This window comes from Panthera pardus, unplaced genomic scaffold, assembly GCF_024362965.1.
Source record: "Panthera pardus isolate Hobbes unplaced genomic scaffold, ASM2436296v1 HiC_scaffold_6, whole genome shotgun sequence".
Taxonomy (NCBI): domain Eukaryota; kingdom Metazoa; phylum Chordata; class Mammalia; order Carnivora; family Felidae; genus Panthera; species Panthera pardus.
In genome coordinates this window covers 114,397,376-114,469,464 of record NW_026526991.1, presented here as the reverse complement: position 1 = coordinate 114,469,464, position 72,089 = coordinate 114,397,376, and the positions used below count along the sequence as shown (strand labels likewise).

Below are 72,089 nucleotides of genomic sequence, written 5' to 3'. Positions count from 1 at the left end.
TATTGTGAACAAATCCGTGAACCTTCTTGTACCATGTCATTATTTTTTATAGGCAGAGAGTATGAAATCTGCTTCCCTCATTATTGGTAGACCAAAATTGGTTCCAAAACCATTTTTCTCTTCTGCTTTTCTCATCTATCATTTCAGTGAATATATTCAAATACTAACTGCAGCAATTTCTAATTTTTTCCATTTCTGTATCTCTCCCTATATCGTATTGTTTAGCTTCTGAAGAGAAGTATCATACTACCTGGAGAATCCCACAACTATATCTGAAAGGGTTTGGTGTGATGTTTTTAATAAGTATGCAAAACGATTGGAATTAAAAATTTTACAAAAACCGTCTGCTCTTTCCTTCAGAAAGTATTTCATTAGGGGCGCCTGGGTGGGTCCGACAGTTGAGCATCCAACTCTTGATTTTGGCTCAGATCATGATCCCAGGGTCATGGGATAGAGTCTGCTTAAGATTCTCTCTCCCTCTCCCTCTCTCTCTCTGCTCCCCATTCACTCGCATTCTCTCTCAAAAAAAAAAAAAAAAAAAGAGAGAGAGAGATAGAAGAAAAGAAAAGAAAAGAAAAGAAAAGAAAAGAAAGCATTTCTTCAGACAAAACTATTAAGACAAGAAATGTGCTCTGGGAAAAAACAAAGATTGGTATGATGGGACGCTTATTCTCAAAAGCTTGTAATCCACAAAAAGGAAAGATGTTCATACTCAGTAACAGGCTGGAATGTGTGAAGTGCAGGAAGAGAAGCTCAGATAAATCCCACAGAAGTTCACAGGAGGAACTCACACGAGTCCTCGTTCCCGCACAAATCATCTTACTGAAGCACAGAACCCTCTAGCAGGTGCCACGTCGCTGGTGAATGTAGTGATGTGAAACTTACATCTGGCAGCATTGATCAAGAGCCGACAAAGAAACTGTGCAAACCAATGTGCTGCACATTTAAAGAATGCTAGGATAGGGGCGCCTGGGTGGCTCAGTCGGTTAAGCGTCCGACTTCGGCTCGGGTCATGATCTCATGGTCTGTGAGTTCGAGCCCCGTGTCGGGCTCTGTGCTGACAGCTCAGAGCCTGGAGCCTGTTTCGGATTCTGTGTCTCCCTCTCTCTCTCTGACCCTCTCCCGTTCATGCTCTGTCTCTCTCTGTCTCAAAAGTAAATAAACGTTAAAAAAAAATAAAAATAAAAAAATAAAAAAAATAAAGAATGCTAGGATAAAAGGTGTTCCCCAAACACAGGGTTGATGCGATGGAGAGTGTCCTCCAACTTAATTGCCAGGAAATAAATGCTTTCCTCCCCATTTACCTGAAGTTCTTTACCCGAGGTCTACAGAGGAAGGACATTACACTTTCTCCAAATCACGGGGGAAACTGAGGCACATAGACATTGAATGCATTTAATCCAAATGTTTTTTTTTTTTTCCAAATGTTTTTAAAAAAAGGACACATTGGTTAAAGAAAACGAGTAAGGACACTGTACAGGAAGCGACGAAAAAGTATAGCCAAAGCTCTCTCAACTTATCTCAGACATAAGGTCTCCCTTGGATGCAGGCAATCAATCCAGGGCCAGCGGCCCAGTGGAGAGGCAGACCCCGGTGGGAAAATGCAAACACAGCAACAGCGAAGAGCTGGTTGTTGGGTACTGGGTGTTTCCATATGTCTTTTTCTTTTTTTCCTATGCATGTGTGCATCTCAGAGACTTTCTACTCAGAACACGGATGACTCTCAGGTACAGCCAGAGCACCAACGGAATACGACGCGACAATGAGAAAGAATGAAATCCTGCCATTTGCAGCAATGTGGATGGAACTGGAAGGTATTAAGCTAAGTGAAGCAAGTCCGTCAGAGAAAGACAGATATCATATGATTTCATTCATATGTGGAATTTGAGAAACTTAACAGAAGACCATGGGGGAAGGGGAGGGGAAAAAAACAGTTACAAACAGAGAGGGAGGCAAACCATAAGAGACTGTGAAATAGAGAGAACAAACTGAAGGCTGATGGAGGGGGGAAGGGGAGGGGCATAGAGAGGGGGAAATGGGTGATGGGCATGGAGGAGGGCACTTGTTGGGACGAGCACTGGGTGTTGTACGTAAGCGATGAGTCACGGGAAGCTACCCCCCGAACCAAGAGCACACCGTATACACTGTCTTTTAGCTAACTTGACAGTAAATTATACTTAAAAAAAAAATTAACAATTAAAAACAAAATCAATACGACGGCTCCCACGATGCCTCAGGCAGGGGAGTCCACCTTAGCTAGCATTTGCCTGACATTCCAGAGGTCTCCACATGGTGCAATAAATATCTGTTCAATATAAATATTTATGTTTCAGGTTTTTATATTGGCAGGCGACTCCACTGTGAGTATGAAAATGAATGGTAATAAACATCTAGTCACTCTCACTGAACTGAAGAGTGTGGTTCCAAGCCTCAGACAATAAAATCCCTCTCCCAGAGCAAAGCTCTTTGCTCCACCCTGTTGTTTGAAGACGTCTGCCCTCCATCTGCCCACAGGATTTCCATTGACGTAGATGGGAACCCTGGATTCCAAATATATAACCCCAAATAGGTCAGGAAAGGAGGCCTGTCACAAAAGGGAATCTGTCTTTCAAATGTCAGTGTATGACAGCTCTCATGAGAGAAAGTCATAGGAACCCAAAGACTTAATCCTCCGCTCCAATGATTTCAGTGAATAGGCCTGGAGAAAAGTCACTTAGCAGCAGCGTCTGTGAATTTTTAACTGTAAGTGGAGTGATGTTCCATCGCTAGAAATCCCTTCTTCCTTCTTCAGTGACCCTTTAAAGATGAACAGATTGACGCGGTAGGGGCATCTCTTCAAAGCTGCTCAGGCATCCAGACAGGCAAGAAAAATGCAAACTGCATTTAGGGTCAGTCCAACTTGTGTTTGGCTTTGCCTGTGTGTCCGGGGCGGCATTAGGTCCTCACCAGCCGTGTCCTGAGCCACACTGTGCGCCTTGCCCTGGGCCACGTGCCAGTTCCCCTCCTCACTGATGTGTCCCAAATGGTCTGAAATACCATTTCATTGGGAGGGTGGCAGGATGGATGAGTTAAGTCGCGGCCCCAATAAAATCAAAGTGCCCCTAGTAAGAGAGAAAATTAAGCCTGTAGACCTATTTCAATTGGACAGCTGGTTAGAAGTAGGTTGGATAAGGCTGGGGGCAGATTGGAAGGGTGAGCAAAAGGGAAAACCAGATGGAAAGCCCCCTGTGCTTGACATTGGGAGAAGAGCTCTCTAGGGGGAACGGGTGGGCCAGCAACGGCCAAGCCTCAGCCCTTTGAGTGGCTTTCAGAAATACATACAAGGCTGGGCGCCTGGGTGGCTCTGTAGGTTGAGCGTCGGACTTCGGCTCGGGTCATGATCTTGCAATTCTTGAGTTCAAGCCCCACGTCAGGCTCCTTGCTGACAGCTCAGAGCCTGGAGCCTGCTTCAGATGCTATGTCTTCCTCTCTCTCTGCCCCTCCTCTGCTCACGCTGTGTCTCTCACTCTCAAAAATAAGTAAACACTGAAAAAAAAAGAAATGTTTATGAGGCTGAGGCTTTTCTGTTTGCTGTGACACCTACCGTGTCATAAACAACATGACATATTGCATGATCTCACTTCATTCACGCAACCTTCCTAGGAACAGTTGTGTTTTTTTTTAAGTTTATTTATTTATTTATTTTGAGAGAGAGAGAGGGAGGACGCAGAGAGAGGAGAGGGGGAATTCCAAGCAGGCTCCGCACGGCCAGCGCAGAGCCTGGCGTGGGGCTCAAACCCACGAACTGAGAGATCATGACCTGAGCTGAAACCAAGAGTCTGACACTTAACTGGCTGAGCCACCCAGGTGCCCCGGGAGACAAGTATTAATAGTCCATGTTATGGATTTGGATTTGGATTTTCAGCCTGACCTGCCTTTCGTGGCACAGGTGGTCAGTGAGAACGCACGTCGCTTCTCACCACCCACCACAGCGAGGCCGGACGCACCCAAGGCCCGGGGATGCTTGGTCCATAGAGATGGCGGAAAGCGACTGCATTCAGATATCATCCAGCATCGGCTTTAGGCGTCTCTGAGAGGAGGCACCCAGGGAAGGTCTGTCACCACTCCTATCTTCATAGAGCTTCATAGATTGCTTCAAGAGCAATCTGCCCCCATCAGATGCCCTGGAATTGACAAGGAGATAAGAGCACCCTCTGTCGTTCTGCCAGCCGGCAGGAGCCGAGCTTTCTCCCCAGCCCAGTTTCCGCACTGGTCACACCATGGAACGGAACCCGGAGATAAAATGTCACCACACCCCCAAGAAGGGTCCGAACCTGTCTGTGGAGGTGGCACTTCCATCAAGGTCCACTTAGAGAACCGTCTGGGAGGAGCTGGGACCAGGATTAGCAGGTGGAGCCTCGTTCTTGGCTGTCACAGCAGGCATCTGATCAATGCGTCCTCTACCTTCCTCGGTAAACAACTTCCATTTGTGTAGGTACTTGAGAGTTTACAAAGGCTTTTTATTCATTCCTCCATTGTACCCTCAAAACGATTAGGAGAGGTGATTCCTGATTTTACAGCTAGGGAAGAGGTTGAATGACCGGCTTTGCATGACCTAGCCAATGAACATCAATGTCAAACTGGGAATCCAAGCACGTTGGGTATTTTTTATTAATGACTTTTTCAGACGGAAGAAAGGTAGAGAGACTAGATCATACTCTCTGTGCCCATCACCTCACGTTAATAACTGTGAAACATCTTTCCAGATTTGCTTCATTTATATTTGATTTGCTGAAGTACTTTTGCAGACATCCCGTCATTTCACCCCAAAGTGCTTGGTGTGCACCCCTGAAAAAATAAAACCACCTGGGGGGGCGTTGGCTAAGCATCCGACTTCAGCTCGGGTCATGATCTCGTGGTTTGTGAGTTGGAGCCCCGCCTCGGGCTCTGTGCTGACAGCTCCGAGCCTGGAGCCTGCTTCGGATTCTGTGTCTCCCTCTCTCTCTGCCTCTCCCCTGCTCACATGCCGTCTCCCTCTCTCAAAAATAAATGAAGATTTAAAAAATTAAAAAATATATATATATATATATACATAAAAATTTAGAAAAAGAACGGATGTGAAAAATAACAAGCCCCATATCAAAGTACTAGATTTATCTTGAGAAAATAAGAACCGGACTGGTCTTTGGGATGTTTATTTTACGGTTCAGTAAGGTTTGTGTGCTGGGTTTTCAGGGAGCACTATCGCTTTTGCAGTATTCGGGGCCTCAAAAGGATCACTCTGGCTCCCACCAGTGTGAGGAACTGAGAATTAACACAGCTGCTGAGTAAGAGATGGAATCCCAGCCTTGGTTCCAGATCCAGCGAAGGACCCTAGATGTTTAGAAATTGGGAGAAGGAGTTTCTAAGGCAAGAGGCTGGGATAAGATTCTCCTCCTCATAACTGGCTGAGCACCAACCTCTCCAGTGGCTTTCGTTAAGGTTTACGAGGGGCCCCAGGGTGGCTCAGTCGGTCAAGCGTCTGACTTAGCTCAGGTCATGATCTCACGGTTGGTGGGTTCGTGCCCCTCGTCGGACTCTGTGCTGACAGCTCAGAGCCTGCTTAGGATTCTCTCCCTCCCCCTCTCTCTGCCCCTCCACTGCTCTCTCTCTCTCTCTCTCACACACACACACACACACACTCTCTCTCTCTCTCTCTCTCTCTTTCTCTCTCAAAATAAATAAATAAACTTAAAAAGAGAGAGAAAGCTTGGTGAGACTGTTTTCCTGTTTGCTGTGACATCTACCACATCCCCAAATGAAGGACTGTGTTGTCCTGGTCCCACCAGATTCATGTGCCCATCCTATGAGACAGGCGTTTCTAGCCCCACCTCGTGAGTTACGACATTCCCCCTGAGAGTTCGGGTGAAGGACATCCCGGGATATCCTACAAATTTCTCGGAAATAGGGAAATGCCCGTGTGAGCAGTGGCTGTTGTCACGGTGTGTAAGAAGGTGGCCAAGCCTGACTTAATGCTCGCAGTTCTTGGGATGAGACTGGTCGGCCTGGAGGACCACCTCGGTGCCCCTAGGCATCCTCACTCTTCCCAGCTGCAGCACCTAAAGGATCTCATGGTTCACAGGTAAGCACACTTGGGATGCTGTCCCTGGGGCCTTTCGCCCAGAGCCCCCCAAGCTGGAAGCCCGGCCCGGTGGCTCGGCCAGCTGGGCTGGAAAGCCTGCTCCAAGTCTGGGCCTGTTGCAGCCAACGTGCTTTATACCGCGCAGAGAACGTAGACCAGACGCCGTCTTGAAGAATCTCGTCTCGAGAAGCAGTTTATTGATCTGGCAGATGATTAAAAGACAACAGAGATGAGCTCAAGTGATGCTTTGGTTTTTCCATCCTGAAAGCGAATCTGAAATTTCCCTGGGGGATCATTAGCCTGTCTGCTGCTGCAGAAGAAGCAGATGACTCCTCGGTGCAGTCAAAGGTCACAAGAGTGTCCTGTCAATGTCTCCCGGCTCTTGCCCGCTCTCAGCAAGGCACCCCGCGGGGCGACACGTTCCGTCCTGGATGGGGGTCATCCCAGCCCCTCAGTCCGGATCACGCCTATGCCAAGGGAGCCCACGTGCAGTCTATCGTGTGGGCTCCGCTCTCCTTCCCTCTGTTTACGGGACGAGGCAGATGCTTATTGGACTGGCTGTAAAGTTTTCAGCCTGTTCCAAAAGAAAAAGAGGAAAAAAACTGGCTTGTACGCGTCGCCCGGAGCCGGCCACTTCCAGCAGTGGGGAAGAGGGATGGAGTTTGGGCTGGTGTGCATGAACTCACCTGGAGTTGTCATTTGAAACGGACATCACCGCGGCCAAACCTTGGATGACCTAATGTGCTGCAACAGCACATTACTTAGACTTGTCACTAAGCAGGTACGCTATGGTTTAGGGAGAAATTACAGGGGGTTCAACGCTCAGGCGGCCGATTATTTACAACCTGTTCCTAATGCGAGGGCTTTTACAGCAGTGGTTTTGTGGACAAAAGTACATATTAAAAGGCTAATGTAATCGCTCATGTTGGCAGTGAAATACAACCAGATTGGGTTTCAGCAGGACACCTATCGCAATGGAGCGTGCTTCAATCTGATTAGAGACGGAGCAGCTCTCTCCTGGAACAAATTATATGCCGCCCAGGCCAGCACTCGGGGAACCTGAATAGCCAACGAATCCCGACAATTACCGTCTTCAAAGCAAACTTCTCTTTCCTCCTCTTACACGCTTTCCGACCCCAGAGTTGCAATTGCTCACTTAACGCTCTTTTATGCAAGACTCCGCGCCCCGGCTCCCGGGCTACCAAAGAGAGCTGACTTTGCTTTGGAAACCCTGAACAACAACGGCGAGACCCAAATTCCCCTTGTGCCTCCAAGTTCTCTGCAAAACTTGCTTTAGAGTGAAAACACTGCGTCCCAGAAAAGCACGCATACGCACGATTCCCTGGTACCGCATCAAAGGGAACTTCCTCAGATGTTTTTAACGGGCGGAGGGGGTGCATTTTTAAAGATAAAATGAGCCCCGTTCACCCTTCCCCACTCCCCACCCCCTCAGCCCTGGCAGCCCACTGTTTTTTGTCAAAGATAGTTGTAGTTGCAGCTCATTAATCATCCACCACCCAGACGGACCCTGCCAGGAATGCTGATAGCATCGGGGCCGCGGGGAGCAGTCTGCAGAGACAGGACGGGACGGGTGGCGCGGCGACATTCTCTCCAGCCCAGTCTGCCAGGCCACCCGCCCAAGAGCTTCTGTTTCTCAAGTTCTTTTCCATAGATTGAGAGCTGACGCGCTCGCTCAGGCTCAGATCAGCTGTGCAAGCTCTCTGATGGTGGAGTCTTTGGCACCTGAATAGTGATGGCACTGCCGGGTCATCCACAGTGCTGGCAGGATTGAAAACAACCAGAAGCAGCCAACATCCTTCGTTCCAGACGTTCACTGTGCTGGGGCACTGGGGTGACTCAGTGGGTTAAGCGTCCGACTTCGGCTCAGGTCATGATCTCACGGTTCGTGGGTTCGTGGGTTCGAGCCCTACGTAGGGCTCTCTGTTGTCGGCACAGAGCCTGCTTTGGATCCTCTGCCTCTCTTTCTCTCTGCCTCTCCCCTGCCCTTGCTCTCTCTCTCAAAAGTAAATAAACGTGTTTTTTTTTTTTTTTTTAGTTAAAAAAGACATTCACCGTGCAGATTATGGTCCGGATAAGCAAGTGAGTTTTGTTCTATCATAACATCACCAGAGCAATTCCATATCTGGATGTCAGCTAGACTCATTTGCGAATGAAATAGAGTATACACACACACACACACACACACACTCAGAGGAAGACATGTAGCGTTTACACATTGGCCTTCGTTTCTGAACCCAACATTGGGACAGCTAGTGCAGTATGCAATGGCAATATTGTTTTATCTGGGAAAAGGTCATATATCAAAGACACACACACACACACACACACACACACACACACAGTCAACGGATAATGTATTGAAATCCTAAGTTCTCCAGATGAGAAGTTTCAACGAGCAAATAATTTGCTTTTCTCCTAAAAAGATAAACTAACATCAAACGATCACGCGAAGACCCAACGATAGTTTTTAAAGAGGAGAGCCTTCGCTTGTTCACAAATATCTTCAAGTACTCTTGGGAGGCAAGATTTACTGCAGTTTAGAGGTGAAACTTTGAAGGCCATAAGATGAGAGGTCTACCCCATGTCACTTGGGGAAATCTTGTTCTGCGACACTCTATTTAATACCCCTTCCGTTAGCCCCCTGCCAAAGACGCTCCTTCCCTTCCTCAGACGCTGACTTTAATGGACATAAAGTCAAATGTTGGCATATGGCAGACCTTACTTCCTTTACCCCCTCTCTGTTTCAGGGAGATGGAAGGCGACGGGGGGACAAACCCAGACAGCGGGGTTAGGATGGAGAGCCATGTTTACTGTTTGGATTTCCCTGCACGGGGGGACTTGCTACCTGAAGTTAGCTGGGAACTTGTGAATATTCTGAATCACACGAGGAGGGGGTTGTACGAGCCATGGGATTGTAAAATTCTCAATTAAAGAAAACATCTCAGGGATAAATGTAGCACCCCATCCAGCAACCCATCCCACAACCAACAACCCATCCAACAACCAGTATAATTACCCAGTTAGGAAGTCACATGACCAGCAAATGGGTTGCCAGCATAAGAAGTGTATCATCTACGCAGCCTCATTCAATGTCATGAAAAGCTTGTTTTAAAGAAAGTCCCAGAGAGGCACCTGAGTGGCCCAGTTGGTTAAGCGTCGGACTTCAGCTCAGGTCATGATCTCACGGTTCGTGGGTTCGAGCCCCGAGTCGGGCTCTGTGCTGACAGCTCCGAGCCTGGAGCCTGCTTCGGATTCTGTGTCTCCCTCTCTCTCTGTCCCTCCCCCACTCCTTCCCCTTCTCTCTCTGTCTCTCAAAAATGAATAAACGTTAACCAAAAAAATAATGATAATAATAATAATAATAAATTAAAAAATAAAGAGAGAAAAAACCAATAAAGAAGGTCCCAGAATTCAGATTATTCAAGCACACAGAAGCTTGTGTGCAAACAAGAACATTTACAAAAGGCCTTAGGCAAAATATGAAGGCAGAGAAAGCTGCTTACAGAGATGTGCAAGTGACTGACAGATGCACAGACATGTCACGTTAGACACCGGGAGGTAGGCACTCGACTAGCATGATTCTGGGACCCTCACCCACTCTCCCACTATCCCATGCCTGAGCTCCAGAGAAGGTCAAACCAGCAGGGATTGGAAACAAGAGTTTTCAAATGAAAAGGCACACAGAAGGCCTCAAGGTGAGGAGCGGGGTTTTTACCGAGGGTTTTAGACAAGTAACTGTGTAAACGTGAGCCAGCCTTCCTAAAACCAACTTTCAAGCAAGTCGAGTAAATGCTCCTAAAGGCATGAGACAAAGTCTTCTCTCTTTACGTTTGGAAAAAACAAAAACAAAAACAGAAAAGGAAGGAAAATTCAACAGCAGGGTCCAGACATGCCACAAGTTTCTCTCCCTGAATGAAAGGTCTTCTTTCAAAGATAAAGCGAACTCTGGGCATCTATCACAGTCCCCCTCCGCGAGATAAAAGCCGAGGCATTTGTAGAAAAGAAAACTCTCCGAGAAGCCAAGACTTTTCTTGTCAAAACAAGGAGATTATTTTCTAGCAACCAGGCTCGGTCCTTCTGACCTCGCCTGCCCTTAAGGTGAATGAGATAATAAAAGAGGAAGGGAGAGACTGAATCAGATAGCCCATGTGTGAGGGGAAGGAGAAAGGTATTTGGGGCCAACTCCACTCCATCCAGATGCTTCTGGTAAAAAGGCGCCTGGCCCACGGCTTCCCGCTGTATCGAAAAGGCAGAGCCATGTTTACTTGGAATCGGGTTTTATTTTTATTTATGCCCTCGTGGCGGTGGCTGCTGCGTCACAGGCCACCGTCCCTCCATCGGCCACGCGTGCTCTGGTCGTGGGGGTGCAGACACAGCCGTACTTGAGTCGGAGAGAGGCAGCGCGGGGAGCACACTGCCGTCCCTTTGTCAGACGTGCTGGCCAGAAGGGTTCTGGCCGACCCCGTAAAAGTAGCTCCAGAGCAAATCATTAGCACATCTAACCTCAATATTTTGAAATCCAGAAACAACATTGAGTCATGCTGGTCGTACTGTAAAGTTTTATTGCGTTTTTTTTAGACAGAGTCAAAAACAAGCTCGGGATCATGTGAATTATCTCTTTACATGTGTCAAGCCCAGGAATTTGACACATGGATCCTAATGATGGAATGGAGCGGGGGAGCCACCGGGAATACGTCATGAGAGAAAAATCGCCCTGGGCCCGGGAATGTACAGCACTTCATCAGGCAGGTTCCCCATTGTCCGAACCACATACCTGGCATGGTGTCTGATCTTAGAAAAACTGGGGCTATAAATACCCTTCAGCCTGTACCAAAAATAGAGACTCATTTAAAGCAAAAGCATCCGCAGGGCAAAAGTATTGACCACTGCTGACATCAGTCTGTGTTCTTCCAGTATCTGTGTCGTCCTGACCATGCTGTCTGCGAACCTGCAAAGTCGGGGATCTTGGACGGGATTTTCAGGAGAAAAAAAAAATGAAGGAAGGAACGATTCTCTTCTGGGGAGAGCTCGGTAGGCACTGATGACAAAAACGACCCATCACCATTTCCTAAATGCTTTCATGGATTTCCAGGTCCACCTTCCCTGGAAACAGTTCATCAAAATCACCTGTTCTGTCAACTTTGTAAAAATGCTTGGTTTCAGGAGAGTGCAAGAATGACTGCTTCGACCACGGCACCCAAGGCCATAAGACCAGACTCCTCCCCGAGGTTCCCAGGTGCTCCAGGGGATGTAACCAAACTGACCATAATTCAAACTAACACCTTGCATAATGCGGAACATTAAACAGATGAGAAAATCCAATAAAGTATTTCCGAAGACAAACAAGTAGACTCCCAGTGCCAGGCACCAAAATAGGTTATAAAGCTACAGTAGTTAAGCTAATATGGCATTAGAACAGGAATGGACAGGGGCGCCTGTGTGGCTCAGTCAGATAGGCATCCAACTTCCCGTTCAGGTCGCGATCTCACGGTTCGTGGGTGCGAGCCCCGCGGCAGGCTCTGTGCTGATGGCTCAGAGCCTGGAGCCTGCTTCAGATTCCGTGTCTCCCTGTCTCTCTGCCCCTCCCCCGCTCCCCCTCGTTCTCTCTCAAAAACAAATGTTAAAAAAAAAAAAAGAAGGTGAGCCGACAAAGAAATCAATGTTTAGAATGTCTAGAACTGACTCCCAAATTCAGTATGATAGGACAAAGCTACTCTGTCCATTTGGTGGGGAGCACATTGACGATAGTACAATTGGTTAGCTCTTTAGCAAACAGCAAGTTAGAGATATACCCCCATGGCTTATACCAAAAGAAGTCCCAGGTGATTTATGTAACATAAAATCATAAAAGAAGAAAACGTAACTGACTGTTTATATAGTTGTTTTATGAGAAGGGAAGGATTTTTTTAAAGCATGACCTAAGAGGCAGAAACCATGGCGGGGGTGGGGGGTGAGGGGGGAGAGCAGTGGATGCAAAATACACATACACACACACATACACACACACACACACACACACAGAATAAAGCGTGAAGGAGAGGAATAAGGAGTCTGTAAAAGAAGACATACACGCAGCCATGCTGTGCATACGGCAAAAACTGTCGGCTGGCTGCCCCGACCACCATTTGTGACCCTCTTCTCCCTTGTTGATTTCCACCCTAAAAACTGAAAAAGCTCCGTACTCACTTCCTCCGCCTGTAGACACGGGTGCCCGTGCGACGCGAATCTGCACCCGGAGCTGTAAAAAGAGGCTTGCATAACCCCTTGTCGGGCAATTCACCGACCTCCAGGTCTGCAGGGCTCCCCACTGGAGATTTATTTTGTTTTAGTTGAGCTAGATGAGTAAGTTCTAGAGGTCTGCTCTACAACATGGTGCCTAGGGTCCACCGTAGGGTATTGTGTCCCTTCAAAATTTGTTCAGCGGGTAGGTCTCATGCTGAGTGTCCTTACCACAAACAAAACAAAACAACAAACAGACAAAAACCACAAACGGATCCAAGGAAATTCTGCGAGATGTTGGATGTGCCTACCTTGACCGTGGCAATGGTACCGGGGTGCATGCTTATGTCCAAACTCATCCACTTGTACTGCTAACTATGTGCAATTCTTTGTATAGCAACTCTACTTCAATAAAGCTGTTAAAAATAAATAAAAGCTAGGCTTAGAATGTTAAAAAAAAAAAAAAAGGTTAAAAGAAGAGGCGGCCACCACTTCATTTCTTCCCATCTTGAATGAGGGTGTGAGGCCTGGAGCAGGGGCAGCCATTTTGTGACTAGGAGAGAAGATTAAACGGATCATGGAGGCTTTAGCGTCCACATGGACAGCCCTCAGCAACCACCAATCTCCTGGTTATAGAAGAAAACCAAAGCCCGGTTTGTCTAAGTTAACTTAAATTTGGTTCTTTATTACTTTGTAGGAAACACATCCCTAACTGATTGAGAGGGTGACCGCGGTTAGAGAGCATTACACAAACATGTAATCTACACCCAGTCCATTAATATCCAAAAGAAAAGTAGGGGGAAGAATAGGCATTCAGAAGATACTGGGCGGAGCAACATTTTTATTTTATTTTTCAGTAACTGCGTTATTTGGATTAGGATGCTGAAATTATGGAAATATGAATTTATAAACAGCCATGACTGAACATTCTAGATAAATAATCTTTTACTAAGCACCTAAAAAGCCCAGGGATTGACCAATTCTTGCTACCAATCCAACAACAACAACAACAACAACAACAAAAACAAAACCGTATTATAAAAAGCACATTCGGAAATGTTCACTGGGGCACCTGGGTGGCTCAGTTGGTGAAGCATCCAACTCTTGATTTCGGCTCAGGCCATGATCTCATGGTTCGGGGGACTGAGCCCCGTGTCAGGCTCGGTGCTGACAGCACGGAGCCTGCTTGGGGTTCTCTCTCTCTCCCTCTCTCTCTGCCCCTCCCTTGCTTGCGCTCTCCTCTTCTCTCAAAATAAATAAATAAATGTTTTTTTTTTAAAAAAAGAAAATGCTCATTTTAACATTATATTGTCAACGTAAAAAAAAAAAAGAGCAGAAACCCAGCTGTCTAAATATAAGAGATTGCTTAATGAATAACTGCAAATCTATAAAGTGAAATAAAACATGGTCGTTATCGAGCATGTTGCAGAAGAACATCTAGTAATATAGGAAAGTCGGTGCTATGTAATTAAGTGAAAAAAACAAACTACGAGACATAGCACACGGTCATTTTTGTTGCTGAAGACAGAGACCAAATCAATCCTGTTTACCGTTGCATTCCCAGTGCCGAGTACAGAGCCTGCCACACATTCGTGTGGTTTTTAAACTTTGTTTAAATAAACTGACGTGTGAAAGAGATGTAGTAAACTGTTACCGGAGGTTGTTTTTCTTTTGATTAAATACATATCTTTCTTTCGTATTTTTGATTTATTTTGCATTGCTAAGTTTATATGACTTTAATAACTAGGAAAAGGTGAAAAGACGATGAATGAAGTAAATCTTTCTTTTCCCCAATGCCACTCTTTGCCTCTGTGTGAAGATCATGGACAGCTTACTTCCTGTGGGCCATTCCTGGGGTGGATCTGAGCTGGTCTCTGCAGGTGCCATCGTCTTGAGGCCCTGCTACAGGGGATGAGCAAAATCCATGGCCTTCTCCTTTGCCCACTAAGTCCTTGCTGTCCCAGGATCAGCCCTCGCCCACCACGCCCCTGCTGGCTCCCACGGCAGGCCCCTAGGATCCCTGTTTCTCTGTTCACTACCCTCCTTTCTCTTCACCCCTCCACCAAGAACCCAAATGGATTTGCTCTGCACCCCATTACCTGTGCTCCTTCAATCTATTTTGTGTTTGATAAGGTGATGAGAAGCTATCATGAATAGGTGCTTTCTTTCCTCCTTTCCGAGCTAGTATTTTCAGCAGAAAATAGCTCTGGTGTATCCCACTTTGGGCCCAAATGGCAGAAATCCGAGGCTGACGCTACCCCGTGAAGCATCTAGACAGGTTCAGGTTTAAGACGTTGGGTTGGTCTCAAGCAGGAAGGGTAGGTCAGGTCAGTTCCTGGAGAGCAAAGGCAATTGGAATGGAATTGGGGGAGGGGCGTGGCAAGTCATGACAAACTCCCCTCGACTCTCTTTCTACCACCCCTCTTTTGAAGGTAGACCTTTTGGATGTGTGGCTGCAGAGAAATCTCACTGTCCTCACCGAGGGAGCCCTAAGACTTAGAGGACACCGTTGTTTCTTCTTCTAGTGAACAAGTTCAGACGTTACTGGGAGATCGTGCTGGTGCAAGCCTGTCCCTCCTCCGTTCTGACCAGTCGTCCTCCTTTCTCCACCTGCCTCTCTACCCAGGCTCCTTCCCGCCTGACAGTTCCCAGCCCTCACACCAAGTCTTCATTGTTGAGGGTGCCTGCCTTGTGAAGAACCCCCCTCCTGCCATCGGCCCCATTGTTTAAAACACATCCCACCCACCCCGTACTCATGTGCAGTCAGAGTCCCCACGGCCATTGCCATGGTGCTGTTTTGGAGATCTTGCACATCACAGCAGAAGGAAATAAAGGAGATGTTCAGAAATGAAGGAGAAAAGCGGGATGGAAAGGGGAAGAGGAGCATAGAGAGCTGGGGGAGAGGTCTGGGGCTCTGGAATCCTGTCAGGTGCTCAGCTGAGAGGTAAGCAATTATGCCGTCAAGGATTTCATAAACATGGTCCCAAATCACACTGAGAGGCACTCCGATGTTCACCGTTCCCAGGACCTCTCAGCTTTGCGGGATCCACCCAGACCGCCACAGTCACCCAGGCTTACGAGGGACAGAGGTGTGACAGTGCATCAGAACTGCCTGCCCAGAGGAGGTAGAGAGGAAACCGTGTTTCCGTCATCCCCCTTTTTTCTCAAAGGCTGCTCACCGCCCAAGAGCCTTGTGAAACCCCCATGGATCCCCACCTTGCCCTGGCAAACCTGGGGAAAACTCCCCACGCCTTGGGCCCCACTTCTGGTCTTGAACTCACGAGCCAGCGGCTGGCCCATGGGGCGTTGAAGCTTCTGCCAGCGAACCCCCCAGTCTTCCCAGCACCGGGCATCCCCACGGAAGGAAGGACTCTGGTGAGCTGTGCCCTGAACACAGGCTCGGGTGAGGCGGGGGCCCGTTCCTTTAGCTTTCATCTGGTGAGCGTCTACTATTTAGGGACATTATGCTGAGGTACAAAGAGGAGTACTATGCCCTCAAGAGACTGGCAGACCACATGACCTGGGTCATGCCCAGACCACTTGGGTCCCATCAAGTTGAGTCAAAGATAGTGCTCCCCCCCCCCACCCCCGGTGATCTAGAAAGCAAAATAAAGTTCAGAGCCGTGTTTTCAAAAAGAAAACCTCCTGCGGTGGCTTAGAGTGCTCTGGAAGCACGCGGGGTTATCCACGGCCAGCCTTTGTTTACCAAGCGCAGAGGCTAGGGACTCTTCCGAATGGGCATATGTATGGGTAGAAAAGCACTGTTGTAGCAATTAGTCAACATAGGCACACAGCACGCACAAGAGTGAGGGGGTTTAAAGCCCACACATACATACATTTCACATTTAAGTATACATAACAGGAACGTAAAAAGATGTAGTGTGTCTACCTAGATCTATGACACAGATAGAGACAGAGAGAGGTTGACAGTCAGCACTCAGTAATGCTCTCTCTCTCTCACCAAGAGACGACCAGGACTCTGCAGTTAGCCAGGACAGGCCAACCAGAGTGGGGTCATCTTGATTTTTTTTTGCGTGGCGTCCGAGAGAAAGGACACGGCCCTATCATGTGCTGAAATGTCAGGAAATTGAAGAGCCTGTGTTTTGCACCCTGTTGTGAAAAGCATCCACTAATTTTCTGCCAGAGACAGGAATGGCTTTGCCCAGAGGTCCCACATTGAATCTTCTTTCCTTACTTTTGCACCTACAGACATGAGATTCATACTTATTTGACAAATATTCCAGTTGTGAATGAGAGAACACAGAGAAACCCTAGAAGATGAGAATGCAAATTTCAACAAATTACAGAGAGCAAGGAAAGTGGAGAGTACAAGTAGTCTAATTAGAAAGAACCCCTTACTTCGCTTTGCCTCTAAGGCAGTCTGGAGTCCTGGCCACTTGGTTTGCCAAGTGAACTGTTTTTTTCCTGCTCCGCCATTGACCCAGCAAGTTACATGGTGTAGTTTTATTGAAAAAACATGTGCGAAATGTCTCCAAAGCAGCAACGAGAATGAGATTACTTGCTCCACTCTCTTTGAAAAAAACCAACACGGGGGAGCATGGGCTAGTTCACTGATGAAATGGCCAGCATTCTGGGCTGGCCTCAGCATCAGTTTTCAAAGCAGCAAACAGTGGTCGTAAATCTTTGCGATGAGCCAAGTACAGTATTTAGCCTGACTTACCCTCATGATGGTGTGTGTGCGTGCATGCGTGTGCGTGTGTGTGTGTGTGTTTATGTGTGTCTTGTTTTTGTTCCCTAGTCCTGGGATTCATCTCCATCGCTGTACTTGTTTTGTTTATAATTCCAAAATGCAAATTGTGACTTGCTGCCTGGGAACACTACAAAGCCCTTCCTCACAAACACTGAAGAAACGGAAAACGCACAGATTTCCCACAAAAGTGGCTTTCCACTCCTATTAGATATGACGATTTTCGTAATGGGTTCACAGAAAATAAAACACTTTTTTTTTTTCAATGGGAAATAGGAGACTCTGAGATGTACCGGAAGTAATAGAAGAAACAGGGCTTGGGGACCTCTTAACCGACCTTAAAAGAAAGCACCTTAAAAACAAAGCTTCTTTAATTTTAACAGAATTTTTTAGAATTTTCTAGAACTTTCCATAAGATACACAGCCATGGTATCTTTGATTACATTAAAAGATGATTCCATGGGTATGTCCTTTTTTCCATAAACCAGGCTCGAGACCATTTTTTTTTTAATTTTTTTTTTTAACGTTTATTTATTTTTGAGACAGAGAGAGACAGAGCATGAATGGGGGAGGGTCAGAGAAAGGGAGACACAGAATCTGAAACAGGCTCTGGGCTCTGAGCTGTCAGCACAGGGGCCCGATGCGGGGCTCGAACTCACTGGACCGCGAGATCGTGACCTGAGCCGAAGTCGGCGCTCAACCGACTGAGCCACCCAGGCGCCCCTCGAGACCATTTTTAAACAGGGCTTCCTTGTTCAACAGTTCTCATAGAAAGGTGGGTGCAAGATTTACTGCAGGAGAGGATCTATATTAGGAGTAGAAAAGTTCCCAGCACTGGTTGTCTTTCTCCTCACTCTCTAGAAATCCCTCTCTAGAACATTTGTGAGCTTAGACATGGTTGGACGCAAACATTCTGGTTTTATTCTGGAAACATGAAGGTGTTGCTTTCGGCACAAAGGAATTGATAGCATCTGTCCAACAGTCTAGGATGGGTTCTTTGTGTCCAAGAGACTCTTCCTTCTTAAATGCTCAGCTCAGTGCATCTGCAGTAATCATTGCTACCAAATGCTTCCTATATCCAGCTCACTTTTCAGGGGAGCTGAAAACAGTAGTTTGGCTGACTTCTAATGAAGACTAAGAAAACGTTGGCCAAGAAGGTGAGTCTTTAAGAAATGGCATCAAAGGCCCTACCTTTCTCTCTGGGAAGTACTTTGAGTTCTTTTGTAATCCAAATCTCCTCCCTAGTACTCCAGCTGGGACCTCTGATTCACAACACTGGTCTCCTCTTTAAGGTTAAATCACAGAAGACTCGTTTTAAAATACAAATACTTCATTCAAGAGGGACCAAGTCCAGTGAGCCTTGATTAAATTTGAGCAAGAACAGGGACTAGCATTGGAGGGAAGGACAGAGGCAGTCAAATGTCATTAGAATGTAGGCATAGACAAAGATTTGAGGAATGTGGTTCTGCTAAGACGTGTGGGGCTGGACGGGATGCTATAGCAAAGTCAGCCTAGGACAGCAAGAGGGTGCTGGACGCTTCCAGGTTGGGGTGGGGATGGAATGAGGATGTGGAAGGGAATGAGGTGGTGGTGAGACAGCAAGAAAGTCTTCTACTAGATGATTCCACCTCATCTGTGCTTTCCAGATAAAGATACTGTCTTTGAGATTCTGATCAACCATGATTGTCTATCTCCAGACTTGGCAACATCTGACCACAGAGGATGAATATGATCGCAGCATCCTTCATACCAGCATTTTTCACCAATGTGGTGGTCAGTTTCCTGAGCCTCCACTCCAGATAACATGAAAGAGCAAAGGAAATGAAATTAATAAATGCACCATCTATCAACCCCTTGTTCAAGGTGTATTTCAAATTAACGAGATCCTCTAGAAATGTGTATTGCTATAAGACATTTGGAGGAAAACATCTGAGATAAAATGACTATGTGTCTAGGAAAACATTCCTGGCAATGAGTCGAAGTCTACCTATTTCTTTTTTTTTTTAATTAAATGTGACTTATTGTCAAAGTGGTTTCCATACAACACCCAGTGCTCGTCCCAACAGGTGCCCTCCTCAATGCCCATCACCCACTTTCCCCTCTCCCCCCTACCCCCCATCAACCCTCAGTTTGTTCTCAGGATTTACGAGTCTCTTATGGTTTGCCTCCCTCCCTCTCTGTAACTTTTTTTTACCCTTCCCCTCCCCCATGGTCAAAATCTACCTATTTCAAAGAACACACTGACAAGAGAACATCAAATATATTTTTTTAATCGTGCCTTCTGAAGGAAAATAAGGAAATGCCACAGAAGTAAGCCTTTTGTGTGTTTTTGATGGGGACGTTGTATTATCAGGATTTTGAGTAAGTCTGAGTTTCTCTTTGAAATGATAAAACCCACGATGAAGACGTGTTAAGTTCAGCACATTTATCTGTCAGTTAGTGAAATAGTTTCTTAAGGAATGAGATGACAAGTGTATTTTCGCTTTCAAAAAGTCTATTTCTGGCCTTTTTCAGTTAGTATTTAACTGGCAATGAAACATTTTCCACAGAAACAGACAGACACCTAAGGATCTTATTTATAACCCACTGGGACAGGGGAGTCCATGGCAGTAGAATGATTTCAGCTTCCCTGGAAATGCAGAAATGAGCCAGGTTTTGCCAAGTTACAAGTGTTTTGACAGCCATCGAATGTGGGAATTCCTACGGCAGGTCCACACGGAGCTTTGGGAGCGAATTCCCTGTGCATGTTTGCATGTTTATGCGTGAATATACATTCTCCGGGGGCCATGGTTTTCATCAGATTCTGAGGAGACAACTCCAAAAAAGGTTGAGAACCACTGGTGTAAAGTAAGATAAAAGCAAAAGAGTCAGTTAGAAACAGAAGTGTATTTTGGAAAGAGCAAATATTGTGGAATTGAATAATTACAGTACAGGAAGGATTTGTTTACTCCAACATTTTCCTGAGGACATGGCGCCGAGGTCTGGGGAAGGGCAAAGGCCGAGAGCCTCATTCCTATGGGATGAAGGCAGCCACTGAGCAGTCTCGATGTCCCCAAAGGCAAGGTTTGCTTTTTGGAGTTTACAAATGTACGACAGGATAAAACATCTGGACTCCCTGAGTCCAGAAACTGAGATGAAAGAGTTCAGGGGGAGGAGAACAATACGTGAGAAGCAGATCTAGTGTCAGGGAGAACAGACGTGGAAGGACTCAGACCAACACCGCTTCGTACTTGAAGTCTGAAGTTAGGGGACGGAAGACAATACATCACAAACAAGATGAACCCTTTGTGATTGTGTTGGATTCCACTTTTGTAAGACGATGTCATCTGGCCTATAGGTGTTGAAGTTAGTGTCTTGCAACATCAATGTGGTCAAAACTCAAGACTGAAGGTAATGACAGACACAATGTTACCACACCTACATACACACAAAGCCCAGCTAGAAGAGAAAGAGTGTGTTAGGGTTCTCCAGAGAGACAGAATTAATAGGAGATATCTAGAAAATACGAAACTGGCATGTGCGGTTATGGAGGCTAAGTCCCCAGATCTGCAGTCAACAAACTGGAGACCCAGGAGAGCCCCTGGTGTAAGTTCTAGTCCAAAGACCAGCAGGCTTGGGACCCAAGAACTGATGTCTCAATTCAAGTCTAAAGGCAGGACAAACCTGATGTCCCAACTCAAGGCGGTTAGACAAGAGGAGTTCTTACTCAGTCCTTGTGTTCTATTTAGATCTTCAACTGATTGGATGAAGCCCAGCCACACTGGGGAGGGGCATCTGGGTTATTCAGTCTACCAATTCAAATGTTAACCACATCCAGAAAAGCACTCACAGACCCAAACAGAACAATGTCTGATCAAATATCTGAGTACCCCATGGCCCAGTCAAGTTGACACATAAAATAAACCATCACAAACAGACTGATTCCTTTTAACAGATAACACCAGCTCCTACACATCCGAAAGACTATTAGCCTCTTCGAAACTGCCAATTCAATAAACTTTACAGTTCTGATAATATTGGTTGGCCTTTCCTGAGCACTGACTGCATGCCAGAAAATATCTGGACACATCCCATGGATTGACTCACTTGATCCTCACCACAACTCTAAAAGGAAGATTCTACTCTTCTCCCCACTTTAAAGATGAGGAAACTCAGGCACAGAGAACCCATGATTGTGCAAGAAGCAAGGAAAAGAGCTGGGTTTCAAATCCAGCCAGAGCCTTGTTTGGTCTTAGTCCCAGAGCCCTGCTTCCAGCTGCCTCTTATCCTGTATCCTGCATTTACTCTGATCTTATACTGCTTCTGTAGCTCAAAACACCTTAATGCTTTCATAACTTCTTCTTCCTGCTTGTATGTACTACTTTGAAATATATATTATATATATTGAATAAATATGATAAATAATAAAAATAAATAAGCATACACATAAATAACATAAATAAATAACATAAATGTGTGTGTGTGTATCTTTTAAAGCAAATTTAATTTGATATCACATCTGCCTATGAAGGTAGTTGATGAGCTTTGATAACACTAACTATAACCTAACAAGGTGCATCATAACCTAACAAGTGCTTTTCATATATTCTCTCTAAACACAATGGCAAAGGAGGGTTTGGTCAGCGACTCAGAGATGCTATGCAAATATTCTATCCTAACTGAATAGGAAAGTAAGAAAATTTAATGTTAGCAATGCCGGAAATCGCCAACAGTGTTGTGATTACACACGTTAATCTCCTGCCTGTATTCCAAACATACAGCATCAACAGGTTAAAATAAGTTAATTTTAAAAATCATAACCATAATAAAACTAGATAAATGAATCCATGGGCAGGCCATGAATACAACAGAATACAAAGCAGTATAGTGGGGTTCATGATTGAAACATGCATGAAATCAGTGTCTAAGTTGGGCTCCCCATTTTGGATGGGGTCTCCATGCTAGGCTGTTAAAATGCACAGAGCTGCTACCTGATGGGGTGAGAGGAGATTTGAGGCAACTTTATGATCTCAAAGTAAGGAAGCCCTAGTTGAGGTAGAAACAGGAGCTGTCAAATCCCCACTTGACACACCGAAAGGAGAAATGATTCCAAATCAGAAACCTTGAGGGGCAGAGACAATAATAAACTATCCAGATAGAGGCACTAACATGAGGAAAGGAAAACATGCACACACATCTTTCCAAGAAAGCTAAACCAAGAACAAGACATTATGAAACAAAGAAACAAAAACAGAAATACTTGAATCCAGAACAGGGGAGATTACAAAAGGCAAATATTAGAACCCAAACAAAAATACATAAACCAAAATTTTAAACTAAACAGAAGGGATAATAAATATCAGATGTGTCACAGCTGCAGGAAGGAATAGTACTGTAATATTGTTCTCAGCGCTCCAGAGTGAATCACGGGCAAAGAAATGGGAAATATAGAAGAGAATCCAGGTAACCCTCCCCAAAGGACATAATAGGAGTTCCAGAAGCAGAGAATATACAGGATGGTAGGGTGGCAATTTCTGAAGAACTAATGGCTGAGGATTTTCCTGAATTGAAGGAAAAAAGAGTCCTCATTTATGTAGTGCATGCCAAGTGTGGAAAGGATAAAATCAAACTATACCTAGACACTTTGTAGTGAAACTGCAGATTATCAAAGAGACAAATTTTAGAAGGTTTAAGAGAAATATGATGAATTTCCTACAAATGAGTAACAGGTGGGTGATACAGTTGTTTCCTATGCTACATAAAAAATTAATACACGTTTGGCAGCTTAAAGCCACGTGCATTTCTTTATCTCACAGTTACTATGGGTTAGGAGTCAGGATACAGCTTACCTAGGTTCTTGGTGAGGCTGCAGTCAAGGTGTCAGCCAGGGCTGGGTTCTCATCTGGAGGCTCAACTGGGGAAGGGTTTACTTCCAAGCCCACTCAAGTTGTCCACAGAATTCTTTTTCCTGCAATTGTTAGATTCACAATTATTTGTTTCTTCAAAGCAGCAAGGAGCACCCGACTCTGGAGCCAGTCTGCTAGCAAGGCAATCTTACACAACATACCACAATCCCAGCAGTGATATCTCATCTCCCTGGCCGTAGTCTATTGATCAGAAGCAAGCAGCCACACTCAAAAGGAGAGATTATGAACACCAGTAGGGAAGATCATGGAGACCACATTCACACTTGCCTGCCATAGGTAATAGCAAATACCTCACCAACAACAGATATCGAAAGACAGTGGCATAATTTCCTCAAAGTGCTGGAGAAAGCAACTGTCAGTCACACCAGGATAAAGGATCATTCAGTCATGAGGGCCAAATAAAGTCATTTTCAAGCACAAACGCTCAGAAAATTGACTACCTACAGAGCCTTCCTGAGGTTTTAAGGAATATAGGCTTCAGCAAGAAAAGTGCGAGTAAAATAAGTTGATAGAGCTAACTACTGTTAATTAAATATTAATAATCTTTTTAGTTTATTTATTTTGAGGGAAACAGAAAACACGCAAGTGGGGGAGGGGTAGAGAGAGGGGGACATCTGTGCCGACTGCAGAGAGCCCGATGTGGGCTCGAACTCAGGAAGCACGAAATCACGACCTGAGCCGAGGTCAGATGCGTAACTGACTGCCAGCCAGGTGTCCTTATTGTATTTTGTTTTTGAAGAGGTAGCCCTGAAATTCCAGATGGCAACGATAGGAAGATAGGGGGTAAGATGGAAAGTATACAAAACATGCCAGCCTACTAATAACACTTGTCCTGTTTGGGAGGAAGACAGAGGCACTGGATAACTTAAGATATCACTGGGGAAATGTAAAATAAAGTTAAACAAATTTTACCGAAAAATGAAACATTATAAGCTGTAATATTTAAGCAAACGAAGAGGGCAAAAAAGTAGACCCAAAACCACCACCACCAACAATAACAACAACAAAAAACCTTTAACAATTCAACCGATGTCAGGAAAGTTAGAAGAAAAAAAAAAAGAAAAAAGAAAGAAAAGAGAAAAAAGAAAAGAAAAGACAAAGCATGGTACAAGAAAAGTCGTAGGAAGTAGCCCAAATGTGTTGATAAATACAATAAGTGTAAAATAATCATATTTACCTATTAAACTATGTTGCTTTTATTTTTTTAAGGTTATTGATTTACTTAGAGAGAGAGAGAGAGAGAGAGAGAGAAAGTGGGGGAGGTGTAGAGTGAGAGGGAGAGAGAAAATCCCAAGCATGCTCTGCACTATCAGAGCTTGAGGAGGGGTTCAATTCCATGAACCATGAGATCACGACCTGAGCAGAAACCAAGAGTTGGATGCTTAACTGACTGAGCCACCCAGGTGCCCCTAAAATACGCAGCTTTTAAAAGACAGAGTAGGGGTATGGAGCCTGCTTGAGGTTCTCTCTCCCTCTCTCTCTGCCCCTCCCCTGTTCATGTGCACTCTCTCTGTCTCAGATAAATAAACATTAAAAAAATAAATTAAAAAATTTAAAAAGTAAAAGAGTAAGCATCAGAAGAAAGTTTAAAAATAAAAGAAATTTGGGGAATGCAAGCTGGTGCAGCCACTCGGGAAAACAGTATGGAGGTTCCTCAAAAAATTAAAAATAGAACTACTCTATGACCCAGCAATTGCACTACTAGGTATTTATCCAAGGGATACAAGTGTGCTGTTTCGAAGGGACACATGTACCCCCGTGTTTATAGCAGCACTATCGACAATAGCCAATGTATGGAACGAGACCAAATGTCCCTCGATGGATGAATGGATAAAGAAGAAGTGGTATATATATACAATGGAGTATTACTTGGCAGTCAAAAAGAATGAAATCTTGCCATTTGCAGCTACGTGGATGGAACTGGAGGGCATTATGCTAAGTGAAATTAGTCAGAGAAAGACAAAAATCATATGACTTCATGATATGAAAAATCATATGACTTTTAAAGACCTCATATAAGGACTTTAAGAGACAAAACAGAGGAACATAAGGGAAGGGAAACAAAAATAATATAACAACAGGGAGGGGGACAAAACAGAAGAGGCTCATAAATATGGAGAACAAACTGAGGGTTACTGGAGGGCTTGTGGGAGGCGGTGTGGGCTAAATGGGTAAGGAATCTACTAAGGAATCTACTCCTGAAATCATTGTTGCACTATATGCTAACTAATTTGGATGTAAATTTTTTTAAAAATTAAAAAATAAAATTAAAAAAAAGAAAAGAAGAGAATTTTTTTTGATTTATGAATTTCAAGACTCCTTACTGCTTTAGTCAGTGATTCTGCAAACTTCTCATGAACCATGAAAGCATTTGCTGAATATACAGATTCTTGGGTCCCTACCCAAAAATGTTGATTGAGTGCACCTGACTGCTAAACCCAATAGTCTGGATGTTTAGCCAGTTAGCCAATGGTTTCTCATGAAGGTGATCGAGTATCCAACTCTAGAACATCAACTACTTCAGCCTTCAGTCTTGCCATCAAAACCTCGCATCGCATCATCAGCTAATCCTACCTCTCTCAGCTTAGCTTTCCCTGATCCCCCAACAAATGATATTTCTCCTTTCACCACCCCTGACATGTCCAGAGCTCATTTCCGCCAGAGTATGAGCTTCTTGCAGACATCAGAAACATCTCCTTCATCGTGCTGAACCCTTATAGCCCTTGGTACAGTGAGCTGAAAAGTTAGGCTATGTCATTTTCTGGCTTATGATTAAGTCAAAGAGAGTGCAGAAAAAGCAAATGATATGAAACTGGAGATAAAATTGCACCAAAAAGAGGAGGAGGGGGAGAAGAGGAGGAGGAGGAGGACCGAAAGAGGCAGAGACAGACCAGGGGAGTCAGGAGAACAGCACAGCAGAGAAGGAGAACAGAGAACAGGGAAGCGTGACTTATCTGGTTTATTGCTTCCCAGGCTCCAAATCTTCGGGGTGAGGTTCAAGGTCCTCCACAGCCATTGTTTCTGCAGCAGCAAAGATGAAAGTCAGACAAAATAATCCAAAAGCGCTGAACTATGCTTGCTAAGTCCTTAGGGGTTTATTAGACTTTACTTTCCTCAGACATTGAGGAAAGTTTTCAGCTGAAGTCCATTAAGCAAATTAAAAAGCAGGAGGAAAAAATAAACATAGATTGATGTAGATAGCAGTTTTATGAGGCAGAGGGAGCAGTTAGTTCTGACAAAGCTCCTGGCCTTACTTATGCTCTTGGATTCCCCAGCCCTGAAAACTCTGAAGATATTGTTCTCTCCAAGACACCCTGCTGGCAGTCATAAAAGAAAGCAAATAGAATGTTTTCCCCACGAAGACAAAGGCTGGTATAAACTACAGTAAAAATATTATCCACATTGTTCCTCGGCACAGTTCCTAACACCAGACCATTTGTCCTTTTGTTTCCGAGCAGGGTATTGAGAAATAAACCCAATATTGTTGTACATGTGTATTTTATGGATTATATACTGCACGTGCTGTGGGACCTGAAAAGCAACCAAACTGCACGGACGTTCATCTCCCCCCAAACAGAAACTTGTCCGTTAGAGAATCGCTTCAAATTCATACCTTCTTGCGATTCTTAATAGGATCTGAAAAACAAGACATTTTATAACGTTCTGGATCTTTAATACCGCAAGTCAAAAAGAGCTTTCGTTGCACACCCACGACCTACGAAGTGCCACGCTCGGGCCTGTGATACATGCAAAGAAGCTGAACAAAAGATCTGCGTTCAGATCATCTCCCTTGCACGACTGTGAACTTATTTTAGACCCTTAAAAATAAAGCGACTCTTGGACTTTGTCTCCAAGGCAAGGAATATTCCCTCGGGGCAATGACTCTCTGTGCTCTATGCATATTTTCCTCAGGGGCAGGGGCAGAGCCAGCATTAGATTTTCCATTTCACATTCTGTGGCCGATTCAGACGCTCAGCTCTTCCTCACCTTGCCCTGAGGTTATGGAAACTGAGCCTGGTGCCAGCCCGACTCTCTCCCAGAGTCACATGGTTCCCCTGGTTTCTGTCCAGGACCCAGGGCTGCCGAAGGTGGAGCCAGTGATGCCTAAACACAAATTTAGTCCTTGGATTTTCTAAGCCAAGTAAATTCAGCGTTTCAAAACACTCTTACATTTTAAAAAACGCAGGCTTTCCAAATACTGCAAAATTCTGGACTTCCAAATAGCTCCAGCCTTTGCTTCACGCTGAACATGCACTTGCGACGTCAAAGACATGGTCTATCTCCAAACAAACAAAGGGGGACTGAAACAAACCTGAGCCCTCAAAGCCTATCAAAAGTGAAAAGCGTTGTTTTGCAAAAATGTCGCAGGATTTTTTAATGGGGAAAAAAATGAAGTTGTACTAATTTATTAATAGATGAAAGCACATTTTCATCTTTTATGTGCAATTAGTTACAAAGGAGAGTGTCTTTAAAACATAAGGACCAGATTCTCCCTTGGCCCAAGTAAGTATCTTCAATTAACCTCCTAAAAGAGCCTGTAATAATCCCAAAGCTAGTTGCTTGTCTCTTGACGCCAAAATCCAAATTAAATCTTATTATCCTTTCTAGTAGGACACAGGAAAGGCATACCAATTTAAATCCGCAAAAACCCCAAACCTCATTTTTGCCAATCATTTTAGCATTTTCTCCCTTGAAATCTTTTATAAGAGCTGCCTTAAAGACAAAGTGGGCTGATGTGAGCTTCTCTTTGGCCTATCTTCTCCTACTGTTTATTGGAGATGCTAACGACTGGGGAAATGCATGGATTGTGCAAAAACCAGAAATGGGAAGTTCGAATACTCCACAAACCAGGTTACCAGTCAAAGGGAAAATATTAAAAAAAAAAAAAAAAAAAAAGTTTCCCCAAATCCCCAGATGAAATGAGAAATAATAACCCCCTGGACGTGCCCATGATTTTTAACAACCGTGGAAGGCTTGGTTGAGTTAATATCAAATATTATTACCACATCTGGGTTAGCAAGTGGGATTTCCAACGCAATCTTGGATCCCTGACTTTTCTTTTGCAACCTCATTAGGGACATAAACCCGGCCACGAAAACGTATCCAGATTTACGACCAGCATCATCTTCTTGTCAAAACGGTGAGACATGTAAGGCCAAGGGCAAAATCCTGGGGCCCGGTGCATATGGGGAGTAGCTGTAAAATGGGGACCTGGCCAGGCGGCAGTGGCTTGGGATCAGACTAATTCCCCACCACTCCCAGAACAGACTGGGGGCCTCGAAAGCCCACCTTTTGAGCACTCAGGGGTTTGGGTGGGGCACCGGAGCTCTGATGACAATCAGGGGAAGGAAATGACTACTTCGAAGAGGGTCAGAATGCCCCAGTCAAGGTCAGCCACTGTGAGCAGAAGTACACTTGTCAATTAGCTCGTGGAAAGGGTAGCAGGCACAGCGGCGAGGGGCTGGTCTTGTTTGGCATTCTGCTGCACCACTGCTGTCAGAAAGGAAAGCGAGGGCCACCTGGGTGGCTCAGTCGGTTAAGCCTCCGACTCTTGATTTCTACCCAGGTCATGCTCTCAGGGTTAGCGATCTCAGGGTTAGTGAGTTGGAGCCCCACTTTGAACTCTGCCTGGATGGCACGGAGCCTACTTGGGATTCTGTGTCCCTCACCCCCTCCCCCACCCCTCCCCTGGGTGTGCTCTCTCTCTCTCTCTCTCTCTCAAACATAAATAAATAAACATTTTAAGAAAGAAGAAAGTGAACACTGCAGTCATATTTCACAGTGAGATGGGTTGGTTTGTGGAGAGTTGGGTCCCTGGGCTCAGTGGTACTCCGCTGAGTTTCCATTGATAGGTCTTATTATTAAGCTCTAAGTGCCAGGCACTTGGAGACTCTTTCATATGCCAAGTCACTTCATCACAAATATTCATTCAACAAGCACTTAGTGCCCGCTTACTTGGAGCCCAGCTTCTGTGTTGCATGTTAAAATGCCACAGGGTAACTTCGGGACTCAGCCTTTTTTCTTCTTCTTTAAAAACAAAAACAAAAACAAAACAAAACCGAAGTGCAATTGACATCCAACATTATATTAGTTTCAGGGGTACAAACCTATGATTTCATATTTGTACAGACGGTAAAATGATCACCACAAGAAGTCTCGTTAATATCTGTCATCATAACCTTGTTACAGAATTTTTTTCTTGTGATGAGAACTTTTCAGATCAATTCTCTTAGGAACTTTAAAATGGGCAATACACTATTAACTAGAGTCACCACGCTGTCTGTTACATCCCAGTGACTTATTTTATACCTGGAAGCTTTTGCCTTTTGATCTCCTTCACCGTTTGGCCCCTCCCCTACACCCAATCTGTTCTGTGTATCTGTGAACTGGGTTGTTCTGTTTTTTTAAGATTCCACATATAAGTAAGATTATACAGCATTTTTTTTTCTCTGTCTGACCCATTTCACTTAGCCTCGTTTATTGCCCTCAAATTCCATCCATGTTGCTGCAAATGGCAAGATTTCATTCTTCGTTATGGCTGAATAGTATTTCACGGTATATACACAGCGTTTTCTTTATCATTCACTCATCAATGGACGCTCAGTTCTTTCCATGTCTTAGCCATCGAAAATAATGCCGCAATGACAGGGAGGTGCACGTATCTTCTCAAGGTAGTATTTTAATTTTTGTTAGATAAATACTCAAGTGGAATTGCTGGCTCATATGGAATTTCTGTTTTACTTTTTTGAGGAACCTCCATACTATTTTCCATAGTGGCTGTAGCAGTTTGCATTCCCACCAACAGTGCACGAGGGTTTCCTCTTCTCTGTAGCCCTACCAACACCTGTTATTTCTTGTCTTTTTGACAAGAACCACTCTAACAGGTGTGAGGTAACATCTCATTGTAGCTTTGATTTGCATTTCCCTGATGATGAGTGATATCGAGCATCTTTTCAGGTACCTCTTGTCCTTCTGTACATCTTCTTTGGGAAAATGTCTATTCAGATCCTCTGCCCATTGTTTAAATTGAATTGCTAGTGTTTTGCGATTGAGTTGTAGGAGTATTTTTTAAATTTTTTAATGTTCATTTTTGAGAGTCGGAGGGCGGGAGGGGCAGAGAGAGAGTGAGACACAGAATCCCAAGCAGGCTCCAGGCTCTGAGTTGCAAGCACAGAGCCCGATGTGGGCCTCAAACTCACGAACCACGAGATCATCACCTGAGCCAAAATCTGAGGCTTAACCGAGTGAGCCACCCAGGTGCTCCTGTGTGAGGTGTTTTTTTTTTTAAATACATTTTGTATATTAACCCTTTAGCAGATATACGATTTGCAAATATTTTCTTCCATTCAGTAGGCTTCCTTTTCATTTTGTAGATGGCATCCTCAGTTTAAAAAAAATATTTTGTTAGTGATTATTATTTATTTTTGAGGGAGAAACAGAGAGAGAGACAGACAGGGCACGAGTCAGATGTTTAACCGACTGAGCCACCCAGGTGCCCCATCATCCTCAGCTTTTTAATCTGTAAAATGAAGCACTATATGACATTTCTGGAGTTTCTTCCTGTTAAAAACAAAACAAAACAAAACCTCATTTTGATTGGTTTTATTATTTGTTTATAAATAGTTTGTCTTTCATTTATAAACTTCAAGAATCCAGATTCATTACTGTGATGCTTCCTAGATCTAAAGTATACACTGGAAAGGTCACCCGAAGATTCAGTTGTTACCGTTGGAGCCTGCCAGCACTGAGAAGGGAGATGAAAGTCAACCGGAATTTTAAACACATGCTTACAAATTTCTGCAAACCTCGGATACAATAAATAAATGACAGCAAGGGAACCAAGACCCATAGAATCATTCCCATAAGACTACTTTCTCACATAATAGTGGCAACAAAAGCAGGATTCCAGCGAAAGGTGGAGCCCTCGCTTTGGTGGACACACCGAAGGCTAGAGGTAGTCTGGCTGGGCCCTCGGACCTCACTTGTGTGGCCCTGAACAGCCACTTGCCACTGACCGGAGCCAGGCGTCGTAAGCCTGCTAGGTTTTGGATTTTTCTTATTGTGGGAGTGCACAGTTGGATTAAGTGATGGAAAAAGTCATGCCACACAGACATTTTCCTTTCAAGAACTTAGGGAGAGTTCAGCCACAGTGCAAGTTCTTTCTGCATTTATCTTGGACTTAAAAAAAATTGGAAATGGCTCTGACACGACATGTTGACATATGAGTACAAATGCGGAAGGTTTGCAAAGATGATGGCAAGAAGAAAGAGGTCGACCAATAGGTGGGCATTTGTGGGGGAAAGTGTCAACAGTGGGGTGGGAAAGACTGAATGGTAATGTGCACGGGCACGTACACACACACACGCGCGCGCACACACACACACACACACACACACACACACAGATTCTCCCAAAGTTACAGCATGAATGAATGAAGAAATTCTTGGGGTGCCACAAAGTTTAGTGAATGTGTGTTTCATGCAGGAACCGATGCTATTCTAATGTCCCAAACCATGACCCCCAAATTTTAGAGTGTTTGGAACATTAGAGAGCTTTCATTATGCATTCAGCAAATGTCAAAAAGGTCAAAGAATAGAAACAATAAAAGAGCCAGTGCGCGATGAGTGTGGCGTGAAAGCCAAAGGATTTGTATCCTATCCCTGCCCAGGTCTCCAGGAGAGGGAAAGTGTTTCAGGGGCAGAGCTGTTTAACCTTGACTGTGCTGGCTCAAAAGTAGCAGTTCCTAATATTTTGGAAGCCCCAGGTTCCTTTGAGAATCTGGTCAAATTTGGAGTCCATACCTGAAAATGCACACAAATACTCCCATTTTGCGTACAATCGCTGGAGATTTTCAGATCCCCAGAAGCTCTGGGCTATGAACTCTAACTCAAAGATACCTCTGCACCTTTCCAATGGATGAAGCTGTATGCTGAAAGTTCTCATATTTCTTCACCGAAATAACTACCAAACCCACCTTGTTGCATTTACCTAAGACTTCATTTTCTTCACCGTGGTAATAAAAAGTCATCAACATTGTAATCCCTAAAAATGATGATGATAACGAGCATACAGTGAGCTCTTATGTGTGAGGCAGTATTCTGACAGCTTATATGTATTATCTTACTTGGTCTTCGTAGAGACCCTATTGAAGAAAATGCTGCTATCGTCCCATTTGACAGACGACACAACTGGGGCACAGAGAATTTAAAGTAACAAGTAGCAGTTGGCAGGTTCAGACTCTGAAGTGTGATTTCAGACCTTGCATTCTTACCCTTACCAGTTTCTTCTACGCATAAAAATGTTTCTCTCCTATACATGGAAGTGGAAATTAAAAATAACCACACACAATATAAACACAAGGAACCAAAAAAAAATGTAAAGGAAATGGTTTTATCCTGTTTCCTTATTACTTCAGAGAAATAATAGAGAAAAAAAATTCAGAGAAAGTCTTAGAATATTTTTAAAAGTTTATTTATCTTGAGAAAGAGGCAGAGAGCACACAGGAGGGGCAGAGAGAGAGGGGGAGAGAGAATCCCAAGCGGGCTCTGTGCTGTCAGCACAGAGCCCAACACAGGTCTCGAACTCATGAACTGTGAGATCATGACCTGAGCCGAAACCAAGAGTTGGACACTTAACTGACTGAGCCAACTAGGCACCCTAAGTCTTAGAATTTTAATCAAAGGATCTATCCCCTCCCTCGTAAGGATGGGTTACTCTCCAATTCCAGTGGTCAGTGGCCACCCATCACATCGCTAAGCCATATGGCCCTGTGTCCTTCCTCTTACTTTACATGGCCACAGATAAGTGGGTTGAAAATCATGTATCCATTCCTTCCTGTCAGCTTATTGCAATCTATGGCAGCTTAGATGGCATAGGATATCACCCATGTGGTCCCATTTTATAAAAACTTAAGTAAGATCAGACTTATTAGTAAGGGTAATAGAATTAGTAGTCAATATGGTTAATTTTATTGAAATGAGGCTGTTAAATAGTAGGATCTTCGCAATAATTTGTAATGAGAAGAGTGGTTTTGAAAATCTTGTATGCCACGTGTTTGTTGGGTTTTTCGCTGGTGAAGTAATAAAAGGGTTGTCGAATTTAGAAATTAATCAATTTTAGTTTACCATAGTAAGTCCAATATATGTGTTTGTGTGTGTTTTTCCAACACCACCAAGCAGTTCTCCAATGCTCAGCAGACCCTGTCTGGGTGTCACACACTTTAACTCACTTCTGACACTATCTGCCTCCAGGTAGGTCCCACAGGTCACGGGCTCAGTCCCACAACATGCCCTCCACTTCAGATGCCAGTCACAACCCGGACTGTCATCTGCACTTCTGACCAACTGGCTGTAAATTGGAGGCTCCAGAGACCCCCTCCTTGGGTTCAATAAATATCCTGGAGCAGCTCAGTGAACTCAGAGAAACATTTATGTTTACCAGTTTATTATAAAAGAATAAAACTCAAGAAGAGACAGATGGAAGAGATACATAGGGGAAGGTGTGTGGGAAGGGGTACAGAGCCCTCATGTTCTTTCTTAGACATGCCACCTCCTGCAGTTCACCAACCCTGAAGCTCTTTAAACCCCATCCTTTTTGGGTATTTACGAAGCCTTCATTACGTAGGCACAACGAATGAAATCATTGGCCATTGGGGATCGGACTCCACTTCCAGACTCCCTCCGCTCTGGGAGGTCGGCAGGTTGGGGGGGTGGGGGTGGCAGGGAGGGGGCGTACCGAAAGTTCCAGTCTCCTAATCGCATGGTTGGGGCTGCTGGCAACCAGCCCTATCCTTTGGTGCTCTCCAAAAGTCACCTCATTAACATAAACTCATAAACATAAACATTAACATGAAAGGGATTTGTTATAAATATCAAGACGCCTTTATCACTCTTATCACTTAGGAAATTCCAAGGGTTTTAACTTTGTGCCAGAAGCAGAATGAAGACCAAATATATATTTCTTATTATAAATCACAACATCACACAAATGTTTCAGGTTTGCTCAACTTTTCTCTTCTAAGTGGCTATCAGCAGTGTGTGAACTAGCAGATTTTTAAACTTATTTTCGAACAATTTTAGATTTAGAGAAAAGTTTCCCAGATAGCATAGAGTCTCCATATACCCTCTACTCAGCTTCTTTAACATTAACATCTGTCATATCCACAGCATATTTGTCAAAACTAAGAAATTAACATTGGCACAGTGCGTCAAATATAGGCTTTATTCAGATTTCACTGGATTTTCCAATATTGCCTTTTTTTTTTTTTTTTGATTCCAGGGTCCAATCCAGGATACTACATTGTATTTAATCATCACATCTTCTTACTGTCTTTTAGTCTGTAACATTTTCCCAGTCTTGTTTTTCTTCACTTTGACACATTTGAAGAGTACCAATGAGGTATTTTGTAGAATGTCCTTCATTTGGGGTTTGACTTATTTTGTCATGATTAGATGATGCTTGTAGATGTTGGGGAAGAAAACCACAGAGGTCAAATGTCCCTCTCATTACATCCTATAACATGACTCCTCCCTGATGAGGTTAACCTTCTACACTGGCTAAGGTGAGGTCCACCAGGTTTCTCCATTATAAAGTTTCTGTTTTCCCCCTTCCCACACTCTGCCTGTTGGAAGCAAGTCACTAAATCCAACCCTTACTCAAAGGGAGGAGAATTAAGCTCCATTTCCTGGAGGGAGATTATCCACATAGATTATTTTAAATTCTTCTGTAAGTAAGATTTGTCCCTTCTCCCCATATATTTATTTATCCAATCATTTATTTATATCAGTATGCACTCATAGATATTTATTTTATTTTCCGAGTTATAATCCAATACTATACTATTTATTTGGTGGTTCAAATTGTTCCAGCTTTGGCCACTAATGTCCTTTCAGTTTGACTCCTCTTTTCCTTGGATATAATATCCCATCCCTCTTCATCTCTCTCTTTTTCAGCACTTCCTTAATATAATTTCTTTTAATGTTTTTATTTATTTTTGAGACAAAGAGAGACAGAGCATGAGCAGAGGAGAGGCAGAGAGAGAGGGAGACACAGAATCTGAAGCAGGCTCCAGGCTCTGAGCTGTCAGCACAAAGCCCGATGCGGGGCTCGAACTCACGAACCACGGGATCATGACCTGAGCTGAATTTGGACACTTAACTGACTGAGCCACCCGGGGAACCCCAAGCACTTCCTTAATATAATACTAATAAGATGCTCCAGGCAGGCTCGTCCTCCATGCCCCAGTCCTGGAGTCAGCCAATTTTCCAAGAAGTCCAGGTTTCCTTCCTTGGAGAATGGTGCTAGAAGCAAGATCTGGGTCCTGAGTGTGCTCATTGTTACTGAGGGTCACATCCTCTAGGTCCTCTCAGAAGCCAAAGTTAAGAAATAAATGTATACATACTAAGCCATGTACACCCACATACCTACATTTATTTCTCTATCAAAGCTAAAAGATATCAAAGATAGGGGAAAATATAAGTATGTGTGTATACATATGTGTATATCTATCTGAAGATGATAGATAGATAGATAGATAGATAGATAGATAGATAGATAGATAGATATAGATGATAGATACATAGATGAGATACATAGATGATAGGTAATAGATGATAGAAAGATAAATAGATAGATAGATAATCTCTGACTCTAATCCAGCACCACGGGGTTCATTCTAGACTTCCTCTTTTACGTATTTGTAACTTCTTCTGAGAGTGTGAAACCTGGCTCCCATTACTCATAGTTTACTTACTCATTTATTTAATCCTAGTAAACATGTAAAATAGTTTTAGAATTGCTAAGTCTTACCCCTATGAGAAACTAATTTACTAACTACAGTACAGTGTTGACACACAGATCTTTTTGGCCTTAGACTTAAGCAGCCAGCGAAAACACTGTTTTCCAAAATTATCTAGATCAATAACTCTTTTCCCACCCCCTTCAGTGAGGTTATGTCAAACATCTGGAACACAGGTTTGTCACAGTCTGCATTCCACCTTGGGATTCCCCCCTACATCTGGACTGATTTTTTTTTTAAAATTTGCCTACAGCAAAACTCATTCTTTGTGGTGCCCAGTTCAGTGGGTTTTGAAAAATATGCAGAATCATGTATTCACTCCCCCAGGACCACAAAGAATGGTTTCACTGACCTCAGATCTCCCTTGTGCTCTCCCTTTGTAGTCAACCCCACCCTTAACCCCTGGCAACCACTGACCTATTTTCAATCCCATAGTTTTTCTTTTTCATAATGTCACATAAGTGAAATCCTGTAACATATAGTCTTTTGGGTTTTTTTTCTTTTACTTAGCAAAATGCACTTGAGATTCATCCGTGTTGTGGGACCCGTAGCTCGTTGCCTTTATTGTCGGGTAGTATTCCACTGAATGGATATGCCGAGTTTTGCATACGTTCTTCGGTTGAAGGACATCTGGTTGCCTCCATTTGCAATGATTATGAATAGTTGCTAGAAACATAGGCTAACTTGTTTTCACGCAAACAGAAGTTTTCAGTTCACGCGGATAAATACCAGAAGTGTGATTGTTGATGTAATTGGAAAGTCTATGTTCAACTTTGTCAGAACTGCCTAACTGTTCTCCAAGACGACTATACAATTTTGCATTCCACCAGTGAAGAATGAGACTTCTCACTGACCCACAGCCTCATTGTCTTTGCGGATTGTCTGTTTGATTGATTTTAGTTATTCTAAGAGACGTGAAGCGGTATTTCATTTTGGTTTTAGTTTCCATTTCCCTAATGGCAAAAGATGTTAACCATCTTTTACATGCTTATTGGCCATCTTCATGTTTTCTCTGATGAAATGTCTGTTCAGATCACTTGCGCATTTTTCAGTCGGGTGTTGCTGATCTCGCTAAAAATATTTTATTAACGATAACAAGTTATAGCAAGACATTTTGGGCTTTTAATACAACTTTTAAGGGCTAATTTCACCTCTATCTCATCCTTTTTCAAATTTTAGTTCTGTCTATGTTTCTAATTCATGGAACATTAGTACAGAAGAACATGAGTGTGGGTTACAATTTGATATATACCTACTGGGGGGACGGGCTCAAGTTTCTTTATTGATGGGATTTGTGATAACGTTTGGAGACTGTTGCCTGAGAGAGGAGCTTGTGCTTGAAAGGGAAGCCCTGGCTGAGTTGAGCAGTGAGGAGGGCTGCTGTGGAGGAAGAAGAGAAAAGAAGAGTAAGGAAGGCCCAGAACGCAGTGATCACCCAAGTCCCAAGAAGTAGGATTCTAGAATCTCTAGGCAGTTGGGAACAAGAGTTAGGAACTCTTCTCTTGCTAAGGCTCTAAAGAAAGATTCTTGGTTGAAGACAGATCACTTTTGCCTTGTAAGAATCAGAAATGGTTTCACAGGGTGCAGGAAGCTCGTGTAAGCTGCCAGTCACCGACTGAGTAAGTAGAATAATGTTCCTTTCACAGAATCACCTAAGCACGATCGCTGCGGTGGGCACCAGGAATCTGCCTTTTTGATGAGACCTAAATTATTCCAGTGAAACCACCTGTCCCAAAGAACCAGTAAAAGCCACCTCTGGCTTGAAGGGCAGAGAACAGTGTGCTTGGGGCTACCACTTCTGTGAGGTCTTGTTTCATTTTGTTTTGTTGGTGACCAGTAAGATTCTAAGGGGACCCTTTCACGCAGGCGATAGAAACCAACTTAATATGTAAGCTCTGCATCATAAACCTCAGGTATCTCCCTCTCAGCGCCTAGCACAGAGCTCACTGTTGTACATAAGGGACCATTTCTGGAAGGGATCAGATGAGTATCTTAGACTTTGTGACCTATACGGTCTCTAACACAACCACTCAACCCTGCGAAAAGCAGCCATACACATTCTATTACCGAATGGGCATAGCTATGTTCCGATAAAACTTTATTTACAAAAGCAGGCCTGGGTTGCTGAGCCTTGCTATTCACCAGTATGTATTCTGTATACACCAGATGACCTTATTGCTTAGTTACTTTAAAGCCCCCATAGTGACTCTTCCTCTGGTCTTTCTGAATACTCAGCCCTGTTTTTAGCATCACCTTTCAATTGGAGAATGTAACTCTAGGAGAGGAAACTAATAGCTTTAGAAATCTCTAGGCAATGGCAGAAATTATGCTGGATGAAAATATGTATGAATATCAAGTTCAGTATCATAAATTTCACTCCACCCCCATCCCAGCAAGACTGCTGTATTTGGGGAAGACATTGCTTTGAGAGAGGAAGCACTTCTAGAAAACCAGTAGACAACAAGGCATGGAACTCTTGATCCTCCTCCCACTTTAAATAATTCAGTGGGGGTCTCTTTATGGCTTCTCTACTCCCACCACCAACACTTCCCTCCTCTTGTGATCCATGGTCAGCTGTCCCCTCTTGCTCAACAGTCAATACCAAGACTTTTAAGGGAACCTATGCAGCAGTGATGGAGGGGCTCAGAAAAACATTGGATTTGCAATATAACACTGATATTTTTGAAACAAGGCTCCCACATTTGGAAATGTATTAAGAGAATGGAAGAAAGATAAGATGTTAAATCTTCTTATTTCATTTATTTTATTTTATTTTTATTTTTTGAGAGAGAGAGAGCGAGAGAGAGAGAGCATGCATGCAAGTGGGGGAGAGGTAGAGGGAGAGGAGGGGAGAATCTCAAACAGGCTTCATGTTGAGAATCTCAAGCAGGCTCCCCCCAATGTAGGGCTCACTCTCATGACTATGAGATCATGACCTGAGTTGAAATCAAGAGTTGGGTGCTTAACTAATTGACCCACCCAAGCACCCATAAGTCTTATTTCAATAAAGCCCCGATTAATAAATCTTAAAAGTTGTCCTTGCAGACCCATGTATCTGCCAACTCTGGTTGAAACTGGGGTGTATGTTTCCACATACATAAGGAATGCTTAATTCTTTGTATTCTATTTTTTTCTATTGATAGAGTTAAAATGGGACTCCTGGAAATGGAATGCCCTCTGTGGTTTCTAACTGAGCCTCAACAAAGAAGGGCTTAGTTCTTTGCTGGTCTGATCCCAGAAACATAGCATTTACTTGAAAGTGACCATGAAGAAAAGTATTAAGGAAAGAGCCTGTACTCATTCCTTCCTTGTACTGTTTACTCCTGTACTTTGTTTTTTCCCCATGCTGCTCTGAAAGATCAAAAGAAACAGAAATTGGGGGGTGTGGGGGGTTGCTGGACAAAATGGGTGAAGGGGATGGGAGACACAGGCTTCCATTTATGGGATGAATAAGTCACAGGAATAAAAGACACAGCATAGGGAATATAGTCAATGATATTGCAAGAGCATTGTATGGTGACACTTGCGATGAGCATAATGTAATGTATAAACTTGTCAAATTACCATGTTGTACAGCCGAAACTAACGTAACACTGTATGTCAATTATACTCAAAAATTTTTTCAATTTAATAATTAAAATAAAGTAAAGTAAAATAAAAATAAAAGTACCAGGAAAATTCTAGGCAGAACCATCCACAACTGTGGCAGATTTGAAGATCTCCATGGCAACAGACTTATCTCAGGACTCAGGACAGAGCAAGATTTTTTGACGTGGTCTCCTGTCTTTGACAGGTTCTGCCTACAACAGACCTGGGGATGAAGGCTGCCAGCATCTTGGCCCTGATTGGCTGCCTGGTCACCGTCACTGAGTCCAAAGTCTACACTCGCTGTAAACTGGCAAAAATATTTTCAAGGGCTGGCCTGGACAATTACCAGGGCTTTAGCCTTGGAAACTGTGAGATTTCTTCCTTCCTGTTCTTTTTCTACTTTTGATCCCCCCCCCCCCCCCCCCACTGCCCGAGATATCAAAGTCTCCCCACACCTCCAGCCTTGGCTTGTCCCCAGCTCTTCCACGGTCTGCCCCACCAGGGACACCTGCTGGCTGTCCACATGTTCTTCTCAACCGCTGCTCTCTGGGGCTACTGTCCTCCTCCCTGCCCCTCCTGTCCTCACCCTTGGAGTCCATCAGTCAGGGAAGGAGAAAACAACGCCACCCTTGCTGGCACAGTAGGGGGAGGACCTGAGTTCCCATCTAGTCCAGGTGTAGCCACTGACAAGGTATGTGGCTTAGGGTGTGCTCCATGGGTATACTACCTGCCCTGTCCTTCCCCAAGCTAGGTTGGGACCACAGCATTATTATAACACGTATAAAGAACTCTCCTCTAAGAGCAGTGTTGGAGGGGAAAACATACATTTACTGGCGTTCCTGGCTTTTTCCTCCTCTAGGGATCTGCATGGCATACTATGAGAGCCACTACAACACGACGGCACAGACCCAGCTGGAGGATGGAAGCACTGACTACGGCATTTTCCAGATAAACAGCTTCACGTGGTGCAGACATGCGAAGCTACAGGAGAAGAACCACTGTCACGTCGCCTGCTCGGGTACGGTTTTGCTTTTCCAAAAATAACGTCCTGGGGGATAGAGGCAGGAAAGCTGATCATGGAACATCCACCCATTTTCTGTTTTAGCGGAGGTTTCGAGTTCAGATGTGCAAGTAGGTCTACACCATGCCAACAAATTATGGAACGGCTCCCCCTGGGTGACACTCAGAGTTCTGTGGCCTGCTTGCCCAACGAGGACTTATTCCTTCTAGGATGGTTTTCATGAAGCCACGTTGTTTCATGAAGTTATGAAGTTATGAAGTCATGAAGTTGTTTCATGAAGTTATGTTGTTTCATAACAACAGAGGGGTGGACAGATGACCTTACTATCCTTTCACGCATATGGACATGAAATATCTTCAACAGGAAGGAGAGAGTTGTTTGCCAACTGCTTTCCATAAGTAATTTGCTCGAAGTATGCATCTATGCTTATTTGTACAGAATGAAACCACTAAATACACTTTAAATTTCTTAAACGTGGAAATTAAGCTAGAATTCACTCCGAGGGTGCTACTTCACTTGTTTAAAAAATATACATGTGCACCGAGTTGAGGCTGGCAGAAAGCATCAGACATGAAATCTGGTATTAGGACAAGTCATACACTTTATGAAGTTAAATGACTGTAACCAGGTGTTGGCTGAGTATGGTGGACTGCAGAGGACAAAGACGTTATGGATAAAGTCATGGAAAGTTTTGTAGACACAATGATATTTGATCTAAGACTTGGAAGATAAGTAAGATTTGGACATTCAGAGATGAGTCATTTCAGGTTAAGGGGACCATGAAAGCTAAAAGGTGCATGTGGGGAGGTTCGGTGCATGCACAGAGAGCAGTGAGACCTTTGTATTATCTAGAACAAAGGGAACATAAAGACAAATAACAGAACATGGGGTTGGAAAGGTTGATTACCACCTGGCTGTGAAGGGCCTTGGAGGCGAGGCTGAGACATGTGTACTGATCTCTGCCTGCAATCGGACATCAACAGAGGCCAGTTGTCTGAGCACTGCTCCAGAAGGATTAATCTGCAAACAGGGAATGAGATAGGTTGAAGAAGAGACCGTTTAAGTGCCACTGCAGGTGTGGAGGGGAAAGATCTGAATGATGGTCATGGCTGGGAGTCATGGAGAATAAGATGCAAGAGATACTCAACCAATCATCTCCACTCTACAACACAAGGGCAGGGGTTCATCTGTTTTGTTCACTGAGGTATCCTCATTGCCCAGAGTGGTACCTGGCCATAGTTTCGGGGTTCAATAGATATTCGTTAAATAAATGAATGGAAGGAATGAGAAGCAAGGGTGAAGACACGGAGTTATAAGATATTCTGTGGCGAACTCCTTAGAAGCAAAAAATAAACTTTTAATTTCCTTTTGACTCTACTATGTAATCAGTACATATGTCTGAATGTATGAAAGATTGAACAATGTGTTAATTTTCTAGTAAATTGTCCCTACACCTACATTAAAACAGAATGCTCACTAACTCCTGAGGCAGAGCACACAATTGTCGATCAACTCTTAACTTAGAACATTCTTTTGATGAGCCAAAATCTACCTCCTTAAAGCTTTCTTCCATTAATTCTAGTTTTTCTTCTGGATTTATTCAAAATGAATTTGTTCAGCCTTATACATAGAAACTGATTTAAATGCTTGAAAATGACTAGTCGATATTTCTTGCCTTTAATTCCTTACCTTCTGGACTAAAACATTCAGTATCTTCACCTTCCTACGGGTGTGAATTTTAAATCCCTCCCCACCCACGGTCAATTTCATTAGCATCCCCAAGAGCTTGCCAATGGAGTCTTCCAGTTAAACCCAGCAACTAGACATGTACGTTTTTAAAAATTTATTTCTTTAAATTCAAGTTCGTTAGCATACCATGCAGTATTGGTTTCAGGAGTAGAACCCACGGACATGCACATTTTTAGAAGTTGAAAAGCAGGAGGACTAATTTAGTAATTAGAGAAATTTGAGTCCTAAACTGACAGTGGGAAAAGCCAAGAAGCAACCACAGAATCCTAAAAGGGCTCAGAAATCAGCAGGATCAGCTAATTCCGGAAACTCGAGCGAAGGTAGGTAGAAAATAGGAGGATCGATTGGAAGTCCAATTAAGGAGCAGCTAGACCATCAGATTCCCTTCCTGACTCTATTTAGCTACTGACTGCTTCTCCCCAATCCTGGCAGAATACTGGAGCTTTCCCTTCTGGAGACAGCAAGTAAAACGTCCCTCAACTGAGGGAGCTCAACACCCTGTGAATGGGAGAGCTCCATACTGAAGACATGGGAGATTGAATTGAAGTTTCCATAGTCCCAGTCCCTTTCCTCCAGTTAGATCTCAGAATGATGGAAGCCAGAAGAGAAGATTCTGTTCTGGGGGATTCAGACAGATGAAAAGGAAATAACTGAAGATTCTGAGTGGGACCTCTCCATGAACAAAACTAGCCAGAATTCCCTATAGTGAGATACATAGTTGAAAATCTCAGTGTCTGTGTACAGAATTCCCAATCAGCTTTTTAGTCTCTCTTTCTTAAATAAGTGCAGATAACCGAAGATCACCAGACATCATTGAAGCATCACTGACGTGAAAGAATAAGACAAAGTAAAACAAAACAAAAACAAAACGGAAAAAAACAAAATCAGATAAAAGTAACTTGTTGAAAGCAGAGATGATACAGAGACGTGAAAATTTCAAATGAAAAAGGAAACTATCATTAATATCTCCATATAGATAAACATGTCAGTCATATCAATGAAACAAGAAAAGGATGCTTTCTTTTATAAAAACAAAAGAAACATTTAGAGAACAAGAGCCCCTGGAAATTTAAAGTATGATCGCAGACATGGAAACCTCCATAGATAAGTTGGAAGATAAGATTAAGGAACTCCCTCTAAAGCAGAATGAAGAAGAAAGAGACATATGGAAAATAGGGGAAGTAAGGATAAGAAAAATAAATGGATCTGAGTAATACAAGTTTCAGCAGGATAAGAAGGGGAACAGTAGATAGAGTGACATCTTTCAAAAATATTTCCAGGACAGGAAGGCACGCATCTCCAATTTATAAGGTTCATCACGGAAGGAGTACAGTCAATTAACATAGATTCACATTAAGGCACAGCCTCATGAAATTTCAGAAAACCGGAGAGTATTAGAATACACTATCGTCTTCAAAGAGAGAGAAACATGTTCCCTACAGAAGATCAAGCATCAGAGTGGCATCCAACTTCTCAATATCAACGCTGGGAAGCTAGACGAAAATAGAGTCCTGTCTTTAAAATCTTCAAGAAAAGCTATTTCCAAGTATTGAAGCAAGGGATTCGAAACAGCAAACCATTACTAACTCCTGGCCCAAGGGGAAATGGAGAGACAGCCGTGACCCACACCCAGGTACAGGGTCCATATGGCGAAGGCTACCTTGTAGGAGCTGTGACCTTCCATCAATGGACACAGTTTGTTCTTGGTGACTGGACAGAAAAAAAAACCTAAGGAAACGTATATATCCCAACTTCACTGTCCTTTTCCCTTGCAATCTCCTGCTGGTGTTCACCGTTCAACTCTGAATTCAGAGGAGGGGGCGGGCGGAGGGGGGTTGTCTACTGATGTCATCCATGTAGATCAGTCTCTTAGTGCACAGAAAAGGTGTTCCACCAAACGGACAAGGTAAACCAAGAAATAGGAAGACACAGATCCACAAAACAAGACATTTCAATAAAGGAGAGAGCCAAAGGGAAGGCCCAAGATGACTATAAGGGATGATCCCAGGATGAATTTTTACACTTGATTTCTAAAATGATTCTATTGCAGTAGTCTATATGGTTTCAAACCTTTAAAATGATTTGAACCTTATTTGTGACATAGATCTATGGTCACCATACAGCATATAATTAGGGCAAATGTGCATTTGAAAAAATTATGTGTATTCTACAGTTGCTAGGTGGATATTCTATACTATATATATATATATATATATATATATATATATAAAAAAGCATCTATACTATATGTATATTTTATAATTATCTATAAGTATATTATATACTTATTTTCTTACTTATTCTATCAAGTAATGAGAAAGATGTATTGAAATCTCCAACTATAAAATTACAATTTGCATAGTTCTTCTTTCAGATTTGTCCATTTTTGAAGCTCTGTTATTAGATACATACATATTGAGGACTGTTAAATCTTCCTAATTAGTTGACCCTTTTATCGTTAGTGCCAATGCCCCTCCTTAACTCTGATAATATTTCTTATCCCCAAATCTACTTTACCTGATAGTACTATAGTGATTCAGTTTTCTTTGCACAATATATTTCTTTCCATTCTGTTACTTAAAAAAATTTTTTAATGTTTATTTAATTTTGAGAAAGAGAGAGAGAGAGAGAGAGAGCACAAGCAGGGGAGGGCAGAGAGAGAGAAGACACAGAATCTGAAGCAGGCTCCAGGCTCCGAGCTATCAGCACAGAGCCCGATGCGGGGCTCAAACTCACAAACAGAGAGATCATGACCTGAGCTGAAAGTCAGACATTCAACCAACTGAGCCACCGAGGCTCCCCACCATTTTTTTACTTTTCACTTATCTACATCTTTATATTTACTGTGAATTTCTTACAGACCGCACATAGTTAGGTGTTGCTTTTATATCCGGTCCAACAGTTTCTGCTTTTTGTTAAGAATTTTTAGACCAGGGGGGCGCCTGGGTGTTTCATTCGGTTAAGTGTCCGACTTCGGCTCAGGTCATGATCTCACAGTTTGTGAGTTCAAGCCCCACATCGGGTTCTGGGCTGTCAGCTCAGAGCCTGGAGCCTGCTTCGGATTCTGTGTCTCCCTCTCTCTCTGCCCTTCCCCCACCCCCCTTCTCTCTCTCTCTGTGAAAAATGAATAAAACATTAAAAAAATTTTTTTAACAAAAAAAAAGAATTTTTAGACCAGAGGTCAGCAAACTCTATTTTCTTTCTTTCTTTCTTTCTTTCTTTCTTTCTTTCTTTCTTTCTTTCTCTCAGTGTGGTTTATTTTTTTAACATTTTTAAAAATTTAAATCCAAGTTAACATGTAGTATAATAATGATTTCAGGAATAGAATTTAGTGATTCATCATTTATATATAACACCCAGTGCTCACCCCAACAAGTGCCCTCCTTAATGCCCATTGCCCATTTAGCCCATCCCCTCACCCAACACCCCACCAGCAACCCTCAGTTTGTTCTCTGTATTTAAGAGTCTCTTATGGTTTGTCTTCCTCTTTGTTTATATCTTATTTTTACTTCCTTTCCCCTACGTTCATCTGTTTTGTTTCTTGAATTCCACCCGTGAGTGAAATCATATGATATTTGTCTTTCTCTGACTGACTTATTTAGCTTGGCATAACACACCCTAGTTCCATCCACACTGTCGCAAATGGCAGGATTTCATTCTTTTTGATCACCGAGTAATATTCCCTTCTTTTCCACATCTTCTTTATCCATTCGTCAGTCGATGGACATCTGGGCTCTTTCCATACTTGGGCTATTGTCGACAGTGCCAGCAAATTGTTTTTTTAAAGGGCCAGATAGTAAATTTTTTAGCGTTGTGTACAGTCTCAGTTGGAACTTTCGACTCTCCGTGTAACGCAAAAGCAGTCATAGAGAAGATGCGAATGAGTAAGCGTGGCTGGGTTCCCATAAAACTTTATTTACAAAAACAGAGCACAGGCCTGTGGGCCAGTTTGCTGGACGTTAGATCATTTATAGCCAATGTGATCACTTACACGGTTACTTTAAAATCCACTGTCTTGGGTTTTTTTGTTTGTTTTCTCTTAGTGCCATCTAGTTCGGGTTCGTTTTTTTCTGCCTTTTGGATTATTGGATATTTTTCAGTACTCTCTTTCCTCCATTGGCTTGTTAGCTGCACTTCTGTTTTATTTACAGCGGTTACTCTAGGGTTTACAACATGCATCATCTCACATTCTACCTTCAAATAACATTATACTCATGTATAATACACGAGTCTTATAACTATATATGTATTTCCCCATCCCATCCTTTATGCTATGTTGCCCTGCACCTTACTTCAACGTGTTATAAGTCATTGCATTTTTGTCTCATGCATTTTTGCCTGAAGCAATTATCTTTTAAGTAAATTGTTTAACTGAGGAAAAGGGTCTCTTTATATTTGCCACACATTTATCATCTCCAACTCTCCTCACTCCTTTCGTGGAATTCATTTGGGTAGGCAGTTAAGCGATATCATTTTCCTCCAGCCTAAAGAATATCCTTCAGTATTTTTTTTTAGAGTGGAGGTCTACTAAAAAGCATTTTCTCAGCTTTTATCTGCCTGAAAATGTCTATATTTCTTTTTTTTTTTTTTTTTGAGGGCTATTTGCTCTCTATATAAAATTCTAAGCTGGAGGCTGTTTTTCTCTAAATGTGTTAAAGATATCCTTTCGTCTTCTGGCTCATTTTCTTTTTTTGAGAAACTGGTGATCTTCTGATTTGCATCCCCAGGGTGTAATGTCTCTTTTTATTCTCTACCTGCATTTAAGGTTTCTTTATAATGCCCAATTTTCAGCAACGTGATCACGAAGTCTGTTTTCTTATGTTTATCTTACTTGATATTCATTAACATTTTGGATCCCTGGGTTTATAATTTTCATCTTTTCTCCTTTGAAAATTCTAATGACACATGCGTTAGATCACTTGATATTGTCCCATAGGTCACCGACGCTCTTCCTTTTTTTCTGTCTTTTCCCCTTCCTGTGTTTTATTTTCAATAGTTTCCATTGCTATATCTTCACATTCTCTGTTCTTTTTTCTGAAGTGCCTAATCTATTAAATTCATTAATTGAATTTTTCATTTCCGATATTGTATATTTTCAGTGCTGGGTGATCAGCTTATGTATTTCATTTCCCTCATTTTATTCATGTTTTTGTTTAAGTCCTTGATATCAATAAGCATATTTATAAATTATTTTACATTCCTTGCCTGGTAATTCAATAAGCTGTGCCATTTCTGGGTCTTAACATTGACTGCTCTTTCCCCTGGTTGTGGGTCACATTCTTATACCTCTTTGCACATATAATAACATTTTGTTGGATACTAAACATAGTATGTATTACATTTTTAAGTGTCTCAATTATGTTGTCAAGGTCCTTTAAGGACTATTGGATTTCACCTTGGCAAGTCCTTAATTCTGATCGGCTTGACCCTGTTAATACTTGCTTTTAAATTGTGGTAAGGAAGTTCGCTAGTAGTATTTATGGTAGGGCTAATTTAACCCAACTACGAAGGCATAGCGTTTCTAGTGTCTTTTGAATGTCCAGGGGTTCACCAAGATCTCTTCCCTCTGACTACTCAGAAAACAAATGTCTCCCAGCCCTGGGTGAGCTCTGTAATTGTACAGGTCCCTGGTAATCGTTTTCTAACTAGCTTCGTGGAGTTTTACCCCTTGCGAACCCAGTTAAGCTTTCGGTCAAAAACTCAGTGGAATCCCTATGCAGATCTCTGGTGTTCTCCTTCTGGGTGGCCCCTTCCTCTCAGATTCTCTTCTCCACAAATTCCACTTGCCTTGGCCTCTTATCTCTGTCTCCTCCACTTAAACTGCCATCTCCTGCCTGGGTTTTACCTTTCTTGCTTGAACAGTGCCTCTGGGCAGAAACTCATGGCAATCATAAGACTCTCCTCATTTGGTTTCTATCTTTCAAGGGTCACGATCCTGCATTGCTTGCTGTCTAATGTCTGAAAATAATGTTTTCATGTATTTGTGTAGTTTTCTAGCTGTTTACAGTGGGAGAGAAAATCTGTGACTCCATCACGACCATGCTTGACTTTACTTTCAGTTGACTAATTTAATATTGTTCAATTTAGTTTGAAATAAGGAAGTCCGGGGCAAACGTATATCTGCAAGGCAATCTTGAATGCTAGGAAATGAAAATGTCGGACTGTTCATGGTGAGAGGTGAAGGAACTCTCCTATCTGCTTTCTCATCATAAAGAGCATGGGATTTTCAGAGACAGCTTTAAAATAGAAAACAGGATGTTGGTTTTATATCCTAATCACCCCTTAGTAACTGGCTTCCCTCAGCCTCAGGCCAGAGAAGCTTTAATTATGGACGATGTTATTCTGTCCCACGTATTACAGAAGTAGGGACATTTGTCATGGGAACTGGGAAACAAGTTAGCATTGGGGTATCTTTATAAGAAACATTACATTTCATAAATGTACGGTTCATATGTACCTCCTGCCCATCTTCCAAAGCTATACTGTCTCCTCACACCCATACCAAATTGTGTTTCCAGAATTCCTGCCTACCTTCCCCAAACTATTTAGACAGAATATTTGTATATATACGTATGTATAAATATAAACATATATATGTGTATGCACACACATGATAATAAAATATCAATCTTTATTTTCCTCTAATAGCACAGACCTCTTTAAAATGAGAGATGTTTAAGGGGGGAAGAAAAGGGTGATTTTGTCTCTCGTATCTAGTCTCGTTTACCTATATTAATCTCTATTTCTCATCAGCCTGGTATCTGAGTTGGCCTTTGTCACTTCAGAGAGGGGAAGGAGATTTAAATTGTAGGCGTGGTAGTGATATTTTAGTTGGAAGGCAGAAGGATGCTGGGGAGAGACAGACAGACTTTATAGCAGAACCAGCTTACCTGAAAATACGTTATTCTTTTTTGTAGATTGTTGCCATTTTCTGTTGTTGGATGTGGGAGAATAAACTATTCAGCTGAATAATGCTTTGCTGTTCAACAGAACCCTTTGACTGGACAGACTTGTCTATTTAAAGTAAATTGAGCAGAAGCAATTCTTGGCATGGATCCTTGTAAACACTTGCTCTCTTGACTCGTTTCTGCCCCTCTGCTGCCCCTCTGTGGTGGTTTCCTTGTGTCTTCGCATCTCAGCCCATCAAGTTCGTGTTTCCCAGCCCCCGTCTTCCTCAACAAATTTTCCTGAGCAAATTCAAAGTCACGTCCGACTAGCACTTTGAAAACATCTCATTTAGGCAACATAAAGCTATCGCAAAATGGGAGACTGACAAACTTTACAAGGTCTCCACCACATGGTTCTGCAGCAGCTAATCTCCAGCCAGTGACTGGAGCTACCAATGGCTGCCAATGGCTACACAGCATCTCCAGCCAAGCAAACTGCCTTACCCCCAAACACAAGCCTTCCACTTTGTGTTCCAGTCCTGTCTTCCCGCGTGTTCCGGTCCTGGCATAATAGAATACTCTCTACTTCTTGCCCACTATGTATAATTTATGTCCTTCCCACCCCTTGAGGCCCCACCGAACCCACTTCTCTTAGGAAACAGTCTCCAACCACTTCCTAATACAAACCCCACAATATCTCAGCACTTATCAAGAATTTATACACACAGGGGCACCTGGGTGGCTCAGTCATTTAAGCATCCAACTCTTGATTTCAGCTCAGGTCATGATCTCTAGGTTCAAGGGATAGAGTTCTGAGTTGGTCTCTGTGCTGATAACATGGACCCTGCCTGGGATTCTCTCTCTCTCTCTCTCTCTCTCTCTCTCTCTCTGCTCTTCCCCAACTCATGCATGCATACACACATACACACATGCTCTCTTTCTCTCTCTTTCAATAAATAAATATTAAAAAAATAATTATGCACACAAAATAAAGTGTTTCTATGTAATTGGAATGTGCATCAGATACCAAGAATTTAAGTTTGGATAATCTCCTAATAAATAATTACTTGAAAAATTAATAGAGTATTTATATTTTTATTATCAACTTCATTAGCATATAGTCTTATAAGCAGAAATCTTTGCTTAAGTGGCCATGTTGGAAGGAAGCAGGGGAGACAACAGAATTTAAGCCCTAGGTTTGAATGCAGACTCATTTACTGGGTGTAGACCTCAGTTTAATGGGCTAATAATGGTACTCACCCACATGGTTGTTCCAAGTCCCAACAGAGATAATACATGAAGGGACTTAACATGAGCCTGACCAGACTATTTTTTCTATAAAGGCAGGTGTTAGTAACAGTAATTGATATTCTAACTATTCATCTCTCTAGAAACAAAGTGCATATAAGCTAACAAAGCTTTAATTTTCACTGTGTATCAAATGATGAATTTGAATATATTGTCCCAATTTGTCATTGCTTATAGCTCATATTTTTCATTCGTTTTCTCTTGTTTAGCAGAATTTTGTTTTAAATTTAAAAACCACCACATTTGGATGAATTTGCTTAAAAGCAATCTATCACTACCTGTGTCTTCTGGTTTAGCTTATCTGAGAAAGCAACTTAATTAGCAACTAAGTTGGCATACTCAAGAAAAACACCATTTTCAACTGAGTTTACAAAATAATTTTGTGTTTTAGTGATCCATTTGATCACAATATGATTCTTTTTTGTTATAGTTTTCTGAAAATAAAAACAATGCATTTCTACTGTAAAAAAATTAGAAACATGCAGGGAAGATTTAAAGCATTGGTGATGCCAGAATTTAGAGCTAAACCTTCAAATACCGGTGGCTATGACTATCTTTTTATTTTCTCTCTAAACCGGTGCTGTCCAATCGTACTTTCTGTGACGACGGAAATGTTTTCTGGGCTATCCAATATGAGAACGACTAGCCACAACAAAGACGTTATAAAGCATCTGAAATGTAGTGAGAGCACCTGACAAACTGAAGTTCTGATTGTATAAATTCATTTAGATTTAAATAGCCCCATATAGCTAATGTCTACCAAATTGAATGGTGTAGCTCTAGGTGGATCTTTTTACAATCCTGAGAACTTCATATTGGGAGCATTTCCCACTATTATGAAACCACGTCAACCCGTGATTTTAAATGGCACCTTATTCCATTCTGTGGAGGTATTATTATTAATGTGAACATCCCTAATTATGAGGCAATTAGATCTCTTACGCTTGAAAATCAATTTCCTCTTACACACTAAGCTGCAATAAACTACTCTGTAAATAAATCTTTGTCTCGGGTCGTAATGAATTCCTTAAGATAGGCCCAGAAAGAGAAATTGCTAGCTGAAAGGATAAGACCACTTTAAGGCTCTTGACACATGCTGTTCAATTGCTTTCCTGAAAAGCTGAACCCGTTATATTCTCACCAGGAAGTACGGAAGAGTGCCTATTTCATCGCACCCTCGTCAACACGCAGTATTACCCCATTCTTTCAAGATCTTTGCTTAATTGATAAATAAAAACGCCATCTAATGGCTCTGGCTTTTATGTCTTGGATCAGTGGTTGTGATGGGCAGGGAGATGGACGGCCCAGATTCCCCTTGAAGGGATGATGTCTGGCTTCTGCGACATCTGCGCATTTGCAGACGTCTACCCGGTACCTCCTTTAGGGTCTGTCTTAACCGCAGAGGACTGTCTGATCTCACACTGTGCCCCTCTGCAGCAGTCCACACCCAGGGACTGAGTGATGTAGAGGCCTAAGGACGTAGCCATTTGGGGAAACCTGGGTGGCTCATTGGCTCAGGTCGTGATCTCATGGTTCACGGGATAGACCCCTGTGTTCAGTAAGGAACGCTAAGAGCGAGGAGCGCTCTTGGGATCCTCTCTCTCCTCTCTCTGCCCTTCCCTGTGCATGCATGCACACGTACACTCGCTGTCTCTCAAAATAAGTAAATAAACGTTTAAAAAAAAAAAAAAGACTTAGCTATTTGGGCACAACTTGGCCAACTTCGGTGAGTCTGCATCACAACTGAATATCTCCATCGGCCCAGTCCGGCTTCTGCCCTCTTCCTTCCACAGATGTGGATCTCTGATACGTGTTGGCATCCCAAACCCGTCTCTGCATTTGCTTCTGAAGAACCCGCCATGTAACAGAAGTGATGCTAGACTTTATACTTTTTGCCTTTTTCTGTCATGTTTGCATTGAGGATTTTGAGCCCACTTCTGGACAAGCAGGAGAGAATGCAGATACCAATGATTTCATTTGCAATCAAAAGATTCCTTATGTCTGAAAGCCATAGAAAAAATAATAAAGACCAATGTATTTGACATAAAAAATTTGCCTATGATAAACATCTTGGGTAGAACTTGCTTTTAATGCACAAACTGCAAAGTTAAATGGACAAGGTTCATATTTACCTATAAGGAGATTGCATGTGTCAAAGTAACCCAAGTAGAGAAAACCTTGTAGTTACTGTGCCTCTTACTTGTGTGTTTCTTCAGGACACAGAAAACATTCTCCTACTGTGTCTTTTTTTTAAAAAAAAAAATTATTTTAGGGGCGCCTGGGTGGCTCAGTCGGTTAGGCGGCCAACTTTGGCTCAGGTCATGATCTCGCGGTCCGTGAGTTCGAGCCCTGCGTCGGGCTCTGTGCTGACAGCTCAGAGCCTGGAGCCTGTTTCAGATTCTGTGTCTCCCTCTCTCTGACCCTCCCCCGTTCATGCTCTGTCTCTCTCTGTCTCAAAAATAAATAAACGTTAAAAAAAATTTAAAAAAATTATTTTAGAGAGAGAGCATGTGCATGAGGGAAAGGGAGGGACAGAGAGAGAGAGAGAGTCTTAAGCATCTGAGCATGGAGCTCGATGCCCGATGTGGGGTTCATTCCCATGACCCTAGGATGGTGACCTGACCTGAAATCAAGAGTCAGATGCTCAAGGGCCAGGCACCACCTACCGTGTCTTTTCTAAACATTTCCAAAAACCCTTCAGGACTAAAACTTCAAAAAGTCAAGATATTCTACTCTAGAAATTAAAAAAAAAAAATTCTTTGATTTGTGAAGAAGCTCAACAAAAATAAGAATGCATCTCAGAGTTCTTCCTACCCTCCCGTTCCAAAAAATAGTGACTGGGGGCTCCCCTCAAATAACAGTCTCAGCTAATACTGTACTCCTCTCTTTCACAGCCTTGCTCACTGACGACCTCACAGATGCGATTATCTGTGCCAAGAAAATTGCTAAAGAGACAGAAGGGATGAACTATTGGTAAGAGTCTCCTTGGAAGACTTGGACCGACCAGGGCAAAAAAACGACCGTGTGTCCATTCATCACGGCTGCAGCGGGCACTGACAAACTCCCCTTTGCAGAATGGTCCAATGATTTTAATGTGACCTTGTCTATACCCTCCCCCATGAGTGTGTGGGTGTCCCGTGAACACCGTGAAAGGGGTTTCTATGGGGAGGAGAGATGTTATGAGTCATGGCGATGTTTGATTGTCTTTCACATTAAGATGGTCCAAACAGTGGAACAACAGATATTTTTGAATGTGAATTGCTGGTGAAGGCAATACACCAGAGGGAAAAAGCTTGAGCTTGTTCAACTTTTGGATATAGTTTTGGAGAGCTAGAGCAACATTTTGTGGGGAGAGAGAACAGGAAGCAGCGAGAGAAGAATAACCACGTCAGCCATACCCTAGATTAGCTGGAAACAGCCCTAGGATTGTGCAGAGACATGGTTTCTGGTGCTCACTGTCAATTTCTGAGGCTGGGTGTCTTGTGAACATTGCTAACCAGGTCACCCACCTGGGGAACCTGAATTTTCAGAAGCGGAGGTGACTAACTAAATGACCCATCCTTATGCAAGTTGTTTACCTGTTGCTGAGGCTAATAAGGACTAGGAGAAAATCAAGAAGGGAGAAGTCTTAACAAGGCACAGGGACAGAGTCCTTGGATCTCAGAAATGAATAAAACTAAGTCCTGGGTGCTGCCGGTTGTTTTGGTTAATTACCTATGGTTTTGGACCTAAGAATATTTGGACTGTCATGCTTCTTTCTGTTCTTCCTGCTTCCCTGTCCTCCTCAGGCAAGGCTGGAAGAAACACTGCGAGGGCAAGGACCTGTCTGAATGGAAAAAAGGATGTGAGGTCTCCTGAACCGGAACCGGACCCAGGACGCTCTGCAACAAGTCCCTAGGATTTGTAGTATGTCAAAATGCTGGTATCACCTTGTCCCCCTTCCTCTTGATGTTCCTTCTCAAAGTTGGAGAGGGAAAACTAAGTTATCATTTTAAGGAAATAAATATTTCCACTTAAGTATCTTTACCTCACCCAGACTCCATGTCAGTGATGTCATAAAAGCACCCTGGTTAAGATTTGGAAAGTCACCTGCAAAATGTTCTGGCTCCAGGAGGAATGAAATTCTGCCATCATTATAAGGATTACTGGTTCCCGTGGCCCTGAGACAGCTTCTCATTTACAAAGAATACTCCCAGGTCATGGAGAACACTAGATGAATGACCATAGTTTGCTGACTTCTGTCCTGAAGCACTAGGTCACTCTTCTGGTCAGCAGACACACAGTCCTTCCTCAGCTTACCACTGCCAGAGAGAATGTTCTCTGCCCTCTAGGCAATCCTGACGGACACTCCAATGGAAATAAAGTGGTGAAGTGCAGCTCTCATCTCCAACGTTAGGAGAGTTCCCCATGTTGTTCCAACACCTATTCAAATGAAATCTATCAAATTCAAAACTATACTAACATCTCATGGTAAAATTGCTTCCAGCCTTAGACCTTTAGATTTTAGTACTTTGGTCAGGGAACTGGTGATGATCTGAAGGACGCTTCATTACATGTAACCCAGAGCTGAGGAGCTCAGACCCTCAAGAGCTATTCCCAGAAAGCCCTCTGCTCCAGGCAAGGATGGCCCGCTTGGCAGGCAAGCTTTGGTCTGCCGAGTTTTTTCTTGTCTGTTCTCCGTCCTGCCGGGGCAGAGGTGGTTGGGGCTGTGTGATCGTAACTTTACATGGGAAGCTCGAGTCGAATGCAATCTGACCTCAAGAATGCACTCAGTTAAGGTTTGTTGAAGAAATGGTTATGCCTATCGTTATTTTAAATAAGTTTCCCACTTACAAGAAAGCCCCCACTGGTCAGACTGATGAGTTTTGGGATAGCACCTAGCTGACCCATAAACACTCTCTAGTTGCCAACTGCCTAGGCTTTACCATAGGCCCATTTCACGGCCACTGGCTTCACTTGCAGGCATAGGCTTTAAAAAATCCAAACTGCTACTTGCCAAAAGAATATAAACGTCTTGTATGTGCTAAACAAACATAATTCAGTGACAATTTAACAGGCATTACAAACCAGGGGGGAGAAAGCTTTTGGATCCCGCGTAAGAATTGAAAAAGAATTCTGAAAGATGGCTGATGAAAATGTAAGAAATGTTGAATCCGTTTAGTTGCACGAAGTCAACAATTTGTGCTTCTAGAAGTTCATAAATATGCATCGTTCTTTACTATTGTCCTGTTATCTGTTTGCTTTGCTGCCCCAATTCTTAGCCAAACCACCTTAATTACACCAGTAATACTGTGTTCATGACCCAAGCTGGCATGGGACTGGTGTTAGCTATGCAAACACGAGGGGAAAGATTACACAAACAAACAAAAAAAACCACTCAACTGAAAAAAAGGAGTGCATTGAAATTCCAAGTGGAGAGAGGTTGGCTGGCCCTACAATTTGATCCATCTTGTCACAAAACTCTTAAAATTTATAAGCATGTAATCCTACTATTTCTTTCCCTAAATGTTTTCTTTATTCAATATTTTCATAAAATTTTAGGATAAAAAAATGCATTGTCCTTGATAATTTCCCATAATTAATACTCTCAGAAATTCAAAAAGAAAATATTGCTCCCATTCCTGAGTTATCATTATTTAACAAAGGTATATTGAAACAACAACAGAAATTTATATTCCCTTGTGCAGTTTCCAAGATATTTGGAAATAGATTTTCAGTTTCTCTTCACGACCAGCTTATCAGTAGCTTACCAGACATACTGAGTGGACAGTTGGATATCGGGGTTTGGACAACTGCTGAGGTAGATACGTTCTTTTTTTTGGTGTGGGGGACCCAGCTCTACCTGATTCTTGGGATCCCTCCTCCCCCAACATCTGTCCCTATGTATCTCACCTCATTCTGTCATTCCTCAACGCTTTCTGTCCAGTTCACCATTTTTTTCTTGATGACTCCTGAACCCATAGACCATTTCCCCTTGGATGTCTTGGCTCTTGGTTTTCCCCCAAACCAGAAGATTGTACCACTTCCCTACAGCCTCTTCAAGCCCTGCCCAGCCTACAGGAAGCCTCTCTAGTCCTTCCGTCTCTTAACAGTCTTTTCTCTATGGTCCTTCCCACTGAACACATGCGGGGTCATAGAAGGAATACAAACAAGACCTTGTTATTTGGAATATTTTATTTTCAAATCGGGTTCACAGCTAATATTTCAAATGCACCTCACACTACCTTGGGGCACAGCGTAACATAATCTTCACTTTACAGTGAAGACACTGAATTATATAGAAAGGGTGACTGTCCCCCTGAGACCCACAGTGCCACAGTGGGAAATCCAGGGCAACTCTGATGCTCTATAGGAATCTTCTGAACCCAGTGAAAGAATAGTAGCCTACTTTCTTCAGGGATAGGGAGTGCCTGAGCCCCTCACCGGTGTTCATCACCCACCTCTTTGTGTACCCCAATATAGCACAAACATTAGCCAGCCCCAAAAATATCTAGAAGAAAAGACTAGGAAATGCTCACACCCAAAATTTAATCTAAGTCAATTTAAAGAAATAAAGTCTTCATTAGGAGACCAAGAAAGATTTCCTCTGTCCTCCCAAAATCGATGGCGAGCGGTCTAGACTTCTAAAACTTGAGACAAGAAACACATATTGCTTTTTCCAACAAAAAATTTACGATTTGAAATCTAAAACATGAAAATTATTTCTTCCAGTGGCCATTTCTTTTAAATGGCCAACTCCAAGCCCACTCCCCCAGAGTCAGCCTCTACATTTTCTCTGCGGTGCCACTAGACGGAAGAGTAAACATGGCCAAGGAAGCACTCTGGTCATGACCATCATCCAGGGCAGCCACTCCACGGAGCATCAAGCTGCTGGAAGTTTCTTAGACGCAATGGGCAGGGGATGACAATTCTCTCTGCTGGTTTGCACAGGAGCCTCTTCCCTGGGGGAGCTTAGGATCCAGGAGGAAACCTGACTGTAGCAGAATCCTCTGGATCACCACAGGTCCCCCTTAGGGACCTCAGGCAGCTACACAGCACTGTGACTCAGACAGGTGACTCTGTCTCTGCCTCCTTTTCCTTCCCCCTTATCCAGTTGGTTCACAGTGAAGAATGGGAGAGGGACGCTCAGAAACCGTCCTCCATCACAGACACAGCAAGCACATCTGTTTAATCTGATCCTTCTGGAACAGCACAAAGGGGGGAAACAGAAGGTCAGAAGCTAATACACAGTCTCACAGAAGAGGGGAAGGGAGAAGAAAGACAAAGACGATATTTTTTTACGTGAGCCTGCAATTCAAACAACATTTGCCACTGGGGGCTCCTTACTGGTGTTCAGGCCAAACCCCACCCGGCAAACGGAGCTAGGGGCGTTTCCCTGGCCTTGGTGTTGGTCACGTTATCAGCTGGGCTCTGCTCATAACAAGAATACATATTCATTGTGCAACATACAGAAAATATTTTTCAAAACGATCAAAATATCCTCACCAGTCAACGATAACCACTATGAATACTTTTGGCTTTTCTTCCCCTTTTTTTTTTTCTTTCTATTTTTTACAGAGTTGGAAGCAGTTTTAATTTTGTAAGCCGATCTTTTCACTCCACATACCACACGATTTCCCCCCAATTAATGTTTTCTAAAATACAGCGCCTATGAGCAACAGCACTCAGTTGCTGCTTCTGTACTCTTTCCTCTCTTGGTGTGTAGTTGGCTTAACCAGCAACATTTGCAGGCCTGGGACTCTAGACCCGAAGTTCTGGAAAGGGCTCTTTCTTTTCTCACTGCTTATGCTCCTTCCGGACTTCACCAAAAGCCCTCAGTACGTGATTTGTTTTTTTTAATGTTTATTTATTTATTTATTTTGAGAGAGAGAGGGAGGGAGGGAGGGAGGGAGGGAGGGAGGGAGGGAGGGAGGGGCAGAGAGACAGAGGGAGAGAGAAAGAATCCCAAGCAGGCTCTTCACTGCTAATGCAGAGCCCAACCCGGGGCTCGATCCCTTGAACCGTGGGATCATGACCCGAGCAGAAATCAGGAGTCAAAACGCTCAGCTAGCTGAGCCATCCAGGAGCCCCCGTGTACATGATTTTTATGGGACCTATCTCTCCATGGACTTCTTGGCTGCCTGGGGAGAACCTCACTTGAGGCTAGAAATGGGAGATTGAGCCGCGCTTTCCAATCAGGACCCATCATCTGCCACTTGGTCCAACGTTGAGAGAAAAAAAAAAAAAATGAAAGTCCATACTGTCTTGACAAATCCAAAGCGTGTGATTATCATGCTGTTTCACTTCCTATAAAATGGGAAGAACATATTTGCCACACACAGTTGAGGAGAGGATTAGCAATTAGCAACAGCATCAGAAGCCCATGGCACCAATCAGGCTTTTAAAAAGAATTGGTTACTATTATTCTACGTCTACATTTTTCTTTGTTCGGTATGTCTATTATTTAACAGGTGATTTTTTTTTTTTTTTTTTTTTTTAGTTTTTTAACGTTCATTTATTTTTGAGAGAGACAGACAGAGTGCAAGCAGGGGAGGGACAGAGAGAGAGGGAGTCACAGTATCCGAAGCAGGCTCCAGGCTCTGAACTGTCAGCACAGAGCCCGACGTGGGGCTCGAACTCACGGACCGCGAGATCGTGACCTGAGCCGAAGTCGGACGCTTAACCGACTGAGCCACCCCGGAGCCCCTAACAGGTGATTTCTAACAGGTACTGCAGACACTTTAATAGGATGAATTACATTTTGTGGAAAATAATGACATTTCCAAAAAGGGAAGGGGGAGATCTTTCCTGAAAGAAGCTGCCAATAAAACCTTGGCTAACTTTGTTTTACTAGGTCCCTGCAGCTGAGGTTTTCAAGCTACAGGGTAAAAAGTTAAAAGCTCTCTGGATTCCCCTGCCTGCTTGCTACCACACCCCCACTGGCAACATAATTCTTGGTGAGGAAGAAAAAATAAATCTATCGTAGCCTTGAAAAGCATTCATGCAAAATAAAGCCCAGATTCATAAGTAATCGGACTTCTGCATCACTTTTCAAAACAGTATCCCGTTACGAGCTAAAGCAAACAGAGTGGTTTCAGCCCTGAGAACTGACAGGCAGTGCAGAGGGCAGATTGGAAAAGATTAAATATTTGTGCAAAAACGCCACATCCCCCTTCACAAAGAGCCGCTTTAGTCTGGAATAAAAGGAAATGCAAACTCAGGGGAAGGGGATACAGGAACTGAGAAGAGAGTCTTATCTTTCCAGAGGAAGGGTTGGTTTGGGAGGAGTTGGGCAAGGGGCGAGGGGCAGAAAGGAGGTGAGGGAGGAGGGGTGCCAGCTCTCAGGTCACTGCTCGCGCCCAAGGCTGCGCTTTTGACCCGTGCGGTGGAATCAGGCCACAGAGCCTCAGGGGGAGATGGAAACGGGATGGTGAGAGTTTTGGGACTGCCAGGCTGTGGTGGCAGAGAAGCAAGAAAGAGGCACGCTCTTGAGACACCCACAGTCTGAGCAGCACCGTGTTCATTTGTGAGGGTGGGAGGAGAGGAGGTGGCCAGGGCTGCGGCCAGTGAAGCGCACTGTGCAAATCGGTGGTCCAGAGGCCTGCCAGGGGAGCGAAGGACAGACCAGAAGAGGCAGAGTTTAGACAATTGTTTAAAGACAGCAGTTTTCAACTCTGCTGACAACCGATCAAACCCGGGTTCGGGTTCTTAGACATTTTAGCGGCTGCCAGGAACTTCAAATTAAAAAAAGAAAAAAAAAAAAAAAAAGAAAAACCCTCATACAATAGAACGTTCTGTGCAGGCAGTAGGGAGATTGCTGATAAGATGAAAATCTTTGAGGAATTGGGATTTTTCCGTGAACTTTGGAGCTCCTCGGGGCCCCACCACGAAGACTAAGACGGGCCCTCCCCAGGAAAAAACAGAGCGCTTTGAACATAGCTCGAGTGACCCACGGCCAAGCAGGAGGAGAGCCCATGAGAATCATCGCCTGTGGTCCCATGTGCTGGCTTAGCAATCGTGCTAGCACAGTGCTTCTCAACCCTGGCTGAAGCATCTGGAAGCTTTTTGAAAAATGCCAGTACCCAGGTCTGGCTCACTTATGTTAAATTGGGCTTCCTGAAAGTGGAGCCCTGAAGAGGGTATTTTTTTTTTTTTTTTAACTTCCCAATTAATCCGAATGTGCGGCCAGGGCCGTGAACCCTAAGCAAAAGACTTAAAGGGGCCCTGCTGGCAGGCTTTCCTTGAGCTGTTGTACTCAGCCTCCCCACTGGGAGAATATCAAGTACCTGTACCCCCTCCCCCACATCCTCCAGCTACATCCCGGGTCCTCAAGAAGTCATTCCCCCTGGATGGTTTAGAGCTGATCTCAATATCTGAGGCATTGAACCCAAGCAGAGAGGGGGAAATACAAGAGATAGAAATCATACAAGCGCCAACACCCTATGCCAGACCCCATGCTGATCATGGTGCAGAGACACAATGGCGGGAGAGTCCGATGCTTTGAGTGTTCCGGGCAGGGAAAGGGTTGCAGAACCATCCACAACCTGCAGTCTACCAACGCAGAGAAGGTTAAGGTACAATTTTCAAAAAATAAAATAAAATAAAATACGTAAATGTACACATACATACATATATATATATACAAATATAAAATAAACACGTGCCCAAGATTTTATTCAACTCATTAATTAATGAGAAAACCAGTAAGACGCTACGACCGGTTGAAAGAGATTTGAAGAGCTAGGTATTTCCAGGCTATTTCCAAAAGGAATATTATGGTCAGATTGCTGGGTTCGATCCAAAATTAATATCTTAAAGGAAATACACTATATCCTTTGAGGGTTTTTTTTTTTTTTCCTGCCCGACAAATTAGTTGCACTTCTCCCAAAGAAAAATCTATAGCTTAATATGTAATTTCACCAAGTCTAGGAATTTTAAACGGCAGGAAACAGCGAGCTGGAAGAAGTGAAGTACCCCAGATAATCCTTAGGGGGGCTTTCACCCCACAGGACATTGAAAGCCCATGCTGCCCACCTATCAGCCTCATTTCCAAGTGTCTGATCATTTTTCTTGGAAGCCAGAGGAAGGTGGTGAGACTACAGGTCTGGAGAAGAAAGACCGAGGTAGTAGCTTCATAGGCACACCTGAGAGAGCCCAGCGTCTACATCGTGGCAAACCAAGGGCAAGCCCAAGACCATGCAGAGGCCAGCTCTTCTGTCTGCCCAGCACCATGCTGGGCGTCGCCCACACACTGGCCCCTTCAACTTCCGGGAAGATGGAGTCAACCTTCTACAGTCTCGGAGAGCCTAAGGCTTTCAGGAGGTTCCTGTGAATTCCTGCAAAGTCTACGCAAATCTCCCACGGGGCTCTGCTCCCACCGGCTGGTTCCTGTAGGGATCCTTCCGTTTCTCAGAGAAGATGTGTCCCTTTCTTTAATTTGCACAACACGAATAAAATAAAACCCAATCGTATACGACACTGATATGGGCTTTACTAGAAGGTTTAGTCCTTCCGGATGGAAAGATTTGGATCACAAAAGCAGTGAACTCAGAGGCCAGCAGTTCCTGTTCCCCAAAAGATGCTTCCTCTCCTGCTTCCTTTCTCTGGTCCTTCCTTCTCTATATTCTCTTTTATGACTAAAGAACTTTTTTTTTTACCTTGAAAAAACTGTAACCAACTTTTTAATAGAAAGTATCCGACGTGCTTTACAAGGGCACTAAAATCATTCTTATTCACATTATGATATGCTCATGTTTCTGCCAGAAACTCCAGCTGAGGCCCCTGTTGGCCTTCGTTTTTTAAATCATCTTGGCTGCCTAATAACGCAGATACTCAGAGTCTTCTCTCCTCTTTAAGTTGTTGATTAAATACTAGTTTTAAATGAAGTCTGATCTCTCCTCTAAGAAAAATTTTGGTGCTGGCTGATAAGAAGGTTGTATTTCCATACACTTTTATATAACACATATACATATATGTGTATATATATATATTTAATACATATGTAATTTATATTTATATATGTAATACGTAATTTATATATGTAAATATATATAATTTAATATATATTTATATATACATTAAACATTTAATGTATATATGTATAAAAACATACATATTTCCAAACACTTTTATATAATACATAAACATATATGTGTGTATATATATATATATATTTAATACATATGTAATTTATATTTATATATGTAATACGTAATTTATATATGTAAATATATATAATTTAATATATATTTATATATATACATTAAACATTTAATGTATATATGTATAAAAACATACATATTTCCAAACACTTTTATATAATACATAAACATATATGTGTGTATATATATATTTAATATATATGTAATTTATATTTATATATGTAATATGTAATTTATATATATTTACATATATATAATTTAATATATATTTACATATATACATTAAACATTTAATTGTTTATATTATATTATATATAATATATTATTATATTATATAATATATTATATATAATTATATATATTATATATAATACATTATATATATTAAATGTTTAATGTATATGTGTATATAAACATATAAATGTATGTATATGTAATGTATATAAACATTTAATGTATATATGTAAATATATATATATTTAAGGTGACCCTCGAAAAATTCAGGGATTAGGGGTGGTGACTTCCATGCAGTCAAAAATCTGCATATAACTTTTTTTTTTTAATTAGGCTCCATGTCTGGCACAGAGCCCAATGTGGGGCTCAAATTCACCACCCTGAGTTCAAGACCTGAGCTGAAACAAAGAGTCAGACACTTAACCGACTGAGCCACCCAGGCGCCCCTGCATATAACTTTTGACTTCCCCCCCAAACCTAACTACGAAGAGCCTACTGTTGAGTGTAAGCCTTGCAAATAATGTAAGCAGCTGATCCACACATATTTTGTATGTCATATGTATGCTATACTGTATTCTTCCAAAACAGTGAACTAAAGGAGAGAAAATGTTATTAAGAAAATCACAAGGAAGAGAAAATACATTTACAGTACTCTACTGTATTTATTGAAAAAAGTTCTGTGTGTAAGTGGAGCCACGCAGTTCAAACCCTTGGTTTCCAAGGCTTGACTGTAATTTATATATATGATAAAATCCCCTCTTCCCACCCACAGTGCTGTTCCTTGGGTGCCGGCTCCCACCCACCATAACTTAACCTATTCCCATCCTGGCCATCAGTTTCTTGCTCTTTCCCAGCCAGGCCCCCACAGAGTAGACGAAGCACCCAGGCCGGGACGGGGCCAGTGGGGCACTCTCCTCAGTCACAAAATGCAAGGGCCACCGGGACACTCAGTTGCCAAGATCAACAATATTTTAAAGCCCTATTTTTTTGCAATATTTCCTTTCGATAAACTAAAGCACACACACACAAAAATTCCATGATGAACAAAACGTTGGATTTGTAAATAAACACGCGACCCATGTCACCATTTTTTTCTTTCGCCTCAGGTTTTAATACAGCACTGGGAATGATTTTTACTTGAAAATTTTGGTGTTTTGTTCATTATGGATTTTTTTAAATTGACTTTGACATTTAAAAAAAAATAGCCTTTTGGGTGTTATTTATTTCAATTACTGAGTGTTTACACCCCGATTTAATTTTTTGTGCTAAGGCCTCACCTTTGTCCTGGCCCTGGAAGTATTCTAATCAAGGCAGATAAGAGAACTAGGTGGAGATCTTTCTGAGAAATAAGTAAAGAGAGAGAGAAAAAACTGTGAGAAATACAGAGAAATGCAGGGGGGCAGTTAGGACTTGGAATGAAAACCCATCATCACGTTAGCCAGGGAACAGCCCATCCGTGGCGATCACTGTTCAAGAGCAGAACGAGCTGAGAGAGACACATTGTCAGACCCCAGGCTCCTCATTTAGAAGCCAAGTTTGGCTCATCAGACCCATGGTTCTCACTCCTGATGGCTCACAAGAGTTCTCTGTGGAGCTTTTTGAAAATACTGATTCCCGGGTTCCGCCCACAGACTAGAAAGTCTTGGCTCTGAGCTTGTGGCCCTGGAATGGGCATTGCCAAAGCCCCCAAGGTCATTGCCATGCTCCCAAGGCTGGGAATACTTGGCTTCTTCCAGCTCTGACATCTTGGGCTTTCTTGGTTCTGCTGCTGCTCGTGGGATCATTAATATGGTGACTTTTGTAAAGTCCTTAACCTTCTTTGGGTTACAGAAACTTTTGAGAACGGGAAGAAAACAAAGAAAACCCTCCATGGAAAAATGCTCATTTGGCAGATACATTATGCAGTCCCCCAAACCCTTCTCCTACCCTTGAGAAGCTACCGACTGCCCCCAATCTATTGTACGTAGTACTGTGAGTAGCGTAGTGAAAAATATGGAGATTGTATGTGGCCCTGCTCTAAGGGCCCATAAGTGGTTTACATGGGCCCATTTCTCTTTTTGGAAGGCTGGCTAAGATATGGGCCTGACCAAGATGGCGTGACATTCTCACTCCCTCACCTTTCCATCCAGCAGCCTTCAGAACTCACGCCTCCATGCCTTAGGTCAGCTGTCCAGCCCTGATTGCCATGTGACTCACCTGACAGCTTGTAGACATGCTCGAGTCGGGGCCCCATCCCCCAGAGACCCTCAGTTACCTCATCTGCAGCGGGGATCGGCATGTGGCAAAGCCACCCCGTCCCTTGCTGGGTGGCCAGGGTAGGGACGCTGCCAGAGGAGACAGAGCCACTGCGGGGGGCAGCGGGCCCCTGTGTTCTAGGCATGCTGACCCGAGGGCACGTACTGAGCTAATCACTCCCAGCTGCAGTGTAAGTGAAATTGAGTGCTTTTTATAAGCTGCTTAAATTTAATAATCCAAAATATAGAGTGCCTTTAGCGTCATATAACAGGAAGAGGGCCAGTCATGGAATGAGAAATCTGGGATTTGATCCTGGTTGTGCGGAGGCTCCCGTGCACAGGGTAGCACAAAAAGCACAGGGTAGCAGGCTGGGCAGCCCTCGGTTCACACCCGGCTCTGCAGGGGGGCAAGGAACCTAGCCCCTCCTCACCTCTGTTTGCCCTCCAGCCAGCGTCACAGTGTTGTTACTTCATAGGGTGTGATGAGCACTGAAGTACCTAGGGAAAATTCTGGCACGTGGCAAGTGCTCAATGAGCTTTGCTGTTATTATTACAATTCAGCCCAGCAAAACCCCCAGAGCCATTGGTGAAGACAGAGGCAGAAATGCAAAGGTAGCCTTCAGGGAACCATAAAGCATTATAAGCTGGGGTGACTGTCACTAACTTCCCGGTTTTCATCAGGCTGAAGCCTGGACACGAGGTGGGCCGATTCCACAGCTCCTGGGGACAGGACGGGAATCCCACCCTTCCATACTTTGCAGGGTCTTTGAGACCAAAATGTGAGCGAGCACTGGAAGCCCCATCTTAGATGGGGGGGCCACAGTCAGGTTGGCCAAGCAGTCCTGTAATGGTTCATAGGTACTTTCTCCCATGAGGCCAAATGAAAACCAGGTTCTTAGGCCGGGGGCCCCCCCGAATCCCAGAGTAACAACAGTGATTGAATTGAATTTGTCAAATTAGGAGGAAATAAAAAAAAAAACAACAACAGGTGAACATTACCTCCTTCTGGATTTTTTTTTTTAATTTCTTTTTGAGAGAGAGAGAAAGAGAGAGAGAGAGAGAGAGAGAATCCCAAGCAGGCTTCACGATCAACATGGATCCCATGATCTTGGGATCAAGCCCTGAGCTGAAATCAAGAGTCAGATGCCTTCTGGATATTTTAAATACTCCCACAGCAGTTTCTGGAAGAGCTTGGAATATTCAGAAACGGTTAGAAGGCGTAGCTCAGAACCCGCAGTTTTCAAAACTTCCTGTCTTGAAGTTTTGCCAAATGCACCCTGAAAAAGCTACTCAGCTCCCTGACTTCCCAGACACTGGTGAATAGGAAGCTCGGGGCATGTAGGTCTCTGATTAGTTGTAAATGAATCCATCGATTAGGTTTGAAATTGCTCTCCTCCACTTAAGGAGGTCTTGCTGTTGCTTTCATGGCATAGCAGTATGAATTGGCCCCACAAACTCAACCATCCAAGTAGTATGAAGAAAATGAAAGAGGAAGAGAGAAACACATTCTCAAAAACATCCAGCCACACTGAACATAAAGTGGAGCAGGGGACGATGGTTTGCCCGCTGAGCCATCAGGGTTCCTTACGCAGCAGACTCATGGGGCATCGCAGAGTGTTGATAATGATCAGATCATGATTAAGAAGAATAATCAGTACATGTTCCTATACGTTGGGAACATAGCTAAGGACTTTTCATACGTCTTCGCTAACTGAGTCCCCTTAATAATCCCATGAAACCAATATTATTTTCATTTTACAAGGAAGCAAATTAAAGCTGAGAGAGTCTAATCAAGTTGCCCAAGGTCAGACAAGGTTAGTTAATCAATTCAAGTAATTCCAGTCGAAGGTCTTTCTGATACTAAAGCTCTGCTCTTCACCACTGCACGATACTACCTGAATTCACACCCCGAAACACGTCACCCAGAATGATAGTTTCCAGTTCCCGAGAAAAAGTTAACAAATTCTGTAAGAGGAAGAAGACAGAGTCCAATTTTTCTCTGAGACCTCCACCTTCCTGATTCAGAAAGTAAGTAACTGAGATAACCAAAGGGCAGGCCACAGGAAGAAGGGACCAATTGAAAAATCTGAATCGATCAAGAGACAAGTTGTACAAAACACCTTCAAATTCACAAACTTTTCAGAAAGTTTAGAATCTTAAAATCTCTGTGCTAGAACAAAACAATAAATGTGTTAGCAGATTCTCCCTCTGAATGGAGGGCATGATTTTCTCAACCATATTCCTGACTTCCCCACCTTATGACCTGGGAATTCAACCCTGCATAGCCATGGAATAATATACTTCAGGTACCCAGTGGGCTTCTTGTTAACTTCTTTCTGTCTTGCTGAGCAGCCATGCTGTCTTTTAAACCACTGGAAAAACCTAAAACTGGGATGTGAAAAGGCAAAAGAGAGGAGGAAGAGGGAAGAGAGAGTTCTGACTCAGCCATTGTATCAGAACACGAAAAAAAAAAAAAAGATATGAAGGAGGGTCAGGAGCAAACCTGCCTAAAGTGAGACAGAAGCTTCTAAAAGTTCCACAAAGAGGGCATCAATAGCATTTGTGCGTTTTGCAAAAAAAGCCTGAACTTGGGATCTCCTGCTTCCTGAGAACAGAGCTATTCCCTACCCAGGACTCAGTGACCCCTAGTGCCAAAAGCCGATTTGAACGTGAGTTACATCCTGCATTTGACCATCCAATCCACATTTTCTCGTGAGTTAATAACTTGACCCCGCTGAGGGGTCTTGCTCTGTGTACTGAAACTGTCTGTTAACTCTCCTATGGACTGCTGGGTTCAGTATTTAATTTCCAGCAGGAATTTCAGAAGGTCAAAGTCCCCATCTGTGAAGAAAGCCATGTGAGTAATGAAACAAGGCGGGCAAGTTCACCCTGGAGGAGATGGAAGTCTTTAAGTGTGTTTGACAAAAGACCTTTAGACTGTAGACATTGGGGGCCTGGGGTGGAGTGAACAGGGAAGAAAATTAGCTCAGGGAGAGAGATTCTTAAATCAGTGGGAAAAAGCAAAACATATGATATGCAATGTTGCAAGCTACTGGGACATTTGGTTTCTATTAACTGTACAAGCAATGGTTTGGGTTGTTATTGTTGATGTCGTGTGTGTGTGTGTGTGTTTGTGTGTGTGTGTGTGTGTGCCTGTGTGTACATTACGTTTAATGGGCACCCAGAGCAGAGGCAGTAATAAAAATGTAGCAGAGGAAGTATGGGAAAGAATTAAAGCTAGAACTTATCAGTGTGGGGAAAAAATAAATTCAAGTATTTGCAGGTGCAGGGCTCTCCGAAGCCTGTGGTTTCCCACACTTACAGAGAGAGCCCCACAAGGTGTCAGCTTTCTCATTTCAAAGTCAAAAGCATCCTAAACCAAGCAGGAGCCTCACAGCTAATGGTTCCTCTGATTTACACATCAATATTTCTCTAGCTGTTTGTTTAAGGCAGTCATCCCTGGTAGCACCTGGCAGACAAAGGGCTCTTCCTTTCGTCTCTGCCATGGGGTCAGCCCTCCATGGGCATAGCTGCGCCAAGACACTCCATGCTCCGTCTGGGGGGACAGGAAATGTCCTGCACTTTCTCGGGCTTCGCTTTTATACCTTCAGTCCCAATACCGTCACGTAAGTTGTTCTTCCTCAGGTTAGTAATAGATTCTGTAGGTTACTGGGCACGAATATACTCGGGCCTGTCCTTACAGAAAGGCAGCCGGGGGAGGGAGGTATTCACCCACTGGCATGTTCCCCATCAGCATTTCTGTAGTTGGAGTTCTGAAGGTTTAAGCTACATGAGCGTCTGAGACTCCAAAGACAATGAGAGCCTCCTGAGCCAACCACTAAATCACTGTTTGGCGGATTTGTAAAATAATAACAGCTATCTTTTATCAAGAACTTCCAATGTCAGGCATTTTTCATATGCTCTCTCTAATTCTCAGACACCTCACCCTACACATAAGGAAAACCAAGACTGTAGACCCTAGGGGGCTGGGAAGGTCTCACAGACTGTAAGGGGCAGAACCAGAACTTGAACGCGTGTACCCACTTGACTCTGAGACTATGTCCATCCCTGTGCGCTCGGCTGCCTCTTCAGACGAGGCTGTCCCACACCTGGGCCGCAGGGATGGGACAAGGTGCCCACTTCTCTTCTCAGCCCCGGGCCCTCCCACAGTCTTCCTTTTCTCCAAGACATCTGATGTGATGTCAAGAGGGAGCCTCCTGAATATTTTTTTTTAAAGTTGCTTAGTGGATGTGGAACCCATGTAAGTCAACCTTGGCGAGGTGGCTTGTTTGTTTGATTTTTAACACCAGTATGGAACGACAGTTTGGAACATGGGTTATCATAATATTTCTCAAGGAAGCAGTACCTAAAACTTTGGGAAGCACCATTCCACTGGTATCCTTTCCAAATGTGAAGATTGATGCCAGGAGCAGAGGAAATGGCTGGGAATGGCTTCCAACATTCCTGAGTTAGCTGCCTTGCTGGTGATCTGTTGCTTTCCCCGGGGCTAGGCTCTGCGGGAGCTCATCACCACCTTCTACCTGCTACAGCAAACACAGCAAACACGACTCACATTTTCATCTCCCCACCTCTAACATTTGGAAAGCCCCTTGGCTCTCACTTCTTCTGAAGCAACCCTGCCTAACTCTGTAATCACCACTTGAAAGAAATTTAATGTTATACTCTATGCATTCACATCTCTTTGAAATAGATGGTAAGAGCACTCTGCTTTATAAATTCTCCCCAAGTCTAAAAGATTACTCTAAGAGGCCCCTGAGAATAGAGCATTTACACAATTCCTTCCCGAAAAGATATTGGGTCTCCTCGTGGGTCAAGAGTCAAGGAGCACATATTTGGTCCTCAGTAATATGGATTATGTCTCTAATGCTGTGCTTCTCACAGTACCTGGTATGGAATAAGTACTTAATATGGTTTGGTGATCATGAATTGGAGGTGTGTGTGTGAGTGTGTGTGTGCACTCATGTGCGAAAAAGGAGTTCAGCAGTGATATCAGGCAATTAGATAGCAGGTAAAAAATTAGATCATTTCTATAATCAATGTTGCTTACTGTTTATTACCAAGGGGAAACACAGTTACAATAGAGAATGCTTTGTGATTATAGGGGAGAATAATACTATGTATCTTAGATTTTTCCCTTCCTTCCTTCCTTCTTTCCTTCCTTCCTTCCTTCCTTCCTTCCTTCCTTCCTTCCTTCCCTCTCTCCTTCCTTCCTCTTTCTTTCTTTCTTTCTTTCTCTTTCTTTCTTTTCTTTCTTTCTTTCTTTCTTCTTTCTTTCTTTCTTTCTTTCTTTCTTTCTTTCTTTCTCAATATAACGTTTAGACACACTCACATTTTTGCCTTCAGATGCAATTATCAGCAAACAGCTGTTCAAAGACTTTGTTGACAACTTTTCTAAAGTCAATGTCTTTCAAAAGATCCACTTCTATTCAGTCCTTTCACTGGCTGGTTGGAGTCAAGGGAACACGGAGTGTACATGTGGATCCATGTCTCCCTGTATTTTGCCATCTCATTCCTCTTTCTCCCTCTTCCTTTCGTACCCATTATTATACCATCCAGGGTTTGTCAGTTAGCAGGTGCTAAAATGTCATGTACCCATAAGTTCGTATGAAATAATCCACCTGGACAGAAAGAAAGGCCTCCATCTTCTTCCTTGTTAACAACATGGGCTATCAGAATGAACACTGAACTTTAAAACCGTAGACTTTAGATTCCAGTCCTGGATTCATTCACTTACTAGTTAAGTGACGGAAATGTATTTCACCTCTACAGGTGACTTATGTGTAAAGTAAGATGATAATACCTGCCTCACAGTGTTATTCTTAAGAGTCAATGAAGCAAATATAGGTAGACTATCTGACACATAACACCTGACGTGCAACAAATACTCATTATATATTGTGTTCTCTTCTGATGTTCTCTTTGGCAGAAAAGATAACATACCAAAACCTCAGCCTGCCCTTTTAGTAAAGCCTAGAATCCAGATAAGGAGAAAGTACAAGGCTTGTATACAATGCTGGATCCAATCCAATTTTTCTTTCCGTTATCGTATTTCCCAGCTATATTATCCAAATGGGTGATCCTAATTTTATGGAGAATTAAGATTTTTTTGAAAGAAGAGGACATTCCCAGGGCATTGAAGGCTGATCTCTCGATAAACATTGGCAGCATATCATCCACCTGTATTATTTGTTCTTGTTTTAAAATTGTTTTAAATAGCAGTGAATATTGCCATTCATTGATGAGTTATGGAGATTTTCTTTGGTGTTCGATCCTTCTTGCTACTGAGGATTTATCAGTAAAGAACAGGAAAAGGGAACTTTCCCTTCCCTCTCCCATCTAGCATGGCTAAGCCTTTGGGTTTGGAGTTCTGGGCTCGATTTCCCCACCTCAGCCTCTTGAGATGTCACCTTGAGGTGGACAAGCTAGATCATCCCAGAGGAAGAGAGGTATGGCCCACTCTAGGGCCAGACTGAGAGAGAGCCAAAGAAGTTGGTTTTAACACATGGCAGAGACACAGTATTACTCCGATAGGGGAAGGAGACCAAACAGGGTCCGGCTCGGTGTGGTGAAAGTGGATGCCTCCATCAGAGCTTCCAGCTTGGAAAGAGAGCTAAGGATCTCAGGTACAACTGTTAGTCAGAAAGGTAGATGATCTTACCTGATTTCCACAGAGCATGTAAGATTGGGAGTTCTCATCTGCTTCCGAATGATGGAAGAAGACTCACAAAACCTACTGAGATTGGAAGGCTTTGCCAGTCCAGTGGTTGGAAAGAGAGAAGAATGATTTAATTGAAGACAAAAATAAATGTGCATCTCTTGCACTATGGGCTGCAGAGCAATTCATCCCCCTACTCTTTTTTTTTAATTTTTCTATTTTATAGAGAAAAAGCACATACAAGCAGGGGAGAGGGTCAGCGGGTCAGAGAGGGAGAATCCCAAGCAGGCCCCACACTCAGCACAGAGCCTGATGTGGAGCTCAACCCCATGACCCTGGGATCATGACCTGAACTGAAATCAAAAGTCAGATGCTCAACTGACTGAGCCACCCAGGCACCCCACCCCCACTCTATTTTTGTTCCAACCACATATAGTTGTCCCTTTGGCTCCTAATGATACCCTTCCTGCCCTTGTAACAAAAACACTTTTGAAGATGAAAA

At 43.1% G+C, this 72,089-nt stretch overlaps 1 protein-coding gene across 1 annotated transcript; it reads left to right on the top strand.

Annotated features, from left to right (window-relative positions):
• The first annotated feature begins 37,262 nt into the window (after window positions 1-37,262).
• On the top strand, window positions 37,263-54,334 carry LOC109276381 (lysozyme-like protein 1). The gene is made up of 5 exons (XM_019465315.2): window positions 37,263-37,369; window positions 39,544-39,706; window positions 40,198-40,356; window positions 53,198-53,276; window positions 54,092-54,334. Exons 2-5 carry the CDS (start codon window positions 39,568-39,570, stop codon window positions 54,159-54,161), a joined length of 447 nt encoding a protein of 148 aa, XP_019320860.1. The 5' UTR covers window positions 37,263-37,369; window positions 39,544-39,567; the 3' UTR covers window positions 54,162-54,334.
• The last annotated feature ends 17,755 nt before the right edge of the window (window positions 54,335-72,089 follow it).

What these genes read in the sequence shown, in the direction of transcription:
- LOC109276381 (XM_019465315.2), top strand. Translation starts at nt 39,568, where the DNA reads ATGAAGGCTGCCAGCATCTTGGCCCTGATTGGCTGCCTGGTCACCGTC. An exon ending in GGGCTTTAGCCTTGGAAACT is followed by an intron (nt 39,707 to 40,197) that starts GTGAGATTTCTT and finishes TTCCTCCTCTAG; the next exon opens with GGATCTGCATGGCATACTAT. An exon ending in CTGTCACGTCGCCTGCTCGG is followed by an intron (nt 40,357 to 53,197) that starts GTACGGTTTTGC and finishes TCTCTTTCACAG; the next exon opens with CCTTGCTCACTGACGACCTC.